Here is a 50,858-nt window from a genome sequence, read left to right as displayed (position 1 = left end):
CTTTACTTTTGAGGTATCACCTGAAGTGCCTAGCCACAAGACAGAAATTCCCCAGGCTCTAGGTTGATAAACCTGGCTGAAGGTCAATTTTATGAAGATCTTAGGCTGATGTCTTGGAGTCTCATGGATGTCTTTATATGAGTGATGGCGCGGCGCAGCCCGAGCCCTCAGAAACGTCCTCGGAGACGTCACCACCATCATCAACTTTGCCGCCGGTTTGCTTTCAGCCCGCCTGGCACGCCAAGACGACGGTACGTACGCCCGGATTGGTTTTTAGTTCGTCGTTCGTTGTTTCGATCCCCGTTACGATCACGTATAGCGAGGGGAGATCCATTCTATAAGGATCCCCCCCCTCCACCCTCTAAGGGGATGAACCCTCATCTCTTCCCCCTCCCCCTTCTCATATTTGGTTTGTTATGTTTGTAGTTTTAGGGTTCATCCATGTTCCCCTATAAAAGGAACGATGGATGCCCTAAGAGAATTTACCCTTTGTTTTTGTTGAAGAAGATTTTTCTCACGAGAGAAGAAGGGTCATGATCCAAGAGGAAGGAGGAAGGAGAGGAAGGAGAAGAAGGAAGGAAAAAAAAGGAAACTGTGCCGCCGCCTCCTATGCCGCCGCTCGGAGAGTCGCCACCCGCCTCTGACGACGCCTCCGACGTCGCCGCTTGGGGAGTCGCTGCCCGCCTCCGGCACTGCCGCTCGAAGCCACAGCGCGGCCGCGCTGCCTACGCGTGCGTGTGCTGTGAGCCGTCCACGGTCGCAGAACCGTCGCTCTCGCAGTCCACCGCGCCCTCCCGCACGTAGCGCCTTCCCCGGCCGCTGCAACCGCCGCCTCCGCGTGCTGCGATGCTTCCGCTCGTACGCGCAGGTTCGGTGCAACTGATCGCTGTCATCGCCCACCGCATGCGACTCCGGCGTCAGCTCGCCGCGGTTGACCTTCCTGCCGCGCCACGACCCGCCGTCCCAGCGCGGGCTTGCGGAGCCCGACAACCGCCGCCGCCAGCCGTCCCGCGCACTGCACCGCCTTCGCCCGTCGCGATGTCCCCTGTGCCGTGCAGCGGCAGCCACTCGTGCCCGCTCTTGCGGTGCAGACCGTTGCTGTCGCCCGCCTGCAGTGCAACAACGCCGCGTCCCGTGCACAAGCCGACGGCCCGACGCCGCCGATGCTTGTGCCCGCGCATCGACGCCGCCGCCTAATGACATGATAAATGAACATATATTTTCATACATTTTAGATGTTTTTAGTATTATTAATTTATAATTTATCATGTTATTATTTGAATTAACCAAATATTTATGCATTAGCTAGAAATCCCAACTTTTGCACATTATGATTATTTTTCACTAACTTCATTGACTTCTATGAAGTCAATCAGTTTGATTACTGATGAGTCTTTTATAGTTCCAAATGTGCAGAAATTTACAAGAATTAGAAGATACAATTCTTAGGAAATTGGAGGATTTTTGGGAGCTTAGTGATTATCAAAATGGGCTGCAAATGATGAAACGGTGTTGTAGGTTTTTAAAGGAGAGATCAGAGGGTCTTGGGCCACGACCTGACCTACCCATTGGGCCTTCAAATACCTTACAAAAGAAACAAACTGGAAATTACAAGGCAAAGCTCTCAATCAATGGAGAAAAAAGAGGCAAAATGGCAAGAAAAGAGAATAGATAATGCCCAAAGGGGTATTTTTGTAATTCTCTCAATGTATAAATGAACTTTTTCTCCCTCATTTTCCCTCATTCTGGACGTGCTCTAGCGAGTGGCTGGCCAGCAGGACAAGGCATTTTCAAAAATCCAGGTTGTTCAACCTGCTTAATGTGAGTTTATTGAAGTTTTCTCTTAATCTCGTCTCTTGTTTGCATTGAAAAATGCCCGATCCTGGCCAAATATAAGGATCCATACTTGAGAGGAAGCATTGAGAGCTCAGTAAACTTTCATTGAGACTTTAGGATATTAGATTTCTACTTTCTCCATCACTTCCCATCCATTTACCCTTTAAATCCATCACTTTCCCACTCATTTTCTCTACTTTCTCTCTCTAAAATAGTTTTTTCTCTCACTAGACATTCATCTATATCCATAGTTACTCCCCTAAAAATTTCATAAAAAATCTTCTTCATTTGCACATCCAAATTCTATCTCAAACTCCTTCTACACTCTCTCTTCATTTTCTCGCTCTATCTCCTCATTTAGGCCCTTTATCTCTCTAGAATCTGTTCTTTCTCTCTCAAGACCTTAATCCATATCCATAGTTCACCCCCTAAAAATTCCATAAAAAATCTCCTTCATCTACACCTTCAAATTCCCTCTCAAACTCTCTCTACACCATCTCTACATTTTCTCTCTATCTCTTCATTTTCTCTCTCTATCCTCTCATTTCGACATTTTATCTCTCTAAAAACGTTTGTTTCTCCCTCTAAAATATCTCCTATTTCTCTCTAGATCCTCAAGCATGCCCTAATTCGAACCCCAAAAAAATCGCATTAAAATATCATTTTTTATCATTTCAAAACTCAAATTTTCTGTCTTCTAGCCGCCACTGTGCGGTGTGCGGTGCCCGTGCAGCAGGGACAGCCCTCTGCCCGCTGGTCCGCGCGCAGCCAGCACACACGACTGCAGGGCACAGGTTAGCCCTATGCAGGACTTAGCCAAATCGGCTAAGTCCTGACCATTGGGTTAAGCCCAATAAGGCTTAAGCCCAATTTGGCTAAGTGCTAACCTTAGTGAGCTGACCCACTAAGGCCAGCCCTACAGGGGCCACACCAGGCCCGCCGGGCCATCTGGCCTGCCGTCGGCGCCGCCACTCTGCCGCCGCCGCCGCTGCCGGCACTCCGCCGCTGCCAGCACTCCGCCGCCACCACCGCCGCTCCGCCGCCACCGCAGCCGCTTCGCCGCCACCGCCGCCCACGCCGCTCCGCCGCCGCCGCCGCTCCAGCGATCGCCAGAGTAGGTAAATACCATATTTTTAGTATTTAAAAATTATTACAAAAAATAAAAAAATCAGATAATGATTTTCTGCATTGAAAAAATCCGAAAAAATTAGGAAAAAATTATTAAATTCATATAATCTATTTAAAGTCATTTTAACACCTAAAAAATTCTAAAACAATCTCTATCTCTCGTTTTTAATATTTATAGTTGTTTTTTATGTAAATTAATACCAGAAAATTCTAAAAAGATTTATTTCTGATTAATTTGCTAAGAGAAATTAGAAAAATTAGTTTAAAAATATGATTTTGTGTTTCTCCTTGTATTTTGGCTTAACTTAAATCATAGGGAATTATGAAAATTACCTAAAAATCTAAAAAATTCCCAAAAAAATTGTATTTTTCATGTTTAAAATCATTTTCTTCATCCCAAGCTTGAGAAAAAAATCTGAAATTAAATTTCTTCCTCTCTGTGGATCGACCCCTTACTTGCCCTGTATTAATTATAGAGTATTTAAGTGGAAAATTTTCATAAATATTGTTGGCTAAGTCTGAATCGAAACAACGACATAAAACCCCTAAATTTGGACTTATCACCATCCGCGCGCGAACACTCGGCAAGACCTACCGCCGCCGAGCACCTACCCGCGCGCCGGCGCCGCTGCCCGCACGTTGCCGACACCGCTCGTCGCATCTTCCATCCTTCCTGGTTATTAAATCCTCCACCGCGCCTCAACTACATCATCCCCGACGACGCAGCACCAGCCGACGCACGAATTCGGGACGGCCGCCTCCGGGACGTTGACAAGGTACGCTGTCCCAGCCCCGTCTCTTATCTCTTTCAGTGCATTTTCAATTGCCTCCACTGCGCTCGGGTTAAACGTAGGTGAGTGAGAAAGATTGAGTAAATTACATCGACAACAAGAGCATCTTACCTGTTTGGTACGAGTTGGGTTTGCCCGTCCCGTGATAGCAACGCCCGGTGGGGTTACCCCGTTTGGCGCCGTAGCCGTCTTCGTCCTCTCGGACGAGGTTCAAAGGGTCTACCCTTCCTCACCGGGCAACTCCGTCGATTTCCTGGACTTCAGAATTCCCGCGAGTCGGCACTTGCACGTACCACAGTTTATCGCTTTTGCATACCATCATTATTCGCTCGCTGGCACTCACCGTCGGACGACGCTCCGCCGTAGTCCGGCTATCACTACCTGTCATCGGCACTGATCATACACGTTCGGTGTCGATTGGACGACGTCCCGACGACGTCCTGCATCAATGAGACTGAAAGTTAATATTTCATTTATATAACATCCATATAGAAATTCCAAAAATTATTTATACCATACTCTCACCTATCTTCATGATCTAAACTCTAATCAAACTATTAGAAAATCAAATATGCATTTGTATTATCATGTTTACTTGTCTCAAAATATCATTTCTTTGAGGTTTCCTTCTTCTGTCATATCAATGTTCCAACCACTAAGATCATTATCACTAGTATAAACTGAGTCATCTAACCCTCTTTTTTCTAAACCATTTATACTTGTAGTATTAAATAAATTAGGAAATAACATTCCTACCTCCATAAGGACTGACCCTTCCCTATATCTAATATATACCATTTAAGGAAAAAATAGATAAATATTATCATTAAGTCCATCATTGAAAGAATGGCATAATGACCCCTAAAATTATAAGCATCACACATGTTTAATGGTATGGACATCATCGTACACCCTAAAAAGAGGGGATGGTCACTCATACTTAAAGACTCAAATTAAAATACAAGTTATGAATGAAAATGAGTTACTCATTACATCTGTTTTTTTCTAAATATCTTTCTTAATGATACACCCCCATGTATTTAGTTAAAAAAGTTCCATCCATACCTTCCCCACATCATCATTTATGCCCTTGAAAAGTCAAGAGTGTGCCAGGATGGACTGCGTCTTTATAAAAATCACATGACATCATATTGACAAATGAAATAAAGATTTATTCAGTGTATTTTTAGGGATTATTTAAACGGTTTTACGATATAAAAATATAATTTATCATAATTTTATGCTTTCATGCTATATGTTGCAATAACATTTATTCAGATTGTGGCCAATTAATGGTTGCAACCAATATCTCCTGATGCCAATGATTGGCCTCCCACTCATTGCAATAAATGCAGCTCTAAGTTCCATAACGCACCAATCATGGCCCTAAATTCTATTTTTATAAAATTCATTGGGACACGGTTTCAAGATAAAAAGTGGCAATTTCATTAGCAATAAATGTGATGGAAATTAGGGACACATGGCTGCACTGAAAATTTTGTCAATTAATATTTCCATAAATGCATCTCTAAATTTGAAATTGTGTGGGTATGTGTTAGAGAAGAAATGGAGATCTAAGTTCATAATTATACGTTCAATTTTGAAGAAGCTGAGTAACTTTCAATCATTCTCAGGATTTTTCTATCACGATCACACCTGAAACATAGATTGATTGAGGAACGATAGAAAGTTACTGTCTCGGACTCATACAATTTCATAGCCATTATATCTAATGATCTAAAAAGACATTGGGCTTAAAATTTGAGGGTAGCTTTCTCTCTTCCACCTCTCTCCAACCACACCATTCGATGTATAAGAAGAACATCATATATATGAAAAAATATATATATATTTGAATTGTCCTACATTGGTAAGCCTAACGAGAGAGGGATTTCATGATGCATCCAAATTTCTTGATGTTAGCATTAACCCGACAATTTGGTTGATAATACATACATCAACTAGGCTGGAAAATAATTATTATCCACATTAATTAAGATCTTATAAAATGTGAGAAACCAAAAATAAGTATTATATAAAAAATGAGTCAATATATTTGAGCGATTGAGGAAATAAGAAGTCCAGTAAGCCCCTTGAGACATTTGGGTTAGCTGGAACGGTAGCTCAAATAAAATCACATAATTTGGTGGGTCAGATCACAATATTATTAAAAATTATTCATATTTAATAAAATTAAATTAAGAATAAATAAATTTATAAAATTAAAAATTGCATGAAATATATGTTGATTTTAATTAACTTAATGATTTAGATTTATGATAATTGTAATTGAATATAATCTAATATCATGTAACTATATATAATTTAATAAATGTTTAATTAAAAATAGTGTAGTTACGAGCTTCATGAACTAAAACATTCTACCTTATTCATGGTAAGAAACTAAACCCCTCTTTATCAATTTAAAGATTAATATATACATACTTTACATTAAATTGACATTAATATATATAACTTTACTTAAATAATTTGAGTAGTATTTAAAATGCATGTTGGTTGAATATAGTTCATTTACAAATTGATAAAAAAGTTGGTATTATCATGTGTGTACTAAATTATATAATTAAAATTATTAAAATTATGCTTTTTAATTGAGTAAAATACTTGAATAACACAGAAAAAGTTATGTCACGACAAAAAAGTAACTCAATGGTTATTTTTTGTACTCCATAAAAAAGTGTGTAACATCGATAAAAAATCAGAAATAACGATTTAATTTTTATGAATAAAATAGAAATTCTATAAGATACTAAAATTTTCAATTGAAATAGAATCTATCAAGTTACGGAAAACTCATAACATAACTACTTCAGGAAAAGGTAATTGAGAAAATATTGAGGTGCTTCCTATTTAATAGATACTAATATGTGGAAGTAGCATTAAATGATGTGAATTTTAGTTTAAAGTGCAATGAATGTAAATTTTAAGCTTTAAACATAAATAAACTTCGACCAGAAAAAAAGTATTATTTTGCTGAAATATTAATCTGTGATTTGCAAATTTTTTGTGTATGAAAATAAATGTATAATTATTTTAATGAACTCATTTAATTTTGAAAATAGTGGGTAGGAGGAATCGGAATTTTAATAAACATTATATTAGTTAATGAACTAATACTAACTAATACTTGATATATACCATAAAAATGAAAGGCAAGTGTTAAGAACAATGGACTCTACCCAGATCATAGCGACTTAGGCATGGGTCTGAGTTTGCATTGAATTGGAATTATTTAGGTATTCCAACCCTTGTGTGAAATAAACTGACTGAACCAAAGAGGACAGTTTAATGGTAAGATTGACTCCGCCAAGTCTGGCTATTGGCCTGACCCAACTCAACTGCTGCACCTCGTACCTATTTAAAATTAAACATCTCGGCTACCTCTTTGCATTGTAATCAAAGTTTTAGTCGTGTTAAAGTTATCCATGATACTAGTTTTATCGGTTAATTAAGTCTTGATCTTCTCACAAGTATTTATAAAAGTTATATTGTTGAAAAATGAGGTGACTTGTTTGCTTTGAAGATGAAATGCATACCTTTCATATGAAAATATTTCATATGAATCCATTCAGAATCTGAATGAAATTTAAGGCTCTAACTTAGTGTTTTGACCCAACTATATCCATCCATTTAAGGGAAACCCAGCGAGATTTTTTTTTGTTCCCTGGGGTAGTTTTTTATTTTTACAAGAACCACAACTCTTTCCTTTTGATTGATGTGCATCATTAAATAAAAATGAAAGGTCTTGATGTGATGACACATCAACACCTTTTTCCATTTTCTCTTATTTCGTGGGAGACACATATCACCATTGGCTATGACAACCACTGATGATTAGGAAAAATGTTGCAATCATACCACATGATACAAAACTTGTTAACGAGAAATGTTGACGCAGCAACGGCATTGACGAGGAGAGAGAATATTAAATGAAATGCATATCCAATATTTCTCCATCTTTAAGGCTCAATATATGATGATCGAAGAGGCTGTTTGAGCTGAAACGTTGAGTAAAAATTGAAGGTCGATCTTTATAAAACTCAACCTTAAAATTGCTTTGTACATTTAAGTGCTGGTTGAGAGAGGGTGACTTTCGGAGATCCATCAAGCTCCTTACCGGCGTCTTGGGTAATTGAAATGAGGCAACAGAGAAGAGGTAGAGAGGTTACCTACACTTGTTAGGCACCCTGATCAGGACAAAGGTAAGGATCTATGTTGATTGTCCTCACCTTACATTAGTTCTTTTCATCATCATGATTAGGTAAGTACTATCGTCCATATCATCATTGTGCCATCTCTTTCTTTGTTCCATCACGTCTTATGCCTTTTCACATCACAGTATCTTTGTAATCTTACCATCAACCCACATGTGCAATTTCTTCTATCTTCTCATCTCTACCTGACTATTTACCTTCTTATATCATTATTGGCCCTTCTATGTTTCACTAGTTATTAATCTCACTCATATAATTATCTCCTCACTCCAAAATTTTAGACTGATCTTCTTGATGTTTTCATCTCCTCCCTTTACATTTTCTTCAACTCTCTATCCTCTATTTTATATAAGCATCCTTCATCTCAATAATCACTATTTAAAGAATATTTAATCTGCTATTGTTGTTCAATGTGGAGAGGATCCGTAATCATCACTAGCTAGCTGATTACATGAGTACAGGTTTGTACTTTTCTTGATTAAACTTAAAATTGCCGACGACAAATTATAATCCTAATTCGAGTTTCTCACTGCACTTTTTGGCTTTCAATGTGATTAAAAAAATTACAATTCTCCACTTTTTCCTGTGTTTTGGTGTCATATCTTTGTTTAGAAAATACAGCAAAGATATCATATATACTGTAAATTATGATAATCTGAAACCAGATTTCTTTTTGGAACGACCTGCATGCAACTTAATGGAAACTTTGAGATGTTTCAGAGTTAATTCAGCTACAAATAATTAATGCTTTATATTTAATGTGATGATTACTTTAAAAATAATTCATTATAGACCTTTAAGCTCAGATTAGGACGATATCTATGTTATAGTAATTCCCAATGAGATTGATTTAATTCGGCCTCTAGCCATATACTGATCTATTGTTCACAGTAGATTGACTTTGGACATAAATAAACGAAAATGTATCTTGATGGACCAGATATTTAGGTGGATGATGACTATTGGGGGTGCAGGAACATAAATCTTGCACTTATGGACAGTTAGGAGAAAATAAAGCTGACCTAGGCATTTATCTCTCAGATTTGGGTAGTAAAAAACAATCTCCCACTAATGGCTTCTTGGCATTTGTAGCAAATCATCTAGTTCATTTATCGTCACAGATGATGAGAGCAAAATTTTGATGCATAATTATATCAAGCATGTTATGAGATGAATAATTATTTTGTACACCATCAGCCAAAACATGAGACAATGCGAGTTGAACGCTAATTCAGTAAGTATTAAGAATGTGATTAAGAGTATTTTAAGACCAAGTTCTTTTGATGAATGATCCAAAGTGAGTGCCAAATGCAAGGTAGACTTATATAAACAATTGGTCATCAAGAATTCATGCTGATCAAGTCAACCTACAACAAAATTTTTGGCCATGGAAGTCACTGGACAGATAAATACGACTGAATCATGAGGGTCATAAGCATATGCATTCTAATATTTTTTGGAGAAAAAAACGTATTCTAATATATTATAAGAAAAAGTTTATGAATGATGTCTTTGATACGGCCTGAAGGATAAAATGGGAAAGTGAGAGAGGCATTTTACACGCCATTTATGATTGCATTATGTTTTTTCAAGATGCTTAGCCCCTAATTATGAATGCCAACCTATGCTAACACCTTGAAGCATGATCATTAAGAGGTATTAGTTGAGTGAATTTTCTAATTTCGATTGGGGCTGATTATCAAATTAACCAGAGCAGACTATTATATTAACCAGACCATCAAAGTGAAGGGCATTTCTCTCTAGGGAACGCCACGTCCGGGACGTGACAGAACAGATGACGAAACATGATACAGTGACGTGATAAAACTTTCATCACGTCACCGTCCAGTCACGCATCCCAGCATTTGCAAAAAAATGGCATGCTCCTGTCACCGTCCCTCCATAGGGCGTCCAGTCATGTCCCCATCACCGTAACGGCATCACCTTCACCGGTGACGTGAATAAACTCTACTTGAACGGACGCGTATATCTCCAATTACTTATAGGCGGTGGCAGTTGGCGCACCCAAAAAAAACACGGACTTCTATGCAAAATGCCAGGAAATAGTAGTGGCCATGTCACGTGGTGAAATCTCAGCTGTCGGAAAGATTAAAAATAAAGATTTTTATATGTATTTTCTGTCAGTTTTAACTTTTTAAAAATTACGTCACGACCGTCATCTGTGACGGCCATTCCATCACGTCACTCGTACTGGACACCCCGTCACGACCACTTAGTCATCCGTCACCGTCACAATCACTGACCCCTAAAACCGTTACCATCGCGTCATCCGTCATGTTTCCATCATGGTGACGCATGACGTGATGGATGACGCGTGCAGATCCCTATTTCTCTCTTCTTGTGTATGAACTTCGCTCCTATTGCAAGGTAGCTGAAGATTTATATAAAACTCTTGAAAAACTTGATCTAAGGATCCTTCACTCGGAATGGGTTTAAATGTTCTTGCTATCCAGGATGTGAGAGGAAAAGACGAGAAAAATTTTTCGCTCAAATTAAGTACAATGATAATATGGAATTTAAGGGACATTCTACCCTGGAGAAAATGAAGTGGGAATAACCATTGGAGGATCGTTCTTAAGAACGATGCCCGCTCATCGAAGAGGGAGCCAACTCTGAAACGGATTTTAAAATAAAAAGTTTCAGACAGAAATGACCTAAAATACTTGAGAGCTGAAGTCCTAAAAAAAATTACTAAAAAATATATATACAATAACTAGAAAGATAAAAGAAAGGCAGAATAAACAGAGGAAGAGCACATACCTAAATTACTGTGACCGTTGCGTGGTCAACAGCCCTCGTGTTCTACTGCACAACTACCTCTCTATACAAGCTCATCTTCAAGGTAACTGTACTCAAACGTGAACTCTGTCTTTATTCTCTGACACCTGTTTGAGATAATGTACACAATTCATCAATTATTGAGATAAATTGCAAAGAAAATGTTTGTGTTCTTCCTTCATTTTTTTTGACACCATCGATATTACCACCGAAAGGAGATCTATCTAAAGATTCAAGCACCTAGAATAGTACTGTTCTCCGATGCCGATTTCTAAAGGTTCTTCATGGTATCGATGATGATGAAGATGACAGTATCTCCATCATCTCTATCCTCGTCGGAATGACGACAATGATAATATCTTCTTATTGTCCATCGATAAACCTCGCTCAGATGAAGAGAAACATTGACGAATACATAATCATCATTTGTCTACGGAAGGATGACGATGACGATGACTGAATTGTCAACGACAATTTTCATCATAATGTCGGTGAAGAGAAAGGGTAAATGGTCGATTTCTCTGGTTCAGTTGACTCTATAGGGCATTAATACCCTTATTAGTTCCGGTCCGTCCCGGACGTGGACGATGGGCGGGACAGGACGAATTTCGTCCCGTCCGACGTCCGGATTCAGTGTAGGGACGAAGGATGGGACGAAATTTCGCCCAACAGTTAGAAAACCGTCCTGTCCAGTCCTCCCGGGACAAATGTTTGTCCCATCCAGTCCTCCCGGGACCAATGTTCGTCCCGTCCCTCGTCCCGGACGGAAAAAACCCATTTTACATTTTTAATATATTAATATAGATTTTTCTAAGTTTTTTAAGGAATTACGGAGGAGAGAGAATGTGAAGGGCCATATCTACAGTTATTTCTGAGTGGCGTCCGTTGGCACGCATGTGAATCTGGCGGTTTTCCATCCAGATTCGTCCGTCCAACGTCCGAGACCTCCGGACGGACACTTTTTTCGTCCCATGGGACGAAAACCATCCCGCCCGGTGGTCCCCCGGACGAATTTTCGTCCTGAAATTCGTCCGTGTCTTTGGACGGGACGATTTTTTCATCCCGGGACAAAAAAATCATCCCGTCCACGTCCCTGCAATATACCTTATTCCACTGAAGAAACTGTAATTCCATTTCACACCCTTAATGGGCCGTGATCAGATTCATAAGATCGAGAACATACCACCCGTTTTGAAGGTCATCGGCGATGTGGAAATCGAAATAGACGTAAGTTCCTTGCTCGAAATCGTCATTGGTGACGGTGGGCTCTTCGTGCCGTTGAAACCAAGTATTGTACTTTCTGTGGTATCTCCATGACTGCCTCTTCAGTTCTTTTGCAGCAAGATACTGCTGATACGAGTTCTGCAGCAAGAGAGATTTTGTTTAAAAAAAAGCTGGGAGAAGGAAAGAAGAAAGGCGGCGATCAGCTCATACCTGTTGATAGTAGAAGGCAAAGAACAAGATATCCGTGATATTCTCACTCCCCAACCTGTCCCAGAAGGCAGGATTGTCGATGATCGGATGCTGTGACTGAGGGTAGCTGGCAGGAGTCAAAGATGGTTTACGCTGCAACATACAACAGAATACTTTAACAATTAAACCCATACGACAGATTTTTTTTTCATTCAAAAAAAAAATTAAACCTTGCGAGAGTTTCTTTATAAATTTTCTCCAGCATTCGAGAAGATGAATATTCCGCGCAAAAACATTTTTTGAAGTACTTGCTTTCAAGAATATGTATCCACGTTGTAGTCAGCTACATCAACGTATATACTGTAATTTCTTATTTAGAAACTTGTTTTCCATAGGATTACACAAATCCAGCAGCAAAAGTGCTTCTGTTATCCTCAATAGTCTCTCCATTCATCATTTCTCGATCTTGAAGGAGCGCTATCGCGTTTTCTTCGTATTCTTCACAGGCAGAGGCATTCAGTGGTTTAAGCATTCAGGACTAGGTGTCATCGTTGCCGTGAACGAGACCAAGAGGACGACTGGTCATCATCCTCGTCATTCATCATCCACATGACGAACACGATGACGACCCATTAGTCTTAGACATTCCTATGGCTAGGTTGACAAGACGAGAATGTTTCATCAGCGTCAAAGAAGAGGGACTTGATTTTTTCAACAAAAAAGGAAGACAGACTTGACATCGTCAGCAAACAATATCCAGGATTTAACCAAATCCAAAAATAGATTTGGAGCGAGGAAAAGCCGATGTTTGGAGGTGGTAAAAATCAGCATTCCATCGTGGTTCATCTCCTGTCCTGCTGCAATCTGTCTTTCTTTTTTTTGAAAGACTGCCCTACATGTCTTTCATTGCTCAATTAGACATAAAAGGAATAGAAAAATGGAGAACTTAATGCTCAAGGACTGAATTGTATTCCATAGTTGCTAATTCCCACTAGATCGTCTTCTTAAATTTATTTTAACAAAAATATAATTGATAAATGCATATCATTTTCAGAAAATATCTAATTTAAAAAAGAAATGAAATTATAAGGTCTGAATCAAATTAAATAATCTTGGCGTTCTCACTAGTCCATTGACTTGGTGTTTACTGTAACAGATGTTAATAACGAGAGGACTATGAAGAGACGACGCAATGACTAATGGTCATGATCATAGTCTCTCGTCCACAGATAGGATGACTATGACGATGACACTTTTGTCTAGTCATCTCCGATGATCACTCTCCCTCTCGTAACCTTCACTCAGATGACGATAGATGGTGACTAAATCATCAGCGTCATTCGTCTGAGGACAGGATAACGATGATGATCACAATGACGAGTTTAAGACGACAATGATGATTGTTGGTCATCGTCCAAATACTCTATGATTGGCTTGGATTACTGGAATTCAACAATGATATCCCAGTCTGATCTTCAGAGGAGGCAAAGACGGCTTACAGGGATGTAGTTCTTCACACGTTCCGAATCCTTAGACTGGGGAAGTTTGTAGAAAGAGGCTTCGAGCATCTGCAAGTTGTAAGCATGATCGTGCAGCACTCCGGGATTTGCCACATTAATGTTGTCGGCGATTGCGCCAAGGTCTGAGACGCTTCTTCTGCCAATAACACCCAAGCTGGAAGACGGTTGCGAGGGTGGTAACGGCTGACCAGGCGAAAGGTCAACATCTCTGACCCCTTGACTAACTTCAGCGGCCAAGGCGCTCCCAGCAGACTACAAAAAGAGAATTTATCTCATTAATGACTCAAATTTATTCTAAAAGTGGAAACATCAGGAGAGAAAACTGTAATACACGTGATTCAAAATTATTCTCATTTATATATTATGCACGTGACTCAAATTATTGTTCATTTTCATCTGCGATTATACGCGTGACTCAAATTGTTCCACGAATTGTGATACAATTCCAAATTATCCAACTAAAGAAGCCAGAGGACAACCAAAATTGTGGCATAAGAACACGCTATCAGTTGAGATCACCTCGCCAACTTAACGTATGAAGCAAACATCAAAAGCTACACGTTTCAGAGCTGGTCAGCACAAAGTTGACCCTTATCAATTGAACAAGTCAACAAACAGTTCAATTTCCAGCTCAAATCCCTTCGTTTTGAACATCGTACACCACAGATAAGCTAACCTACGATAAAGTTTTATAATGTTAATTAATCAATTCGAGCAAAAAAATATCAAATCTATCCAGCACAAAAGTTGTCCTTTTTCAGTTTAACTAGTCAACCAACCGATTGATTTCCCAGCTAAGATAAGTTAACAGAAGAGAATCCCCACGTAACTTCAAGCCTGCGAAAATATTAATCCTTGACGAACTAATGTTCTGTATAAATTCAAGAGAAAGCTTTATAAGGTCAACAAATCAATTCGTGCTAAAAATTATCAGAGCTATTGAGAACAAAAGTTGTCATTTATCAATTTAACAAGTAAATCAACAATACGATTTTCCAGTTTAGGGTTTAAGACCACACGGCACAAACAACAAATATTACTATGTCGATTCGGGAGACAATTTATCAGAGAGAACTCAATATTCAACAAGGCTAAGATCCCAATATACCGGGTATGGCGTCTTCAAATCTTCGTCACTAGTCAAGCTTTGTTTGAGCCCAGAATTCAAAGCGGAATCATCTGTCGCGCCAGTCTGCAGCAGCCGTGGCTCCTCAACTTTCATCCGATCAGGTTCTGCATTCATGATGCATGTTCAACGAACAAATACTCAACCGAGCAACGAAAAAGTATGTTTTAGGAGAACCTGAATCTTTAGGTCCTACGGAAAGAAGTGCAGGATGAGAAGACTGTTGAACAGAGCTCTGCTGCACTGGGCCGGAAGAAATAACAGAGAGACCCGGCCCCTGGTTTCCAAGACCAACCCCTACTTGAGAAGGCAGAGATGAGGTCAAAGGACTCAACTGCAGAAATATGAAATTGTTAAGAAATTATCGACAAGTCTTAAAAAATATAACCCCACAATATAAAAACACCTGAAAAATGGAGTTCAATTAATGAGGAATGACCTGTTGTAGTATAGAACTAGCTTGTTGCGTTGAAAATTGTTGCTTATGGCCCCCGGGAAGATGCGGGAGTTCTTTGAAGCGCTTAAGATATTTTTCTCTTTGATCAGGAGTGATTTCAGTCCTACCCCGCACCTGCCCAAACGTATTTCGACAAAAGAAGCACAGATAGTCAGTTGCACAGCTTCAGGCAATCAAACCAAAATCAAACAAAAAAATTAGTTGACAGATTTACGAGAGATTTTAAATGTTAAAAATTATATAAAAATGCACATTACTGATCAAACGTAGCAAAATCAAAACACACACTCGAGTTAAATTAAATTCATAATCACTAAAAAGGATGCTTCAATATTCAGGTCCTTGAAGAAAAGTATCGTTTTAGTGATCGTGATTTCGGTCTTGAAAGGTATAAAACTAAATGTGATTGATGCTAAATCAAATTTAAGTATGAGATGAAAAAAATAAGTAGGCAAAATAAAAGTCATCAGGGGGCATATTTGAACATATTTTCTCACAAAAGTAATCATATTTTCTCACAAATAATAAGTCATCGAGGAATCATGGGATGTCTATGGGATAACAAAACTCATCCCTCATGTTTTACCAAAAATTTTTTTTGTGACTCTGAGAAGGCAATTTATCCATACCATTTTGCCTGTCTGTACACAACCCTAAGTATCTAATCGAGTAAAAAAAGCATAAACCCGTGTCACCGACGCAAACCTTCTCAAAAAGTAGTCATCGAAGTTGATCAACAGTTTAGATAAAGAGATGAAAAGGAATAAATGTCCTAGGTCCAAGTATCCAAAATTAGCCTCCAGGAAAGCAGTCAAAAGCAAAATATTGAAAACGATCAGCAAAATTTTCGTCCCAAAGAGGAAATTGGAAAGGGAACAGCCTTTAATAGCAATATAAGCTGACGCTGAAGTTTTTATCGTAGTTAAAGTTCAATCGTAAGGCAGCGTTTAGAAACAACAATTTAGAAATGTAATTAAGCAATGTGCAGGGTATAGGAGGAGTGACCACGTACACTATCACTTTGATTCGGAAATCCAGCAATGGTTTGAGGTCTCCACTGAACTCCACCAACAAGAGAAGGTGAGAAAGCTCTACCAATCACTGGCCCGTCGCCGATACTGTTTGAATCAGTAGAATAATCATTAGACATAGAGAACGGCTGCGAAGCCGATCTGCTACTTATAGGAGAGGCAAGAGGCTGAGATAGGCCAGAGCTCGCCACCCTCTCATCAACCCCAAGAATATTCCTTTTCGGCACGTCAGACACCAGCGCACTTGACGAAGGCCCGACAGAACCAGAGATTAAAGGGATAGAAACCCCACTTGATGCCGCAGAGCTAGTAGAGACTCTCCCCATTCCTCTCCCTAACCCAAATTCAGCAGGAGCGGGAGATGGTCTGCGGCCTAAGAAGATCGTATTATCCTCCTCTTTGGACGCAATCGGTGCTGACGTGGAGGAAAGAGGGTTTTCAGGAGCTCTTTGGAGACTGCTGGGGCTTGAGAGAACTGCCGTAGGTACTGGTCCTCCAGTATTGAGTGGATTGGGCCCAGTAAGGGAGGTCACCCCTGAGCCCAAAGAAGCTCCAGAGGGCAATGAACCCAACACTGCGCCTTTCCCTGGAGTCCTTGGTCTGACGTCAGAGTTGCTCTCCTGAGAGGTCTCTTCAGTCTGATCTGGAGCAGAGGAGACCTGGAGAGCAGATCCTGACTGAAACAACAGAACAATGAAAATTCTTGCGTTTTAAATTTCTCAATTTAAATTTCTCAATTTTTTTATTCATCTTATGCGATGTCATATTGAAGCATAATAAATAAAAATAAATTGAAAAACTTCAATGATAAAAAAAAGTCGGATTTCATTTAGGATACGAGACATTCAGATATTACTTAAAATCGGACCGTTTACTTTCATTCACGTTCCATCAAGATAAGAACAGCTAGAGAAAGAAACAGCATTCAATTTAAATGTCTATCACAAACTTTTCCAGGAATCAACAAGTTACGCAATAAAGTGATCGCCAAAGAATCTAGAAGCACAAACCATAAATGACAACTACGAATAAAACCCACAAGACATTTTTCAGATTCCCCTGAAAATCATTTTTAGAATGTTCCTAAAACAGCTTCTAAACGTTCGTTCTCACTGTAGTGATCCGGAGACAGGATGAATGGATTTTTGATGTGACCACGTCAACATCAACAAAAACTTCTACATTATCCATGTAATTCACTAAACTCCCAAAATAATTTCTACAAATAACTCCATCTAGGTTTCTGACTGAAAATTCAGAGTATGCTTGAAGGAATGTGCAATTTTGTTGCAATGCCTATAATAGCTTTATGAAGTAGTATCAATTCAGGAAAAGTATAAGAATAGTAATGTAGGTTCACATACATCAACCACAGGCGTTTGTGATTCGATGCGACTTACAGATGCTGGTGACATAGCACTGGATATTGAACTCTTCTGTCCAAGAACAGCACTGGAGGAAAGAGAACCGACACCCTTCCGCCAAGATAAGAACGATGTAATTAAAGAAAATTTTAGCAGAATCCAATACAAAATTAAAAACGAAATCAACATGGCTGGGAAGAACAGCGCTGCGGCAAGGATTAATTTGACTAAATCGAGACACCAGCTGAGCCAAAAACATGCAAATAACAGTATTAAAGAATTCCAAATTATCTAGCTAATGTACCAACAAATAAATATGAAGTTTAAATAAGACCAGAGATTCCACTCCGTCAAGCAAAGACCCAAATCCTCCGACAATACAAGTCCTAACTAACCAGAAAGATTCTAAACGTTGAGAGACTGACAATGGAATCCAAGTTTGAATAGAACGCACAACACGTTCGATGAGATGACGAAGAACTTTCTGTCATCATTGACAGGTGTTGGCTCTATTAAACCAATTTACTGCCTGTTTTGATTTCTGCCGAACTCAACTTACTTATAATGATGCATAAAGGGTGGAAATAAAAGCATCGGATTACTTCAAATCCTCAAGCGATCGAAAATAGATTACTAGAACACAAAGCGATCTGATATGAGTATTATCACAATATTTAAAGGTAATTAGAAAGGTAAATGAAAGTACCTTGACAAGAGCAGTAGATGTAATTGCAAAATCATCCAGAGATTCTACTTTCTCCAGTTGTAGTGCACTGTAAAGCTCGTCAGGGTCGCTAAATTCGTCGAAATCGTCCTGCAAATAAACGTGGGATCACAAAGAAAATTCAAAGACTCCACATAAACAAAATGTAACCTGTTAAATAGTTTTTCTGTAAGTACAAAGCTCACTCTTCTGCAGCATAAACGACATCTAAATCATGGTACATCCTTGGTAAAGAAAATATCGTTCAAAACCATGGTGCATTTATGATTAAGGATTTTCCAATTCAAGCGGATAAAAATCAGAATTATTTCGCGTTTTCACCTGATTACGTTCAACATAATCTTCCAGAAATTCCTTAACATCATTGACCTGCTCAGGGCTCAATTCATCGTTGTCCAGTAATCTCAAGATCCACTCCAATTTCATGATATGCATTTTATGCCGAGTAATTGATGTCTCCAAGTGAGTCTGAAAGGAAAAAAGGTAAACGGCAAGGAGATTATATTTTACGAGCAAGCCAAGAAGTCTAACCGAGAAATTTACACTACTTATACTAACAGGTAAGGTTCACGGGAAAATCAAACTTCACTCATTTCTAACTCACCAATCTACTTGGTTTTGTCTTCCCCTTTTTGACAGATAGACCTTCCATTTCCGCCTCAAAATTATCAATCTGAGATTCGAGATCGCCAACCTGTGACATTCAGAGTCACATTACATGTACGGCACTCAGGGACAATTAGGTCCAGTATGATGAAAAAGTAAGAAATTTTGGAGAAAGACCCAAAATTGTAAGAATGCAACTTGAGACAGTTACGACTTTAAAAATCTATAAAATTTTGGAAAAAAACCCTCAAAATATCCCACGAAGTTGATTCTCTGCACAATTTTTGCACTAGATAATCCCAATAAGGCTTACATAAAGGCATCACACCAAGAAATCAGGAATGTTCCACGAGCGGGGAAAGAATCAAATCTCAAGACATTTGGACTACAGCGAGGGAAGTTACTACACCTCAAGCAAAACAGATCAATGTTGAGCATGGAATGAAATTTCAAGCGAAAACTACAGCTTCCAAACGGATATCTAGAAATTTATTGGCCAGCCACATTGATCTTGGGTCATATCTGAATAATGCAATCTCAGACATCCATAAGTCAACAATCACTGTAACAAAAAAATGCAAACCCTAGCAAGCAAAAAGAAGAGAGTAATGATTTCCAAATAAAAGACCTTTGCAGGCATCACTTTGAATATTATACTCAATACAGACCTTTAGTGAAATTAATCTCAGACATCCATAAGTCAACAATCACTCTAACAGAAAAATGTGAACCCTTGCGAGCAAAAAGAAGAGAGGAATGATTTCTAAATAAAAGACATTCGCAGGCATCCCTTTGAATATTATATTCAATGCAAACTTTTAGCGAAATTAATATTCGACGGGAAATAGAAAAGTTAGATGAAAAATCTAATATACTGAATATTATTTTTAATCCTGCCACGAACAATAAATGGGATACCAAGCGAAGAAGAAAAAACCATCCATGTCTAGTCATTAAAAAAAGAGGTTAATCGGCCGTTTCGTAGTACAAACTGAAGGAACCATGGAGGCTACTTACAATATTGTTTAGCCAGTCTCTCGTCTCGGATTTTGCCTTTTCTCTTGGATCCTAGTAAGGAGAAAAAAAATTTAATCACTTACAAATTCGAGAAAGAAATGTATCGTTGCCAAAAATAAACCGAAACTTCAAACAAACAAACATAAGGGGACGAAATCCAAGAAATTCAATTTCTACCCATCTGTGTCTCCGCAGTGGTGCTCAGTTATAATATATGAATCGCGGACAAAATGAACAGAAAAATCAACTGCGGAAGTAATCATAGAATTATTTATGTACCTACACCCAGGGAGTTGAATATATAGGACTTCATTGGTAATCCTAAATTCAACCAGAAACAAAAGTTCCAAGAAAAGGCTTGAGTATATTCACTCGTCGCACTTTTAAAAAATAAGTGGATAGTAAACCCGCATCACATCAACTAAATGGTAAAACAAGCATCGCAATAGCCAGAACTTTTCCCTCCTACAATGAGAGTTTCTGTCATTATCATGATTCGATTTTTTTTTTGAAAGAAATGATTCGATGTTTTTATAAACTGAAACAACGATATATTGGATATAATAAACTTGAATAAAATACAATCTCAATTTGGCCACCCTTGGTCTGCAAAAGTATTGAAAGCAATGACAAAAAACAAGTTCATTTTTTTTTGTTTTCTGTTTGGGTTAGTTTGACCAGAACTGGCTGACAATGTGTTACAGTCCGCATGTAGGTCCAACAAAATCAAGAAATGGGTTGAGGGAGAGAGAGGAGAATGAGAGAGATGAAAGAGGTAAGAGAGAAGGAGAGAGAGCGATAGGTGTACGAACCCTCAAGAACTTCCGAATCAAGAGTTCTCGCCCTCATTTTTTTGAAGAAAGAGTTCTCGCCCTCATGACAGACAGATACAGCTACTCGTGCCAAGAAACCACAAAATGATCATTCATCAAAAGGTTCCTCTAATGGCCTTACAAGGGGGTATTTATAACCCCACGATTTTCAAGACTCAGTTATCTTATCAGGACTCTAACACAATCGGCATGAATTAATAGCTTTAATATTTTCAGGCTTTAATGGCAAAAGCAGAAAGACATTGAAGAAGAAATAAGAAAAACCAGATGAATAGATCACTAACAGTTTTCGGTTGTTGTCCTAAGCCCTCTTTGGAGAAGGCTTTTGTCTTTGTCTCTTTTTCGCAGACCTTGAATCGTTCCATCTCACGTTCAATCTGCTTCCGTGCGTCCATGAGAGCCTGCTCATAAAAACACTGCCTAAGTCAACATCTTCACAGTTATCATCGACATTAGAAGGTTACAAAATCTATTCTATGGAATCCAACATTCAATAGTTGAGACCGAATGCTATTTAGGAAAGTCATTAGAACATTAGAGCATTACAAGAGAGTCAATGATCAAGTCGACAAGGAAGAAACATAGCACCCGGACCCCTATTAGTTTGACCATGTTTCTCGGAACTCGCTAATATTTAAACAAATGTCTAGGCAGTAGCCTTGGGAATGATATTGATGCATTGGAGACAGAATGCGACACTCTTCAGTCAGGTGTTGTCAAAAAATATAACTTACTGCATGAGGAATGAAATAGATAGAATTTTCATGCAAACTAAATAGTGCTATGGCATGTCCTACTGATCAATTTGCTCAAAAGTTTTCAGGACCACAAAAATCTTAGTGGATCATCATAAATCACAAGTATAACAAAGAGACGCAGTATGACATCAAGCATACGGAATGGAATGAAAGATATAATGGCCAATGGAGTATGATGATTTCCTCTCATTAGACACGAGAATTTAGTGTCTCTCTCTCTAGTTTTATGCATAGATACCCACAAGAATGTCAGTCATAGAGCGCTCTCTTCCTGCCTTTCCTTCTCTGACCTGTATTTCTTTATTTTGACTGAGTGACTACTAAGCAGGCCACCTCGGATTCCTTAAGAGTTCACGTGTTCATTTAATTAGTCACGTAACCTTCCCTTTTTTGTAATTCCCGTCGTGATTGCTAGGCATTTCAAAAGGAACCTCAATCCATTCACGCTAAGTGCTGGTTAAAATAACAGCTAACATAAGTTGGAGTTTTGATTGGAGAGGGGTTATTTTCTCACACGGGAGATCAGATTTGTCAAAGTGGACTGTAAGTGACCTGCCACTGGGCACATTGAAGCAGATGATTCCAACAAGTGGTAATTATAGCATGAACTACCTTTCGTGGAAAAATTCACTACATAGAATCAAACTGGCACTAACACCTTCCCACTTTCAAATCCTCTCATTCCAGCATGATTGGCGAGCAAGAGAGTTCACAATCTTGAAAGTTTCGAGCAAATAATTCAGATATCAGTGGGGACAGGATGACAGGAGAACCAGGGCTCTATCCTTCAAAGAAACGGTAACCCATTAACCCAACAGATGCTCTATACCCAGTAATCGCGTTTAAATATATGTTTGTGAAGATCTGATATAGAGTCTGTGGAACTCTAGGATATGACAATGGGATGGCGACTTTGATATGCTGAGAATGTACTTCCACTTTGCATTACTTGTGTTTTGCTCTCCAAGGGTATGGCAATAACGAGATCTTACATTTTCACTGACTTTCTTGGAGAATAAAATAAACAGGGGGAAAAAGGTTTTTGCGACACACTTTGACATGAGGCGCACACGCGTTATATAATGGAAAAAATAATGCTTGAGCTTGATGGTAACTCGATAGGCAGCCAATTTGAGGTGCTAACTGGAACTTTCGAGACATCAGACTGGTGGCAAACAACAAATTCTCGTCTTACCCCCGTAATAGAAGCCTACACGTATTTAAAGAGAACTATTAACAAGGGGGGAAGTCTGAAATACCCCTTAACAGAGTTTGAATCTTCCTGCCACCAGCTTATGTGTTTAGCTTTTCAGGGTTTCATTGTCGCCAACAGACCAAAGCTAATCACAAATCAAAATGTCGATTGAGTTGGGGGGAACATAGGATCAACAATGACGACTTGGATATCCTAAAAAAGTTGAAATGTACGCAAAATTCCAAAGTAGATCGGAAATTCATAACTAAATCTCTCACCTAAACAATAAGATCATCATAATAACCTTGGGGACCTAGACGAAGGTTCTACGATGAATAATAAAAAACAGCACATTAACAGAATAATAAAAAAACAGCACGTTAAAAAAAAGTAACAGATTCGGTGGGTCAAAGCATGGACGCATCCTGAGCAGCGCGACAGAGATTAACGTAAAAAAACAAACCTTCTTATCCTTGATTTCGCTGGACTGGATCCATGATTTTATCTGGTCTCTGTATCTCTGAAGCTTCTTGATCTCCTTCTTCAAATCCGCCTCAAACTTCTCCTTCTGGTTCGCATTATCCGTATCGTAAACCTGACCAGGCGAAAAAAACGCAAAAAAGATCAAAAAACAAAAAAACTCAAAGAATCCGCAGCTAGAAACAAAAAAAAAACAAAAAACGAAGCGTACCTTGTTCCAAATGCTGTCGAAGATGTCGACGCCTTCCTGCACCTTCTTCAGTACGCGATCGATCTCTCCTTGTAGCTTCCTGCTGGCGCCCATGGCAGCGAAATCGATCGGACATTCGACGTCTCGAAATTTCTAGGGTTTCGCACCCGCTCCTCTTCGTTCTCGCGAGCTTCTGCTGGTGACCAGTGATAGAAGAACGTATCCTCGTTCTTGACTTTCAGGCGGCGATTACAATGTGGGCCCCACCCCAGTCAACGGAATCAGGCCCACTATGTTTGGGCCTTGCAAGGCCCGCCATGAAACATGACATAAAGATGGTTATGGATGTTTATATATGGATTTGATGCATGAAAGTATGTCATGTCATGTTATTTATAAGATTAGGATAAAATCATCGTCTAAGTGGATGCTAATATGAAGTCATTATCATAAGAGGTTAATGCTTTTTTTTTAAAGAAAGAGGTTAGTGGGTACATGGCCACCATGAAACTTGACATGAACATGCTATGGATGTTATATCGGGATTTCATGCAGGAAAGTATGTCATGTCATGTTATTTATAAGATTAGGATAAAATCATCGTCTAAGTGGATGCTCATATGAAGTCATTATCATAAGAGGTTAATGCTTTTTTTTTTAAGAAAGAGGTTAGTGGGTACATGGCCACCATGGAACTTGACATGAACATGCTGTGGATGTTATATCGGGATTTCATGCACGAAAGTATGTCATGTCATGTCATTTATAAAATTAGGATAAAATCATCGTGCTAGTATGAAGTCATTATCATAAGAGGTTAATCCATTTTTTTTTAAAGAAAGAGGTTAGTGGGTACATGGCCACCGTGAAACTTGACATGAACATGCTATGGATGTTATATAAGGATTTGATGCACGAAAGTATGTCATGCCATGTTATTTACAAAATTAGGATAAAATCATCATCTAAGTGGGTGCTAATATGAAGTCATTATCATAAGAGGTTAATCCGTTTTTTTTTAAAGAAAGAGGTTAGTGGGTACATGGCCACCGTGGAACTTGACATGAACATGCTATGGATGTTATATCAGGATTTGATGCATGGAAGTATGTCATGTCATTTATAAGATTAGGATAAAATCATCGTCTAAGTGGATGCTAATATGAAGTCATTATCATAAGAGGCTAATCCGTTTTTTTTTTTAGGAAAGAGGTTAGTGGGTACATAACCACCATGGAACTTGACATGAACATGCTGTGGATGTTATATCGGGATTTCATGTATGAAAGTATGTCATGTCATGTTATTTACAAAATTAGGATAAAATCATCATCTAATTGGGTGCTAATATGAAGTCATTATCATAAGAGGTTAATCCATTTTTTTTTTAAAGAAAGAGGTTAGTGGGTACATGGCCACCATGGAACTTGACATGAACATGCTGTGGATGTTATATCGGGATTTCATGATTGAAAGTATGTCATGTCATGTTATTTATAAAATTAGGATAAAATTATCGTCTAAGTGGATGCTAATATGAAGTCATTATCATAAGAGGTTAATGCTTTTTTTTTATATAGAGGTTAGTGGGTACATGGCCACCGTGAAACTTGACATGAACATGCTATGGATGTTATATCAGGATTTGATGCATGGAAGTATGTCATGTCATGTTATTTATAAAATTAGGATAAAATCATCGTCTAAGTGGATGCTACTATGAAGTCATTATCATAAGAGGTTAATCCGTTTTTTTTTAAAGAAAGAGGTTAGTGGGTACATGGCTACCATGGAATTTGACATGAACATGCTGTGGATGTTATATCGGGATTTCATGCAGGAAAGTATGTCATGTCATGTTATTTATAAAATTAGGATAAAATCATCATCTGAGTGGGCGCTAATATGAAGTCATTATCATAAGAGGTTAATCCGTTTTTTTTCTAAAGAAAGAGGTTAGTGGGTACATGGCCACCATGGAACTTGACATGAACATGCTGTGGATGTTATATCGGGATTTCATGCATGAAAGTATGTCATGTCATGTTATTTATAAAATTAGGATAAAATCATTGTCTAAGTGGATGCTGATATGAAGTCATTATCATAAGAGGTTAATGCTTTTTTTTTATATAGAGGTTAGTGGGTACATGGCCACCATGGAACTTGACATGAACATGCTATGGATGTTATATCAGGATTTGATGCATGAAAGTATGTCATGTCATGTTATTTATAAAATTAGGATAAAATCATCGTCTAAGTGGATGCTAATATGAGTTCATTATCATAAGAGGTTAATGGGTGTTAAGATGGCCCCTCTGTTGAGGCCCACCATGAAACTTGACATGGAGATTGGATGGATGCTACATAAAGATTCGATGCATGAAAGTATGTCACGTCATGTTATTTATAAAATTAGGATAAAATCATCATCTCAGTGGATGCTAATATGAATTCATTGTCATGAGAGGTTAATTCTTTTTTTTTTTGAAGAAAGAAATTAGTGGGTACGGGCCCACCATGAAACTTGACATCAAGATGGTATGGGTGCTATGTCAGGATTTGATGCATGAAAATATGGCGTGTTATTGATAAAAGTATGATAAATTCATCATCTAAGTGGATGCTAATATAAAGTTATTATCATAAACAGTTAACGGGTCTTAAGATGACCCCTCTGTTGAGACTCACCCTGAAACTTGACACGAATATGGTTATGGATGCTATATCAGGATTTGATCATGGAAGTATGCCATGTTATTTATAAAATTAGGATAAAATCATCATCTAAGTGGATGCTAATATGAAGTCAGTATCATAAGAGTTTAACGGGTCTTAAGATGACCCCTTTGTTGAGACTCACCATAAAACTAGAGATGAAGATGGTGAAGAAACTGATTGTCGGGTTGAGAGCGAGAGAGTCGAGAGGAGGGAGTAAGAAGAAAACACAAAAAATAAGTCTCATAGCGTTAGGGTTTGATACAGCCACTTATAGAGGAGAGAGATAAGTCATATCTAATGGGTCATGATAAGGGCCCATTAGACAATATATTTGTAATGGCCCATTACGAAGTAATATTTTAACACTCCCCTTCAAGCTGGAGAGTGGATGTTGTCCATACCCAGCTTGCCACACAATTCTTGGAAGCGAACCCCCCCGGTAAGCCTTCGGTGAAGATATTAGTCGGTTGTTGAACGGAGGGAACACAAATAGTGCAGAAGTTGTCATGATCCAGCTTTTCTTTAATGAAGTGACGATCGAGCTCCACATGTTTACTACGATCATGTTGTATGGGATCATGAGCAATACTAATAGCTGACTTGTTGTCACAAAAAAGGTGAACGGGTTGATCACTGATCAGTTGGAGCTCAGTCAATAGATTGCGAAGCCACAGTCCTTCACAGATACCTTGAGCAAGTGCCCGAAATTCGGCCTCAGCACTTGAGCGGGATACGACTTGTTTTTTGCTGCGCCAGGTGATGAGATTACCACCAAGAAAAGAACAGTACCCCGTGGTCGACTGACGATCAGTCGGGGAGCCCGCATAATCAGAATCGGTATAAATGTCCAAATGAAGACCACTCTGTCTTTTGAAGACTAACCCAAGACCAATAGTACCCTTGAGGTAACGAAGTACACGGTCAGCGGCTCGCATATGACATACGTGAGGAGAATGCATAAACTAACTCACAATACTGACAGCATAGGCAATATCTGGATGCATATGAGTGAGATAGATAAGTTTGCCGACAAGGCGCTGGTACCGGCCTTGGTCAATCGAATCGTCATGTTCGGAAAGAGAGAGATGATGGTTGGCTTCAATGGGGGTAGGAAGTGGTTGTGCATCACTTTTTCCAAGTTCTCGAAGAAGGTCAAGAATATATTTGCGTTGACAAAGGAATATACCTGTAGAGGAATATGCAACTTCAATGCCAAGAAAGTGGCGCAATGGTCCGAGAGGTTTGATATCGAATTCTCGAGCAAGATGATCTGTCAATTCAACAAGAAAAGGGGAAGCAGTTCCTGTGATAATAATATCATTAACATAAACCAAAAGAAGAGTCACTCCCCCGGGGGAGGAATGACGATAGAACAAGGTATGGTCACCGTTACACTGAGAATAACCAAGACGTTTCATGAACTGAGTAAAGCAACCAAACCAAGCACGAGGAGACTGCTTCAAGCCGTAGAGCGCATTTTTCAGCTGACACACCAGGGACGTGTCCGATGATGGTGAAGAATAGCCTGGAGGCAAGGACATATAAATCTCCTCCTGGAGATCACCGTGAAGAAATGCATTCTTGACATTAAATTCGGCCAAAGACCAGCCATGATGAGCCGCAAGACTGATGAGAAGACGAACAATGTTCATCTTAGCAACAGGAGCAAATGTGTCTTGATAGTCAACCCCAAATTGTTGGGTGTAACCTTTGGCAACCAGACGAGCTTTATAGCATTCTAGGGAGCCATCTGATTTGTATTTGACGGTATACACCCAACGACAACCAACCACACGTTTACCAGAGGGTAAGGGAACAAGATCCCAAGTGTGATTTTTAGCCATAGCGGAAAGTTCATCTTCCATGGCATGACGCCACTTAGGATGGGAAAGAGCTTCGACGACGGTTTTTGGGAGAGCAATGGAGTCAAGGCTAGTGAGGAAGGCATGATAAGAAGGTGAAAGACGATGAGAAGAGAGGTAATTGGCTAAGGGGTAAGGAGAGGGAGAAGAGGAAGCCGGTGGGGCAGGAAGAAGAGAAGGGTTGGGTTCATTGGAAGGCGGAGCATTAGAGAGGAGACGGGCACATCGAACGTAAGTGGGGCCGGTAAACCATCGAGAGGAGAGGGAAGACGGAAGAGAAGGATCCAGAGTAGGAACAAGAGGATCTGGCGAAGAGGGGAGAGGAGATAGAGGAGGAGCCAGTGGCGTGGAAGGAGGAGAGACACAAATGGAAGGGGACAGCGGAACAAGGAAGTCAAGAGACATGTCCAAAGGGTCGAGGGGAGGAGAAGATGCAGGAAGCGTGGTGTAGAAGGGAGTAGGCTCATCAAACGTAACATCCTTACTCACATAGAACAGATGAGTAGACGGATGGTAACACTTGTACCCCTTTTGACGGGATGAATACCCCACGAATCGGATGGCTTTGGCTTCAAGTTTATCACGATGAGGAGGATGAAGAGAGACATAACAGACACATCCAAATATACGAGGTTTGAGGTGAGTGTGTAATTTAACCGAAGGAAAGAAATGCTGAAGGGATGCCAACGGGGTACTTTGAGAAAGAACATGAGAAGGAAGACGATTAATCAAGTGAATGGCAGTGAGAGCAGCTTCACCCCAGAAGTGTTTTGGCATGTTCATGTGAAGAAGAAGACTTTGGGCAGTATCAAAGATATGACGGAATTTCCGTTCCGCCAGACTGTTCTGTTGGGGAGTGTAGGCACAAGAGGTTTCATGAACAATGCAGTGGGAATCAAAAAAGGAAGAAATGGAGGTGTTGAGATAATCACGTGCGTTGTCCGAGCGGAAGCGTTGAAAAGATGTCCCAAATTGAGTGTGAATGTGGGCATGAAAAGAGATGAGGACTTGAGGAAGGTCAGACTTATGCTTGAGGAGAAAGGCCCATGTAACATGAGTACAATCATCGATAAAAGTAACCAACCACCGTGCACCTGAGAGACTGGTGACAGGAGCCGGTCCCCATATATCACTATGGATGAGAGAAAAAGGAACAGAGGAGCGCGAAGATAAATCAGAGGAGGGATAGGTAGATGCACGTATGTTTAGCTAAATGACAAGAGTCACATACAAAGTTTTCCACTGGACGTCCATGGAAAAGACGAGGAAATAAGATTTTAAGGGTAGAGAAGGACGGATGTCCCAAGCGGCGATGAAGAAGTCAAAGTTGGTCGTGTGACATCGAGTAGAGAGGAGAGGCCACAACAGGAGTGGAAAATGGTCGACGAAGGAGGTAGAGACCCCCATGCTCCTCAGCAAGTGAAATCCTCTGCCTCCTCACCTTATCATAGTAAAGACATTTATTAGGAGTGAAGAGTAGATCCTGCCCGAGATCCATAACAAGATGACGAAGAGAAAGGAGATGAACAGTGAGGTGTGGGACATGGAGGACATTAGTGAGAGTAAGAAGAGAGGACAAGTGAAGACATCCGACACCGGCAATGGTGAGAAGATCACCCGAGGCGGTGCAAACCTTATGACTACTGGGCGAAGGAGAATAGGTAGGAAAAGAATGGGCATTCTGTGTCATGTGAGCCGTAGCTCCAGAATCAATAATCCATGATGACGATAAAGACAATGATGGAAATGGAGAAGGCATACCACTGTTGGCCAAGGTCGTGGAGCCAACCACGGTCATTTGAATGAGACGACGGAGTTGAGAAATTTCATATTGCCAAAGATCACCCATAGGAAACAAGGTTGGTGGTGGTGGAGCTGAAACGGAGGGAACAGATGGTGGTGCCATCACTAGAGAAGAGCCACTTGGAAGAAATAGGCTGGATTGAGACGTGACCAGATGGCTCTGGTGTGTCTTGCGTTGTAATTTGTAGCACATCTCTTTACTATGGCCCCGCTTCTTGCAGTAATTGCAGAAGAGAGATGGGTCACCCTTGGATCCTTGAGAAGAGGATGCAGATTTCATAACAAGAGAAGGAGATAAAGGTGGTGGTGACCCTTGAAGACTTGAAGCTGATCAGGAAGTACCCATATGATAACTGGCCATAGCAGAAGTAGGCTCAGAATGAAGAATGCGGAGGCGTGACTCCTCGGTCGGAATACTGTTAAGGGCCTCCTTATAAGTAGGTACATTCTCCCAATGAATAAGTTGACTGAGAAGAGGCTCATACTCGGGGTTAAGACCCATGAGGAATACTCAAAGTTGGAGTACATAAGTACGATCAACATACTTTGGATCAAGTGGCATGTAATGATCCAACTCTGCCCATAATGCAGCAAGTTCAGTGCTATACGCAAGAACACTTCTAGGTCCCTGAACCAAGTTAGTCGATCGACTGACGAGGTCATAGATAATGGCAAGATTGTTTTTCTTTGAATGAGCCTCTTGGGCTGTCTCCCATATATCTTTGGCAGATGCAAGAGGCTGGAAATCTGGAGCAATGGAAGGACTGATACTATCAAGTAGCCAATGATGGATAACGCCTTCCACATCCAACCAATGGTCATATCCTGGTGCAGTCAATGATGGTCCCTCTTCCAACAGGTGTCTCAGGAGCTTTCCTTTCAACGCCACTTGAACATATTGGCGCCACTGGAGGAGATTGAAGCCATTGAAAAGGAATTTTGGTGGGATACGAGGCAGCGGAGAAATCCAACTGTTGAGGTCAAGACTGGATAGAACAGTAGGAGTCACGGGAGGGATAGCCGAAGATGTACTTGAAGTAGTGGACGCCATATTTCAGAAGATAGGAGTCGACGAGAATGCCACCGACAAGAAATCGCCACAAACAAGAAGTCGACGAATCTCCAAAAAAACCAACTGAAGCTCCAATTGAAGGTGATTGATGAGGAGTCGACCAGAATGCTCAAAGCTCCAACGGGAATACAACCGAAGCGAAAAATGAGCTCCAACTGAAACGAAATTGCGAGACGGAGGAAGGTGAATCACTGATGAGTGATGGACGATCAGAGGCAACAAACGAAGAGCGACCGGCCGGCGGATCACAGCTCCGATACCATGAAAAAACTGATCGTCGGGTTGAGAGCGAGAGAGTCGAGAGGAGGGAGTAAGAAGAAAACACAAAAAATAAGTCTCATAACGTTAGGGTTTGATACAGCCACTTATAGAGGAGAGAGATAAGTCATATCTAATGGGTCACGATAAGGGCCCCTTAGACAATATATTTGTAATGGCCCATTACGAAGTAATATTTCAACAGATGGTATGGAAGCAATATCAGATTTGAAGGATGAAAATATAATGTGATATGGATGAAAGCATGATAAAATTATCGTCTAAGTGGACGGTAATTTAAAACCATGTTCATTAGAGGTTAGTGGGTTTTATGTTCCCCAGCATAGGCCACTGGGAAACTTGAAATGAAGATGGTATGGATGCTATCTGGATTTGATGAATGAAAGTATGATATGGTACCAATAAATGTGTGATAAAGTCAGAATCTAAGTGGGATGACAATGTAAAATGATGGTTGGGTGGTTATCGCTTTGTCGGGTAATAGCATTAAATTTATTTTTCAAAAAGCAAATCATGGTCCTAAGAGGTTTGTGGGTTTTAAGACGATCCCACTGTGGAAGTCCACCATGAATTTTTTAATGAAGACGGACTTGATGCAATCAGTATTAGATGGATTAAAATTTTGACATGGTGTAGATGAATGTTTGATAAAATTATCATCTAAGTGTATGGTAATATGGAAACATGATTATAAGAGGTGGACGTCTTTTTTTTCATGCTATGAATTGAAATCAAACTCCGAATGTTCTGCTAGATATGTATTATTTTATTAAAAATAGTTAGAATCCTTAGTTTTTTCTTCACCAATATTTGACCATGGGAAATCTTTATGAGATCACCTCATTATTTTGTGACATATTTTATTAAGTGTAGTGCCTGAACTGGTGGGACTAAGATGACAGTTGATCATAACACCCTGAATTTTTAGCACATTCAAAAAAAATTGTGTCTTGGTACGATATTAGACGCAATGCACGCAAGATAATAACTCACTCTCTGCAATGTAGTGTCACTGAAGCTGTTTTGTCACACTAGGAAGCTTAAAATTGTTATCAAACTCACCACCAAAAGTATCAATTTTATTCTACCTCCATAATGATCTCTACTAGTATAGAGCAGAAAATTGATATTTTTTTCATCTTGTGAATGCTTTAAAAGTGTATTATGCTTTCGCTTATATGCAATCAGCCAAAATCACCATAGTATATGCAGAAGAAGGTATAAAGATGAAGATGAGATAAAAAGTGGGTTGAAAGATGAAGATGACGGTGACTAACATAGGGTGTCTGATTGACCATTCATGGAAATCTGAGGCCGTTGATAGATATATGAAGGTGTCACTAAATGAAAATGATATTGAGTGAGCCGGCATATATTTTTAATTCATGGCCATTAAATTTCCATCACAATGATCTGATGTGCATGTTTTCACAGACAATAAGTGTCAAGGTTTAGTGTTGTGCACGCTGATCAAGGTGACAACTATGTCACTGAGTCAAACACCTTGTGGGAAGAGAAGGGAAAATTCTGTACATAAATTCAAAGTGCCCATCGCACATTATTTCACCCTGCCAAAGTATTATAAGTGTAAGTTAATTTATTTGAAAAATGATTACGTGGTAATTACATTAGTATACATTTTATGTCTTGTGATTCACCGATTGAAAAATAATATAATTGATTACATTATTTGTACTCAATCTGAGTATATTTTTCTAGGCTAATAGAGAGACCAATTAAAGAGAGAGCAACGATTTTCAAAAGTTCCACTTATAATCTAGTTGACGAATTAATGATATAAATGACACCTAATTAGGGGACGTCTGTAGGATATGCACTGTGAATATTCATTATCCTCACTCATTCGTGGGGCAATAAAGGAAGAGGAGATATCTATCAGTCGAAGTGAACAAAAAAAAATCATTATCATAATATATATCAGATGAATGTAAATGCCAGTGTATTCAATTAAAATTTTGTTAATTCAATGTTTAAATTACTAGGTATTATACGCCTCATAACTTTTATTTATACATAGATAAACAAGTAAGTTATAAAAAATGAATAAACTTCATCCTATTATTAGATGGCTTAGTAATGAATTTAGTCCCACCATTGGCATCTAATCACTTGAAATCCAAATAATCTTCAAAATTTTCAATTCAAAATCTCGATGACGAGGGAAAGAGAAACACAACATACTTAAAAGGCACTAAAATTATCATGCAATTTAATATAAAAACACCATACGTGTCATAAAATCGCTTGAAAAAAACAAATGAAAATCATTTAATGGTGGTATCAGCAAGTTCGTGTCCTTCGATGTAGTGGGATAATTTGAGTTTCTGCCTTCAACATCCTCCAGCTGGGGAGTATCATCCACATTTTGATGCTTTGTGTCACCATCCTATTTATCTTGGGAATACTTGTCCCAATGTTCTATGGAGAAGAATCCTACCAACAATCTGGTCGCACACACTTGGAGAAATTGATTTTTAATTTGTACAAACTGGGTCGCATGTGTATAGTATAAACGTTCCTCGCCAATGTAAAGTTTAGGAAACCATGTACAACATAGGAGATACAGTTCCAGACTCATCTTACCCTACAGATGGTGCCGAATATTCCCTAACAAAGGACTCTAGTGATCGAAAGGTCCTATCATATACAATAATCCTATTCCATTGATTTATAAAATGTAATGTATCAACATTTAGGATAAAGTGATATGCATTATATTTTTTTGGCTGATAGGCATGTCTTCATCCCCATGATAAACTCAAAATTAGGATTTTAATCTATCATTGGTGTTTTTTATTTGACAGTGAGGTCTTGTCCCTACCTATGCTTGTTTGAGTAAATTTAGCCAATGATGAGTACTGATGGTCTCCACCAGAAACGTTAATTAAGGATATAATATTCCTGAAATATTTGACTAAAGAGGATGGAGGAGGTACATATTAAAACACAGGGTCGAGATATGAGAAAAAAATGTAAGGCAAGGAGGTGATAACTATTACTAACATTTGGATGATTATAGTAGAAAGTGCTAATGAGGATATTAGAAGAACGAGTGATATATAGAAGGGAGTGACAACAAAAATTGGAGTAAAATAGACGATGGAGACGTGATAAAAAGAATTCTTCATGTAGGGGGGATTGACAGTGAGATGATGGAGATACGGTGATGTGAAAGGCGTAAGATGTGACTGATGTGTGCATAAATGCAATGTGATTGTATAACTGGAAGATAAGATGGATGTGCACTAATGTTGATAATGAAAAGAGCCAATCTAAGGTGAGGATGCTTACCGTAGATCCTTAAGTTCTACTGGGATCATGGTGATTTTCTTGTGCATGAAAGATCTCCTTCTTGTTTTCTGCATCCTCTCACATACATAGGACACCAAGGACAAGCTTGATGGATCTCAATAACCCATTCTCTTTCAGTTAGCTCAACACGTAGGAAGATAGTTTAAGGATATTTTTTTACAAATAACCATGCCTTTATTTATAGATTAGAGGGCACTGATGGAAAAAGGTTATAATGATGAAGCTACCCTTAAAATTCCAGCTCAATCAGCCTCATGGATCATCAAATATCTTCGATGACCGGAATGTAACTTCAAATTCAACCAACAACGATTCAAATTGATACAATGACGGTGCAGTGCAATATGAGGAGTTAAGGGATGAGAGATAGAAGAGGTTTGTGGGGAAGAGAGGAGAGAACAAAAATAATGAGAGGATGGTGAAGGATCACCGACGAACACTTGCAGGCTCAACAGGGGGTGATGACATCGACTTGCGAGCACAAAGGAGGGAAGAGTCGCGACCAAGATAAGACATGGGTGATGTCGCAAGAGAGGGGTGGAGAACTTACCATGTAATTTCCTACCACAAACTCACTCGAGTGGGGCTTTAAGTAGGATCTATTGTGGGCTGGACCCATGCTTGCAGATTGGGCCCTTATAGGACCTTCCTCTGTACATACACCTGCTCGCATATCATACTACTCAAATTTAACTGCAGCGACTTGTCTATTAGAAGGTGGAACAACTTACGATGAGAGATGATGAGCAAAAATGAAACAAGAAGGCCATCAAAGTCATAGAGAAAGAATGTGAGACCAATGTGATGGATTATATTGATCAATGTGAGAGAGCATACAACCACTTGCATAGGGATATATGGAGAGAGATATGTAAATAGATATAGAAATAGATTGGGGTGGATAGGGCCATTAGGCATGTGATACAATCCCTTACCCTCTGTGCCCCGCTCCTTCCATGTTTCCTTTAAATAACACAAACCTCCCCTCAAGAGGGTAGACCAGAAGTTATCTTATTGGCTATTCATGTCCCTTCTTTCCTTTATTCTCATCTACGTCCAAGTTGCATCTTCCCCTTTGCGGTCCTTGTCCTCACGATCATCTCCTCTTCGTCGCATCTTCAGGCGGCTAGTCTCTGGTTGATCCCTTCCCTCCTCCGTTTGGCTCTTTCCCTGACCCTTCTCGTTATCCTCTCCATCCCAGGAGCTCTCTTGCTCGTCTCCCTATTGACCAGTCCATATCTATCCAATTGGGGTTTTATATATGGGAATAACATCAGGAAGATACACCCATTGGAGCATTGTATCAGCTTGTAAGGCCCAAACACAAACCCAAATTCAGTTCACTTTCAAGGCACCTCCAAACTCAAACCTGCTTCACTCTCATAACCTAAATCCTAACCAGTGACTCAATTTCAAATTATGGAAATTCAATGCAACTGTATTTTATAACATTCTTCAATGCTCTCATTTCTCTCATGTCAGTCCATTATAAAATCCTATTTTTAAGAAAAACCCATTTTTTCATTGAAGTTCAGATCAATTCCAAAGTTGTTTTACTCACCCCAACTCTGTCCATTAGACTCATTAAACATTCTTATTTGAATCCCAAAATTTTTGTGCGAATCATGTTAGAAGCTCAAAATTAATATATTGTTGTCATTTTGCAGATCACTCGACCTGCCTAATTTCAACCTGAGTTCTATGAATTCAGACCCATCTCAAGCTCAAATTCAGATCAACAAGTTCTCTCAATTTATTCTCCAATAACTTCCTATGATCCTCCGGTTATATTTTTTTTCATTCCTTCAATAACTTTCAATTATCTTTACAAATATGTTTCTTCTCAATAACTTCAAATCAGTCAAAATACAAAAGTGGTGTCATGCTTCTGATATTTACCTGAATAATCAATTATTCAAATTGAAGTTGCAAATTAAAAACTTTTCGAAAAAGAGATAATGTGATCTGGAAAGAGACCCTCTGTCTATTCAATCAAACTTCAGGATTATATTGATCATCTGATCAATGATATTTTTTTCTTTCTAATACAGTATTATTTTCACCATGGAATATATGGATTATGAAAACGAAAAGTAAGTTCACATGGTATTACATTTTTTGAGAATTCAACCTGAAATTGTTATCATCGTGGATCTCTTTATACTGTCGCATCCAAAGGTTTAAATCTGCTGTCTTACAAATAATGACTAAAATGTGTCACAGAACTCCAAGAAGTGAACAAAAGTCTTTGATGAATAGGAAAGTTTAATGAGTGAATCATTATAAACATATTAAATGTTAATATCCTCATAGCTACACCAAAAATCTATCTCAAAATGCCAATGAAATGTCTATGAGTGCATTTACTCTGGTTATGATAATTGAAGGCCAAATCTCCTCAGATCTGAAATGTCATGAGCACGAATGACAATAATAGATAGAATACAGATATCTCTTGCAAATACAGATCCAAATCATAAATTTAATAATAGTCTTGGTCATGATGAGGAAAATATTTATAACTAGCATAACTATAATAACACTAGAAATATAATGAATGAGGATGACCCACAGTCCTGATCCTTTTAAAAATATCGCCTTGAAATTATATTTTAGGATTTATAAATCACCAAGACTAAAAGACCCTGTTCTCATGCATAATCATTCTCAAAATGATAATAATACATTGAGGAATGTCATTAAAAAGGGCAAACTACAAAAATATCTTTTGCTCATAAATAATATTTAAATACCCATGTCACTCTTGGCACTTGTTCAGAGTAGGGTTCATCAAGAAGAACGGGTGAAAGAGTTTTGCAGATCCTTACATTTGTCTTCCCAAAAAAAATCCTCTCATTGTAAGTTCTATGTTTTGGCCAACAGGGTTATTAAAATAGTACAAACAAGGAAATTATAGACTTGGTAGTGAATAGCACCAGACTTTATGTGATGGTTCAGCTGCGAATCTACTATTGCCTCATGCCAGAATGGTACAGAAAAAAAGTGGTAAAACAGCGAGTGAGCAATGAATTGCTCAAGAGGGAAGAGAAATGATCAGATCTACGTGTAGGAGCTTTTCTCTCTTCTATCATGACCCAAGTTATGAACAACGTTAGACATAAATATTTTTTATTATGGAATGCATACAACTTCCTATGAAAATCTTCCCCTACCACAAATGATAATCAAGTTGGAGACAAACCTATTTGCCATCTGAGCTCAGAGGTGACCTCTTCCACCACAAGTGAAGCACATGACGTTGCCGGAGCCACCACAACCTGAAACCAGAGACCAACAGGTCCAAACAGTCTAACATGAAGATAGAACGGCAAACCAGTACTTAATCAAGGAAATCGAGAAATTAGAAAAAAAGTAGAAAACGAACAGTTAAACGATGAGTATAAGTGCGCGTTGGTGGTTACTAGTCTAAATTCGATTCACTTAAAAATGATAGGGCTGTAGTTGTAGGTTTTTGATAAGAACATATCAGTGGGTCACCCAATAATGGCCTTTTAGTCACTAGGTCAAGGTTATAATGGTTAATGTGGAATAATGCATGCTAGGTTGGTCGTGCTTGGAGAGGGGAGACTCTCAGTAAACTCTGAGAGTCACATACTCTGAGACTCTGTCTGAGGACAGCAGTCGTATTTGGTTCAGATATGATCCCCATCAAATCTAGAGTTAATTTTGTGCTTTAAACCCAGAATGGGCTTTTTGGTCATTCGTCATAAGTATTTCTCTTTAAATTGGGCAGCCCTTCCTTTAGGATGGCAGCCAGGAAGAAATATCGAGTTGTTGTTCTCCTGTCTCTCTCACCATGTGAGGTCTACTCCGGCAGTATCTCCTCCCTGAGAGACATACATCCTGCTAGACGTGGTCGTTCTGTTCGTTTCGTGCGAATTTGTGCGAATGGTTCGTTCTGTTCGGTTTTCCGAACAGAAAAAAAACAATTCGAACAGAACATCGTACAGACCCGTGTGCGGTTCTTTTGTTCGCGTTGTGCGAATTTTGTTCTTGTTTTGTGCGAATGTGCGAATTTGTGTGAATGTGCGAATTTAGTTCGTTTTTGAAAAAAGAAAAGAACAGAACAAAGAACAAGGCCCTGTGCGGTTCTTTTGTGCGAATTTTGTGTTCCTTCAAGAAGAACAGAACATAACAACCATGCCTACATCCTGCCAGGTCCCTTCCCGGCATTCCGACCCTCCATGTCGATCATTCTAGCATCTTCTCCCTCCCTTCCTGTCTAATCCATGATAAGAACTAGCAGTTCTTGTCAATTTCAACATAGGAAAGATCTTGGAAGGGAAGAGAGAGAACTATAGAAAAATAACAATGGCTACAGGTCCAGATCATACCCGTGCCTCCCTTCAGAAGGATCTCCCATACTTTATAAGTGAGGCCTACATGTATTTGAAGGGAAATTACACTGAAGATAAATGACAAAAGTACCCCTGACATGAAATACTTGGGCGAATTTTAGTCCTTGGATTTTTTTCTGGAAAGGAAAGGGGAAGATCAACCAGAATCGGTGATCAATAAAAAAATTGTCAGCAACTTGCACAAATGGCATTCATATCTTCCATTCAACTTCAGTTGCATGATTACATAACCATGACTGGAAGAGTTTTGAAAATCTAGTATTCTTTGAATGAAAACGGAACATGCAAACTAGGCGTTAGGATAATAAAAATTATGAGATGAGAAGAGTACCTAAACATCTAACTTTAACGATAACCCCTTGGCTCTCCAAAATGGAGTCAACGTATAAACCAGAACCTGAGCAAGTGGCACACAATACCGCCCCTTTTGACTCACAATCCGTGCACGGTGCTTTCCCACCAATCTCCTTTGCGCTTAGAGATAAACCAATGGGTTTTTCAATGTTCTCTTCTGGGATTGGTTTATCATAGCAAAACAGAGATTCAAGCTTGCCTATGCAGCTTTGCAAGTCGCCCGAGGCAGAGGAAATTACCTACAAAATGAAAACGACGTATGAAAATGAAAAAACTGTGCCATTCAGACAGCCCAACTTGATTAAGATCCGAAGAATGTTTTGCAAATCTTAGATGCATTAGACATCTGGATTAGATTACATGAGATAATATGAAAACCCTTTCCAGACACGCGACGCGTACAGATCATATTGGCGGTTTCTAAATTGAGACTTACTAATCATTAACGGTAATTTTAGGTAGTAATGATCGATCGTTCAAAGAAAAAAATTCATGAATTAGCGAAAATCCCCCTGATATTGAAGCAACGAGATCCACAGGCACAGGAAATTTCTACCAAAATGATTTTGATATATTAGAATTAAGACTTTCCCTTCGCCCCTAAGGCTTGTCGACCCTTTCCAGACACGCACCGCATGATGATCATACGACGCTATCTAAAACGAATCTTAACGATCATTTTTGGTAGAAATGATTGATCGTTCAAAGAAAAAAGTTTGCAAAACCTGCGAACATCCTGCCGATACTGAAGCTACAAGATCCATGGAGACGAGAAATTTCTACAAAAAATAATTTTGATAAAACTTTACTCGCCCGACGAAATGACTGATCGTTCCAAGAAAAAAGAAACTCAAAAAACCAGCGAAAATCCCGCCGATCCTGAAGCTACGAGATCCACTGGCAAAGGAAATTTATACAAAAAAAAAAAAATTATAAACTTTCATTCACCCGAAGTGGTTGGCGAGGAAAGACTGGTAGTCTAACGGAGACCCGGCGTAATCTTCCTGCCAGAATGCCATGTCCATCACCAAAAAATAGTGTTCTAGAACGGCAAATTGAACCAGCCGACCACGACGCAGTGGACATGCCGATCATAATCTCCATCCCGGCGATTTCACGACCTCGGAATATCAGAAATCCGAGAACTTCACCTTCTTCCGCTGCTCGAAAGCTGAACTACTTCGGCATTGCCGCCTGATCTTGCCACGCTTTAATTAGTCTGCTTCTGCGAGATTGAATCTGTTTGAATGTGCTTTAACATCATGATGGGGTTCTTAAGATGATAGCCGCTGGAAAGATGAGAGAGAGATAGTAGATAGAGTAAATGAAGAGAGAGAGATGAGAATAAGAGTGATAAAATAGTGAAGAGAGAGAGAGATGAGGTAGAAGAGAGATGAGAAGAGATTGTAGATGGAGTAAATGAAGAGAAAGATATGGGGTAAGGGAGATAAAAGAAGGAATGAAGAGATAGATGTGGAAGGAGCTGAGAAATGAGGTAAAAGAGAGATGGGAGAGAGAGATAGTAGATAAAATAAATGAAGAGAGAGCCATGGGAGTAAGAGAGATAAATGAATGAATAGGAAGAGAGATGGGAAGAGCAGAGAGATGAGGTAAAAGAGATATGGGAGATAGAGATAGTAGATAAAGTAAAGAGAGATATGGGAGATAGAGATAGCAGATAAAGTAGAGCGAGATATGGGAGATAGAAATAGCAGATAAAGTAGATCTAGATATGGGAGATAGAGATAGCAGATAAAGTAGAGAGAGATATGGGAGATAGAGATAGCAGATAAAGTAGAGAGAGATATGGGAGATAGAGATAGCACATAAAGTAGAGAGAGATATGGGAGATAGAGATAGCACATAAAGTAGAGAGAGATATGGGAGATAGAGATAGCACATAAAGTAGAGAGAGATATGGGAGATAGAGATAGCAGATAAAGTAAATAGAGACATGAGAGTAGAGATATAAGATAAAATAAAGAGAGATATGGAAGACAAAGATAGTAGATAAAGTAAGTAGAGATATGGCAGATAGAGATAGTAGTTAAATTAAAGAGAGATATGAGAGATAAAGATAGTAGATAAAGCCAAGAGAGATATGGGAGACAGCGATAGTAGATAAAGTTAAGAGATATATGGGAGACGGAGATAATAGATAAAGTAAAGAGAGATATGGGAGATAGAGATAGTAGATAAAGTAAAGATAGATATGAGAGAGAGATAGTAGATAAAGTAAAGAGATATATGGGAGGGAGTAAGAGAGATAAAAGAGTGAAGGGAGAGAAATAGAAATGGAAGGAGCTGAGAGATAAGGAAAAAGAAAGATGGGAGAGGGATAGCAGATAGAGTAAATGAAGAGATGGATTTGGGAGAAAGAGAGATAAAAGAGTGAATGGAGAGAGAGAGGTTGAAGGAGTTGAGAGGGGTGAGAAGACAGGGGAAAGTGGATGTGGGATGAAAAAGATTTATAGATAGATATGGACATAAATATAGGAGAGGAAGATAGACTGGGGATTGGATCCAAGAGATAGTGGTGGACTGTTGAAAATATCAAAAGCCCCAGCCCTATGTTGTGGGACTTTGGGGGTTGACTTGCCACTGCAACCTTCAGATGCATGTCCTAGAAAATAGAATTGTCTAGTTTTTAGGGGGGGCACTTAGGCCATGGGTTGTGCCTATAAAAGGCAACCCACTCTTGTTTTGTCATACTTGTAACATTCTTTGATCCCATTGAGTTGAGTTATCTTTGAAAATTCACTCGAACCGTAAGTATCTATCTATCTATCTCTCTCAGACACACACGTGGTTAGTGCTCTCCACACGATGACGATGCAGGGACATGATGATGCTGACAACTATGCCTTGATGTATCCCCTCGAATAGGCTTGGTTATCATCTTCACTGTCTTTTGTATTTTTTCACGTCCACATACACTTTCGCGAGTGTTTGCGCCCAACAAGGAGACACTGTAGACAAGTATTTTGATGACAAAAAGGACACGTAGAGGATTAGAGAGAGAATTATAGTGCCAAAAAATGAAGATGATGGATGAAATAAAAGATAAACGAGTGGTGGATATAAGGATGTGTGATAATAAAGGGGAACCAAAAGTTAGGGACTAAAAGAGAGAGTGCCAAAACATGTATGGAATATGAGAGAGAGATGAGATCAATCAGTGTTATGTGTAAACGATAAATGAAAAAATAGACAGAAGAGATATTGAGACTGGAATGGAATATAATATATGGGAAGAAAGTAAGTGGAGATTATATACAAAATAAGTGATATAGATGGAGATAGATGTAGGCATGAAAAGAAGAAGGAAGAGAGAATAAGAAGCATGGTAATCTAATCAGAAGCTTGGAGAAAAGAGGGTTATCATGATGGAAATTGAACTATGTGGAGGGATATATGTTGGGATAGAAGATTAGATAAATATTCAGGGATCCCAAGAGATATTCCCTGTAAGTAGCGATGTAATACGATGACAGCCGGGATCGATCGGCTCGTATTACGTCACATGAAGAACGATGAGTGGATTCGTAGTTAAATGAATGAATGTCAAGTTGAGAGAATTCCTTTAATGAGCAATAATCGGACAACCACGGACAGGAATGGAAGTCAATACCAATCACTAAATGAGATATTGATCCGAATTAAACTCCTAATGACCCGTTAGACCAACTAAGACGTCTAAGAAGTGAGGGCGTTTGACGGCCCGAAGGTGTTCAACGCCTAAAAATCAATGATTAATCTTCAACCACAGAGGAGAAACCTATCACTCGACAAGGTGCCTATCCTATAAAGATTATCAGAGTAAACCAGGGCAGAGGAAGATATAGCGGATGACAGCACCGAAAGAGGTAATAATACTGGAATTAATGAAGGGGAGACGAATAGGTACCTGATTTGACGATAGTCCACGGCGCGGTGAGATGTTTCGGTCGTCAGGAATCGAGACGAGACAGTGGATGAGCAGGGACTTGCAGGCGGGCGGCTACGAGCGGTGGAGGCGGGACGTGTGTGGGCGCACGTGGACGTCAGGGGGGGACGAGCACGGCGCGGGGTCACGAGCGAGGTCTGGGCGCTTGCGGCGCCGGTGTGTGCAGATGCCGGAGGACGGCGACTGGCGCACGCGCGCGCAGGGCCGCGTGCGGTGGTGATGCGCGCCCGGGGCACGCAAAGGCGCATGCGGCTGATGCGTGTGCCGACGCCGGGAGACGACCACGGGTGTGGGCGCAAGCAAGGGGCGCGCGCAGACCGCTCACAGGCGCGCATGGAGGCGCGAACACACGCGCACAGGGGCGCGCAGGCGCGCGCGCGGGGTCGCGCGCTGGGGTGCGCGCGGCCGCATGCAAGAAGAGAGGGGCCGCGGTGGCGCACCTGTGGGTGACGGGTCTAGAGCCGATGCAGGGCTGCGCTGGGGAGGCATGTCTGGTGCGGGCTGACAAGGGCGCGCTCAGGCGCGCACAGTCGAGGGAGAGAGCGCGGGGGCGCGGACAGAGCAGGGGTCTTGCAAGCGCAGGGCACGTGCGAGCGTGTGGCGGAGCTCTAGGGGCTGGATCAAGATCTCCGAGAAAGGAGATTTCTTGAAACAGTAACCACCCAAGAAGGATCTTGGAGATGGAATTCTTCGAGCTTCTTGGAATGGCTTGGTGTATTTCTTGATGAATCTTGGAACGGTGGATGTCGGCGGCACTTCTTGGATCTCAGGACACCTTTGGAGTGGTCTCGACGAGGGGGTCTTCACGGCTCCAAGAAATGGCGAGTCTTGAAATCTTTAGGCGTCTCCGGAGTGATCTCGACGAAGACGTTGGGCGCGTTCCCATGGAGTGGTCTCGACATGGGAACATGGGCTCTACTCCACGGAGTGATCTCGACGTGGGCGAGGACAGCCACTCCTCTCTACGATCTACTTTCCTATCTACGATACGGTGGAGACACAAGTTGGAATTTCCTTCAACAAATGACTCAAACTTGCACTTGCACTTGGGCATGTTATCCCCAAGTGAGAACGTGGGGGAGGACGAACCGTCGCGAGACGTGGTTCGGCCTCTCTTTACAATTGAAAATAAAAATAAAAAAAAACAAGACAAGGACGAGACCCAACACCGGCCCAGTCCATAAAATCCAGAACGAAAATAACAAGAAGACAAAACAAATAAAAAGGGAAGGTAAGATGCTTACGCGGAGTACTTAAACTCTGGGTCACGAGCATCGGTGCGAGCAGCTCGTCGTGGCTGGAGACGTCCGGGCTTGGTGTCTGCTGGATGGTCCTCCATCAAGTAGATTTGATTAACTCCCAATTCAATATAGAACACTTCCACAACGGTGATCCTATGGAAGCACTAGACTTATAACCTCCAAAAGACTCAATTTTTGCTACGCACTACATCTTTTTTTTATTGGCTTCAACTGATTATATATTCTTCTTATTGTTGTTGGCAAGCCAATTACACATGCCATATATCATTCGATATTCATTAATAGAACGTATTAATTGTAGTGCATGTATAATGTTTATAATGAAGTCCATGAATACATGAAAAGACTTAATGAATCATGATAATATCATAATGCGGAGATCACTAGTATTTAAGCATGTGTTCTAAATATTCATATTCAAAAGATACTCAAAAAGGACATTGAAGTATCAAGAGATAATATCACTATCTAGCCTAACTCACAAGATGATTATGGCCGGTCCCGTAGATAGTAATGTGGAGACACTAAGGACAGATAGTTGGTATTCTTTAGTTGAAAGATTTCACTGAATTGATCCATTCAAATCCCTGAATGGTATTATACCATACTGTCAATCAGGTTGATTCACGTCACGGTTGTGTAAGTGGTCCTTAAACTTAAGACACCAAAGACATCTTATACATTAATAGGCGTACTTTAACTATGACCTACGAGTATCTAATCATGGGATTTTAAATAGTTTGGGTGCATAAAAAATTTCACGAAGATGATTGAGTGGTCAAGATGGGATCACCCACCCTCGATATAAGAGGTGACGGCTCAAGGAAGACGATGCGATGAAGTACTAGGCCATGGCAGTGAAATATCGAAGAAGAATTCTCCGATGATTTTTGAATGCACTAGTTCTTACTTGGATGATCGATTAGGGTTTGATAGTTGACCATACCCTAAGTCATCCTAGGAGCATCAAGTGGATGAGGGACTATACGTACATGGTAACTGATGATGAACATGTTCCATAAGTGAGTCGTTACACAGTCCTTTTTATCTTCTTAAGCACGAGGTGTGCATTGGCACCCCACGCATTGGAGATAGCCTATCAATTGGGTTAAATCGATCCGACATTAATTAATATATAGGATGATATAGTTAATAATTTAGAAGGCCAATAAAGGTTATTGGGTTGAACGGAGCTCATTAATGAAGGAGGAGATTCAACGTGCCGAGGATCACGTGGATACTTGTAGAGACTGCACACATGAGTAGCTCCACTTCAATTGTTGGAGGATCGAAGGAATCATGGATATGATTCGTACTAGGGTGATTTATTTCATGGTTTTGTCGATGCTGTTATGATTCGTTAAAGTCTGCTGATGCGGATCATTTTGAGTTGTTCATCTTAATTACGATCTCTAGAACCCAACACTTCTTCAGGCTATTCAGTTTATAGTTGATATCATTTCATAGTATTTTATATCAATACCTCTCATTCCCTACAGCCCCTTATCAGGGGTAAAAATGAGTGTTCATTTACTTGTTACACTCACCTTGGAGGTGCAACAATAATACACATAGGCTCTCAATAATTAGTGGATAAATAAAATTATAACTCTGAGCTCGCCCATATAACCTCCTACGACTAATTTACTCGTGCAGTAATTTTTTTCTAATTCAATGTCCACTCTTGACCTTGACTTTTTTATCATGATTTTTCCATAAGATGGATATAAAAAAAATACATATTTTTGAATTATGTCAATATCATTTGGTTAATTTTATGCCTTAAACTCTCGTATTATAAATAATCATTCGAATATTTGTTGAATATAAAATTAAATGCTATTTTCAGAAGCCTGGTACCTATTTACCCTGATGTATAAGTTTATGAGGTCCATAAGTGTGAATTATGCAGTGAGGTGGAGCAATAATTTTTCAGCTAAAATGGGCCTAAAGGAGTCACGCTATAAACAACGAACCTATGACATTGTTTGGTAAAAAACTGTCTTAAGGAAAAAAATTACAAACTATGTGGTTGTTCTGTTTACTATAAATTTGAATCAGAGTCAAGTCATATCTATGTACACCATGAAAAATGTTTAAAAAATCCATCAAATATGATGTAAAGTGAACAAAATCTAACTAGATGATTCAATGCCAGCTGTCCAAAAATGGTAGTTTGAAAAAGTTATAAGAATAATGAATTATTTACATCTTGTGATATAGATGTATGATTTCCATTGGTGATAATAGTAAGTTACGTGTTAAACCAGAAATCGGGGTTAAATATGTTATTTATGTCTTTTTGTCATGCAACATTAATTGTAATATCCGCTACGAGCACAAAGTGAGGGTCAAATCCATAGGGCGCAAGTACTGAAGAAGTAAATTATAATATTTTTAGGATTGTTAATATAATTTGTAAGAATTAAAATCTTTGTTATAAAATTAAATTAATGGACTTAAAAAAAATGACGAGAAAAGATGGCTTCAAATTTATTGAAAACATTAAAATAATTTAAATAATTTCATAGAATTTTCTCATGCGAAGTACAAATAAAATACAATTTATCTCAACGGATGCCTTAGTGATGCCATGTGATGGGAATCAACGTGAGTGGGTTAAGAGAAAAGGAAATTTATGGCTATGAGTTGCGTTGGAGTGGGTTGTGAATATATGTTGATGCCATCAAGTGGGTGAGTGATGATGATTTAATGTTGTCCATGGTGGCATAGATGGAGGCGGATACACGTTCACAAGCAACATAAGGGTGGAATCGATGTGGATTAAGTGGCCCGTGGGTGATGAAAATAGAGGTGGGCATGCACCACCAGACGACAAAGTAAGTAGTGATGCAACCTTAGTACATGAACAGTGTATGAACATGGCTTGAATCCGCAAGCCTTACTCCACTTGAAGGATCCAAGTCTGGAATCCACATAACTAGCTTCTCTAACCGTTGAGTCCACGATGAGTTGTGCTTGAATCCACAATCACTGAAACACTCACTAGCAAAGAGAGCACACAAATGGGAGAAACAAGAGTTTTATCAAAACAATAAACTTCAATAAATAATTATTCAAGGGTATATGGCGGCCTTATATAGGCCACAACAAGTGCATGGTCATCCATAATGACTGTACCCATGAAAGAACAACTCAAAACATTGAGAAAAAACTCTGACAAGCTAAAACAAAAGGATAAGTAGCCTGAAAGGCCCGAGTAGATATATTTTGTAGATTAAATGGCCTGTAGAAGCTGTTAGGAGATATTTGTGTGGCTCAAGAAGATCATGGTGTGACAAAACAGAAGATTTGCAGCTATGAAAATTTATAGTAGAGATATTTAGTAGATCCTAACAGAAGAAGAATGTGTCAAAGGATGCTGTCATAGAAATCTGTTTGAGGATCTCGTTAGAGAAAATCTGTCACAGGATCGTGTTAGAGAAAATCATGTTAGAGTATTTTGAGGGGCTCTAGGTACTTTTTGCAGATTTTATCAGCTCTACAAGGATCTCCTTCAAGGGTCACTAGTTGTTGAAAGGCCTAAGAAAATGGGCTTCTGGGCTACATCAAGTAGTCGCCTCCAGATTGATAGAAACCTATGCTACAAAAAAGGATAACCCATGAAAAGTTCCAAAAAAGAGAGTCTAAAAAATATGACAATCACGCTACTTTGACATCACATGTCCAATGTACTGAATAGTGCTTTCTCTTCGCGAATCTTGCTGGGAACATTACTTGTTCAGTCCTTTATTCTCCAAATGAGGAATGGACACATGATATTTTGAATGGGGAAATCATTTATTTAATTGTAATTATGAACAAAACCTAGTGGTACAATTTTTACAAATATGAGGGATCTATCTATAGATCCGATACCATGTATGGGTAGAGGAGAGGAAGAAATTTCTAGCATAAAAACCTCAACTGAAATGTCCTTGATCATTGGATTCATGATTTGAAGTTGAACCCTTCTCAAACTTCTTATTTAACTATCCTTGATCTATGTGTTGTGAGTTTATAGGACTGTTGGTTTTTAAAAATCATTAAATTTATAAATACATTTAAAAAAATATTTTTTTACTTACAAAAATACATTTCGTATAAATTTGGTGTCGTAAAACCAAAAAAGGAATATCACAGTAGCTCTAAAATTATATTTTCTGACCCCCTAAAATATTAAAATAACCATGAAAATATATTTTCCAACTTATCAAATATTGTTTTTATGAAATTAACGTCAGCCATGTTAAAATATCATAAAATCAATAAAATCAGAAAAAATATTATGAATATGTAAAAAAATCATTTTAAGATTTACTAATATGCACTCGTTATAATTTCAATGAGAATAAACATGTAAAATACATGAAAATACCATAAAAATAACAGGTTGTTAGTAATTTTTATTATGTTGTGTTTTTATTCAATCACAGACTAGCAAGTCAATATCACATCCATGCATTATTCAATTACTACTCAAACTGCATTCATTATTGTTTGTGTGCATTGTTTATAATTTAAATACACTAATACTTGTAGTGATGAGTGGATCATGCTGATACATACTATTATGATTTCACATATTAAAAAAATATCTTATGTATTCATTTAATAGGATATTAGATAGTGACATCAAAAAATACCGATGAAATAATATTATTTACTCATGCTCATATAACGTGCATGGATAATTTCGTAGCCCATAATCAAATCACGGGATACCACATATTCTTAGCCCTGACATTACTGTGAGGCACTAGATATGATCGCGTGGTCCATTTGGGAGTGTGCTCTCTTAGTACAATACGTACAAAAATCAAGGAAGATGATGTTGTCAAATCCTTGCCAATTTAGAGAGGATATTGAAAAATTTATTTTTGATGATTTTCTAATGCACCCATCATAATAAGATGATTTCCAATATAGTGAGGATACTAAAGCTCGACAGTTGACCAAACAATCGATTAAACACACATGATAAATCACGTTGTAAACATTGCACATAAGCATTGACTAAATATTCCACGATAGACTCAATAAAGAGTGATATCTTGATCAACACGATCAGTTATCCCTCTCGAGTTGGAATACCTTACATGCTATAGTTTTCTCTCATTCCTTTTGGTTTCTACGGCCCTGATTTAAAGGAAACACATACAAGTATTACAATAGAAGACTGATAACATAATCAAAATGACATCAACAAAAGAATGAATTATATCACTTGGGCATAGATCGCATCCATGATTTGTTGGATCATCAAGAGAGAGGTTTTGAGCTGCCTAAGTGCGCAACCTCTAGATGTATCTACAAGAACCCTATTATGCCAAATCTCCTTCTTCTTGTTGAGCTCCTTTCATGTTCATCATCATTATGTTGGCCCCATTACATTAGGAATGTGCCACGGGGATAACGAAGAGTAAGAGGAAGAGCACTAAATAATCCTAACACGGGTGAAGTTTGTTACGGGTCTTCTCCTTGTTATTCTAATGGGTATTTTTCATACAACCCCCAAATTTTTAGTATATCTTTTGAGGTCCAAAATGTCATTTCTGTGTGGCCCTCTTGACCAGTATAGTAGTCCAGTAAACAATTTCAATGTCCTAATTACTTCTATTTGCCTTATAAATTAATTAACTATATCATCGTGTTGAATCTCCAACCTACAAGGTTCCAAGGTACATCTCATGCTCAATAAGATACAAAGGAGTGTGTATCGATTTTCTCATGGAACTTGTTTGTCTGCAATTACCATGCATGTAAGGTCCTTCATCCACTTGACGCTCCAATGATGACTTAGGGTATGGTCAACAGTCAAACCCTAATTGTTCATAAGAGTTAGTTTTGATGCACTCAAAATCATCAGAAAACTTTTCTTTAGCATTCCAACACCTTGGCCTAGGACTTCATTGACCATACCTTGAGCTGTCTCCCAAATATTCCTTGAGTTGTCTCCCATTATATCGAGATATGCAATCCCATATAGACTATTCAATCATCTTTAAAAACTTGTTGTTTTAATCATAGTAGGACTAATTAGAACTCCATGATTAGGAGCTCATATGTCATGTTCAAAGTACAACCATCCATCCACGAGATGTATTTGGTGTTTCATGTCCAATGACCTCTTACACAATTACGACATGAATCAATATGATTGCCAAATTGCTAAAATAAAATTTGTGGATTCACATAGATTAATTTAATGAATTCTTTCATCTAAACAAGACCCAACATCTATCAGTAGTGTAACCACCCTAAAAGCTACGGGACTAACAATACTCATCATATACGTGAGACTAGAAAGTGCCATTCTAGCGGGATACTTCAATGTAATT

The 50,858-nt window shown here is 39.1% G+C and overlaps 2 protein-coding genes across 5 annotated transcripts; both read right to left on the bottom strand.

Annotated features, from left to right (window-relative positions):
- Window positions 1-10,479: 10,479 nt before the first annotated feature.
- Window positions 10,480-23,698, bottom strand: LOC144706574 (transcription regulator NOT2/NOT3/NOT5 family protein). 3 transcript variants are annotated; one of them, XM_078579567.1, is made up of 17 exons: window positions 23,525-23,698; window positions 23,297-23,428; window positions 21,165-21,281; window positions 20,048-20,098; window positions 19,029-19,118; window positions 18,746-18,892; window positions 18,407-18,514; window positions 17,701-17,811; window positions 16,318-17,013; window positions 15,288-15,419; window positions 15,026-15,182; window positions 14,831-14,955; window positions 13,702-13,974; window positions 12,224-12,355; window positions 11,973-12,151; window positions 10,772-10,896; window positions 10,480-10,623 (listed from the first exon to the last, which is right to left on the bottom strand). In XM_078579567.1, the coding sequence occupies exons 1-16, from the start codon at window positions 23,615-23,617 to the stop codon at window positions 10,833-10,835; spliced, it is 2,607 nt and encodes an 868-aa protein (XP_078435693.1). In that variant the 5' UTR covers window positions 23,618-23,698; the 3' UTR covers window positions 10,480-10,623; window positions 10,772-10,832. The 3 variants fall into 3 exon arrangements, with proteins under 3 accessions (XP_078435693.1, XP_078435694.1, XP_078435695.1); XM_078579568.1 differs by having other exon boundaries at window positions 17,737-17,811; XM_078579569.1 differs by lacking the exon at window positions 17,701-17,811.
- A 13,113-nt stretch (window positions 23,699-36,811) lies between these two features.
- LOC144706974 (DnaJ/Hsp40 cysteine-rich domain superfamily protein) lies at window positions 36,812-40,562 on the bottom strand. Of its 2 annotated transcripts, none has more exons than XM_078580079.1 (4): window positions 40,258-40,559; window positions 39,287-39,548; window positions 37,779-37,854; window positions 36,812-36,980 (listed from the first exon to the last, which is right to left on the bottom strand). In XM_078580079.1, the coding sequence occupies exons 1-3, from the start codon at window positions 40,411-40,413 to the stop codon at window positions 37,796-37,798; spliced, it is 477 nt and encodes a 158-aa protein (XP_078436205.1). In that variant the 5' UTR covers window positions 40,414-40,559; the 3' UTR covers window positions 36,812-36,980; window positions 37,779-37,795. The 2 variants fall into 2 exon arrangements, with proteins under 2 accessions (XP_078436205.1, XP_078436204.1); XM_078580078.1 differs by lacking the exons at window positions 36,812-36,980; window positions 37,779-37,854 and adding exons at window positions 38,623-38,819; window positions 38,932-38,976 and having other exon boundaries at window positions 40,258-40,562.
- Window positions 40,563-50,858: the final 10,296 nt, after the last annotated feature.

Source organism: Wolffia australiana, chromosome 8, assembly GCF_029677425.1.
Source record: "Wolffia australiana isolate 7733 chromosome 8, ASM2967742v1".
In the NCBI taxonomy this organism is placed as follows: Eukaryota; Viridiplantae; Streptophyta; class Magnoliopsida; order Alismatales; family Araceae; genus Wolffia; species Wolffia australiana.
The sequence above is the reverse complement of the archived record's forward strand: the minus strand, read 5'-3'. Positions and strand labels throughout refer to the sequence as shown.

Bases quoted from the DNA above. Each gene is read 5' to 3' on its own strand.
- LOC144706574 (XM_078579567.1), bottom strand. From the start codon at position 23,617: ATGGGCGCCAGCAGGAAGCTACAAGGAGAGATCGATCGCGTACTGAAG. The intron at 14,956-15,025 runs GTTCTCCTAAAA...TCATGAATGCAG, and splicing joins CGTAGGACCTAAAGATTCAG to AACCTGATCGGATGAAAGTT. The intron at 10,897-11,972 runs GTATGTTCTCGA...TATCTCAAACAG, and splicing joins GATGACCTTCAAAACGGGTG to GTGTCAGAGAATAAAGACAG.
- LOC144706974 (XM_078580078.1), bottom strand. From the start codon at position 40,413: ATGGAGATTATGATCGGCATGTCCACTGCGTCGTGGTCGGCTGGTTCA. The intron at 39,549-40,257 runs GTGAATGAAAGT...TTCATTTTGTAG, and splicing joins TTCCTCGCCAACCACTTCGG to GTAATTTCCTCTGCCTCGGG. The intron at 38,977-39,286 runs GTACTCTTCTCA...AAATACATGTAG, and splicing joins CGTTAAAGTTAGATGTTTAG to GCCTCACTTATAAAGTATGG.